General features: G+C 42.4%; 4 protein-coding genes across 4 annotated transcripts in view; 2 read left to right on the top strand and 2 right to left on the bottom strand.

Annotated features, from left to right (window-relative positions):
* LOC132780103 (cytochrome P450 2G1-like) overlaps positions 1-8,204 on the top strand; it is an 11,912-nt gene extending 3,708 nt beyond the window's left edge. Inside the window, exons 4-9 of the mRNA XM_060783642.2 lie at positions 1-44; positions 1,461-1,637; positions 3,348-3,489; positions 6,600-6,787; positions 6,964-7,105; positions 7,996-8,204. The exon at positions 1-44 is cut by the window's left edge and continues 117 nt beyond it. Of these exons, the coding sequence (XP_060639625.2) occupies positions 1-44; positions 1,461-1,637; positions 3,348-3,489; positions 6,600-6,787; positions 6,964-7,105; positions 7,996-8,183 (881 nt within the window). The 3' untranslated portion in view covers positions 8,184-8,204. The remainder of the gene's footprint in view (positions 45-1,460; positions 1,638-3,347; positions 3,490-6,599; positions 6,788-6,963; positions 7,106-7,995) is intronic.
* A 4,767-nt stretch (positions 8,205-12,971) lies between these two features.
* On the bottom strand, positions 12,972-30,378 carry LOC132780573 (cytochrome P450 2B4-like). The gene is made up of 10 exons (XM_067462430.1): positions 30,214-30,378; positions 27,736-27,909; positions 24,993-25,155; positions 22,767-22,916; positions 21,640-21,800; positions 20,615-20,791; positions 18,890-19,031; positions 17,216-17,403; positions 15,239-15,380; positions 12,972-13,159 (listed from the first exon to the last, which is right to left on the bottom strand). The coding sequence occupies exons 1-10, from the start codon at positions 30,376-30,378 to the stop codon at positions 12,972-12,974; spliced, it is 1,650 nt and encodes a 549-aa protein (XP_067318531.1).
* A 2,573-nt stretch (positions 30,379-32,951) lies between these two features.
* Positions 32,952-49,688, bottom strand: LOC132780105 (cytochrome P450 2C18-like). The gene is made up of 9 exons (XM_067461344.1): positions 49,256-49,688; positions 48,988-49,150; positions 46,946-47,095; positions 45,893-46,053; positions 44,040-44,216; positions 40,660-40,801; positions 39,137-39,324; positions 35,761-35,902; positions 32,952-33,271 (listed from the first exon to the last, which is right to left on the bottom strand). The coding sequence occupies exons 1-9, from the start codon at positions 49,421-49,423 to the stop codon at positions 33,087-33,089; spliced, it is 1,476 nt and encodes a 491-aa protein (XP_067317445.1). The 5' UTR covers positions 49,424-49,688; the 3' UTR covers positions 32,952-33,086.
* On the top strand, positions 35,829-67,985 carry LOC132780101 (cytochrome P450 2F3-like). Its single transcript, XM_067461342.1, has 10 exons — positions 35,829-35,972; positions 52,825-53,071; positions 55,375-55,537; positions 57,371-57,520; positions 58,338-58,498; positions 60,899-61,075; positions 61,605-61,746; positions 63,102-63,289; positions 64,880-65,021; positions 66,342-67,985. Exons 2-10 carry the CDS (start codon positions 52,871-52,873, stop codon positions 66,521-66,523), a joined length of 1,506 nt encoding a protein of 501 aa, XP_067317443.1. The 5' UTR covers positions 35,829-35,972; positions 52,825-52,870; the 3' UTR covers positions 66,524-67,985.
* The last annotated feature ends 3,428 nt before the right edge of the window (positions 67,986-71,413 follow it).

The following is a 71,413-nucleotide window of genomic DNA, read 5'->3' as shown; positions in this document are numbered from 1 at the left end:
TAATAACAAAACGATTCCGAGTCTCCAGCTCCCCACCCGCCATGGTGAGAGAAACACTTCTCTGTCTTTGAAGTCTAGCTTGCTTCCATAGCCTTATATTGAAATATAGGTTGACTTCAACCACTGGTTTTCCAGATATTTGGAATTTTAACACCCAAGGATCCTTGACTGTTAGCCAGGCTTCTGGCAGCTGAAGTCTAAAATTATGAAGGTGTGACAGATCCAGTTCAGCACTATCAATCTCTTTCCAAAGTTGTTCCTCTGATTTGTGCCAAATCTAGTTGCCCCTGAAATTAAATTGGGAGGTATTGTGTGGTCAGAACCCTGCATTTTTGGTCTACATTCATGAATTGTGAAGATGGGTAACACAACACACTGACAAAAGTATCTGGAAGCATATTAGGATCTACTTGAGAAACTGGAAGTCGCTTCTGGGGTGAGAAAATTGGCTTTCTGCAAGGACGTTGCCCAGGGGATGCCCAGATGTTTTTAGGCTTCTCTCATGTTCCCACATGAGAAACTGGAACTGACAGACAGAAGCTCACCCCACTCCCCAGATTCAAACCCCCGACCTTTTGGTCATCAGTCCTGCCGGCACAAGGGTTTAACCCTGGGGTCCTCAAACTAAGGCCCAGGGGCCGGATGCGGCCCTCCAAGGTCATTTACGCGGCCCTCACTCAGGGTCAACCTAAGTATGAAACTACTTGAAAGCACACAATAATAACAACAATCCTATCTCATCAGCCAAAAGCAGGCCCACACTTTCCACTGAAATACTAATAAATTTATATTTGTTAAAATTGTTCTCAATTTTTATTATTGTATTGTTTTTAAAAGTTTTTGCACTACAAATAAGCTAAGTGCAGTGTGCATAGGAATTCATTCATTTTTTCCCGAACTATAATCCGGCCCGCCAACAGTTTGAGGGACTGTGACCTGGCCCTCTGTTTAAAAAGTTTGAGGACCCCTGGTTTAACCCATTGCACCACCAGGGGCTCTTATTAGGATTTACTAATGCATATTGTCACTTGTCAGCAAGTGTCCTGAAGAACACTGAAATCTCATTGAGCATTGGTCCTGATCTGCATCATGTCCTGTTTTGCATCAGTCCCAATGCACATTAATCACTTTGCTAGCTCTCCAAATCATAATATTACAGCAGTCCAGCTGAATATTGAATACTGCAAACCTGCTCATGTTTATTTCTTCCAAATGTAGGTCCACTTACAATGATGTAAGTCCCTAAGTGAATTCTGGCCCAGGTTTGTAAGAGTCCACCATGACTTTATTGATTGTAAAGGGCATCCCTGGAATGCATGCAAAGTACACTGCTTTTGAAGACAAAGGGTATAGTTTCCAGGCAATTTGGAGACTCTGAAGTTACACCTGGGCAAGAAAACCCAGTGTGCTCACAAAACTAATTTCTCTTCCCTCCTATTCCCGTTCCTTCAAAAATACAGCTCTACAACATGTTCCCAGAGTTCTTGGAGAAGTTGCCCGGACCTCACCACACAGGAAGCAAATGCTCTCAGGAGATTATCGCCTTCATTATGGAGAGGATCAAGATGCAGCAGGCCTCGCTAGATCCCTCAGCCCCCCAAAATTTTATTGACTGCTTCTTAGCAAAGATGGAGCAGGTAATGGCGGACAGACTGTTTATATGGATAGAGCAAACCAATTTGCTGGCATCATTGGAAGCAATGACAATGAGCAGAGTGTTGATTCATTGACCTCTGAGCGTCCGCTCAAAGGCACAAAGGCAAATAATGAAGCGTGCTACTTCAGTCAGCTCCAAAGCCTGGAACAGCTCTTATCTTTTATTGCAAATACTAAAAACTACAAACTATTTACAGGAGCAGAATAAAACACATCTGTTGGCTAGCTGTACATCACTGGAAGCTGAAACCACATGGCAATCTGATTCTGTGGAATGTAAACAAGCTACCAGAACACTCCAAAATTATGCTCTAGGAATCAAGCACAGCTCTATACATTTAAGTTTTACATTGCATTGCTACACCACACTATTACAATATTTGGTTGTTGTAGGTTTTTTCTGGGCTATATGGACATGTTCTAAAGGCATTCTCTCCTGACATTTCGCCTACATCTATGGCAAGCACCCTCAGAGGTAGTTAGGTCTGTTGGAACTAGGAAAGTGGGTTTATATATCTGTGGAATGACCAGGGTGGGACAAAGAACTCTTGTCTGTTGGAGCTAGGTGTGAATGTTTCAACTGGCCACCTTGATTAGCATTTGATGGCCTGGCAATGCCTGGAGCAATCTTTTGTTGAGAGGTGATTAGATGTCCTTGATTGTTTCCTCTCTGTTGTTTTGCAGTTGTAATTTTAGAGTTTTTTAATACTAATAGCCAGATTTTGTTCATTTTCATGGTTTCCCCCTTTCTGTTGAAATTGTCTACATGCTTGTGGATTTCAATGGCTTCTCTTTGTAGTCTGACATGGTGGTTGTTAGAGTGGTCGAGCATTTCTGTGTTCTCAAATAATATAATATAATATAATATAATATAATCTAAAATTACAACAGCAAAACAACAGAGAGGAAACAAACAAGGACATCTAATCGCCTCTCAACAAAAGATTGTCCCAGACTCTGCCAGGCCATCAAATGCTAATCAAGGTAGTCAATTGAAACATTCACACCTAGCTCCAACAGACAAGAGTTCTTTGTCCCACCCTAGTCATTCCACAGCTATATAAACCCTAGTTCCAACAGACCTCATTACCTCTGAGGATGCTTACCATAGATTCAGGCGAAACGTCAGGAGAGAATGCCTCTAGAACATGGCCATATAGCCCCAAAAAACCAACAACAACCCAGTGATTCCGGCAATGAAGGCCTTCGACAATACATTATTACAATATTTCATTGCATTTAAACCAATGTTCTAACAGGGAGAACAGCTGGTTGCTTTCCTGATGTTTCAGAAGCTTTTCCATGGGATGTTCCAGTGGCAATTGTAGTCATGGGGGGATTGGAGGGAAGCTGTGCCAACCTGGTGTTGGGATGCAAAAAACAAGGAAAAGTTGCACAAGGAAGCATTGTATACCTCCTTATAAAGCACAACAACCTCCTATCACCAGAGTTACCCAAAACTGCCTCCTTGCTATCCCTCTGTCAGAAAGAGGAGAAAACTTTGTATTGATAGAATTCTTGAAAATTGGTAGTTTTGTTGTCTGTCTGTCTTCAAGCCATTCCTCACTTGCATTTGCTCCAGTTGTGCTATTGATAATAATCCAGCTTCACAGAATGACCACCCTCTCTGTCATCTACCATAAGCAATATGCAAGCTCTCCCTCTCTCACCTTTGCTTTGATTCTTCCTAGGAAAAACATGACCCAAATACTGAATTTACCATGGACAATTTGGTCATGAATACTTTCAATTTATTCTTTGCTGGGACAGAGACAATCAGTACCACCCTGAGATATGGTTTCCTCCTGCTGATGAAGCATCCACAGATACAAGGTAAGGGGAGAAGGAGGGTCAATAACAACTTCAGTGGGATTACTTTACCCCTTCTTAACTGATTCCCAAAACCTTCCTTAACATACCACAGCAATACCAAGCAATGGAGATCTGTTCTGTTGGTGATCACGCACAGCAGGATTGACCTTTCCAACCCCCTACCATCACCAGTCTGTCATATGAACTTTTTCTTCTGATAGTTGTATCATAGATTTCTGGCAAAGCAGGCTAGAAACATCATCCTACTGGGCACAATTCAAAGTGCTGGCTTTGGCCTATAAAGCCCCAAACGGCCCCGGCCCAAATTACCTGTCTAAATGCGTCTCCCCCTATGAACCATCGCAGAGATTAAGATCCTCCAGGGAGGCCCTGCTTTCCGTCCCGACATTGTCACAGGCACAATCGGTGGGGATGAGAGACAGGGCCTTCTCGGTGATTGCTTCCCGGCTATGGAACTACCTTCCTGGTGAGATCAGGTCGGTCTCCTCCCTCCTGTCCTTTAGAAGGATAGTCAAAACTTGGCTGTGGGGCCAAGCTTTTGGGACAGGGCAATGAGGCTGCAGTGGGAAAGATGACAGGGCCAATTGGATTTGATGTAGATGGCTAGGACGGTTTTAAATGGTGAATTTAAATATTTTGATAAATGTTTTTTAATGTATTGTATGTGAATTTGTGTCCCAGAACTGAATGTGTCGTGTATATGCTTTGCTCCTCCATGAGTCCCCTTCAGGGTGAGAAGGGCGGAATATAAATGTTTTTAATAATAATAATAATAATAATAATAATACAATTGCCAGCAGAAGAGATCTCCATCACTCAGTGTGGCAGCTGGCTGCTAAGGTAAATTGTCAGGGACATTTGCATTTATGGCGAGGGAGACATAGTTTTAAAAATGGCATTTCCATGGATGCTTTCAATGACTGTAAGTCCCATATGTCCTGATTTGTAGAGGTCTTTGTTTGCAGAAGCCACTGACAGTCTGGGATAACGTTGCTGCAGAGATAAAGTTACTTTTCAAGAATGAAAGTACATCAGGACAGAATTAGCTAGCTTGAACCCCCTAATTTCCCAGGTTATTTATTTATTTATCCTGTCAGGAGCGAACCAAAACATTTCCCAGGTGGAGTTTAGGCTTGCAACAGAAAAACAGATAAGAGTGATTCCTTACGACAACCAGGATCAGAAGACATGAAAGCATAGTTGTGCCATTGTTAAGATCCCATGTGTGCCTTCCAGCCTGTTAGAATTATTATTTATTTACTTACTTACTTCATTTATATACCGCTTTTCTCAGGCCTTGGGCGACTCAAAGCGGTTAACAATAGCAAAATTCAATGTTCAACATCATAAAAAGAGTTAAAAACAGTTAAAAACAATGATATAATAAACAATCAGTTAAACATAATTATAACATCTGATTAGCATCTCATAGGTAGAATCAAGATCCAATCTCATAATCCGTTGTTCCATGTTCCTATATTTAATATACTAGTATTGTCATTCTAGTCCATGTCCTTTAAACTCTACAAACATCTACTGTCCGAAGGCCTGGTCCGAAAGCCATGATTTTAATTTCTTTCTGAAAGCCAGGAGGGAGGGAGGAAGCAGATCTTACATCATTTGGGAGTGTGTTCCATAGGCGAGGGGCCACTGCCAAGAAGGCCCTGTCTCTTGTCCCCGCCAGACGCATTTGCGCAATTGACGGGAGCGAGAGCAGGGCCTCCCCGGATGATCTTAGATTACGAGATGGGAGATAGGGGTGGATGCATTCAGACAAGTAAGCTGGGCCAGAACCGTATAGAGCTTTATAGGTCAAAACCAGCACTTTGAATTGGGCTCAGAGATGGACTGGCAGCCAGTGGAGCTGGCACAACAGGGGGTGGTACGCTCCCTGTATGTCACCCCGGTTAGTAATCTGGCTGCTGCCTGTTGGACTAGCTGAAGTTTCCGAACAGTCTTCAAAGGCAGCCCCACGTAGAGCGCATTGCAGTAATCTATTCGGGATGTAACCAGAGCGTGGACGACTGTGGCCAGATCAGACTTCCCAAGGTACGGGCGCAGCTGGTGCACGAGTTTTAACTATGCAAAAGCTCCCCTGGCCACTGCCGAAACCTGGAGTTCCAGACTCAGCGATGAATCAAGGATCACTCCCAAGCTGCGAACCATAGGCTGTAACCCTATGCCCTGTTCGGCCATTCGACTGAGCAGGAGGACCTCTGTCTTGTCTGGATTCAATTTCACTTTGTTAGCCCTCATCCAGTCTGACACAGCAGCCAAGCACCGGTTCAAGGTCTGAACAGCCTCCTTAGTAACAGGTGGGAAGGAGTGACAGATTTGGACGTCATCTGCATACAGATAACATCTTACTCCGAAACGATAGAAATCCAATGAACATCTGTATAGCCAGCCTAGACCATCTCTGAACACCAATGAGAACATATTTTCAATTTTCTGTGAAAGTGATAAAAAGCTGTGCAACCCCATTTCAGGGTGCAACTGAATTTTTGTGCAGTGGGCACTACTGTCACCTTATTGCTTTGGCCCGCAATAAAAAGCCTTTGTAGTAAGAATCCAACTTACATGGGGCCTTTGAGGAGATGCCTAAGCTTATGCATTTGGAGTGCTAGTTGAGCTCGTGCCCCTACAATGGCTATGGTGCCATTATCATAAATATAATTACGTGTGAGTCTGGCTTGTATTTGTACCTACTCAATAGGATGCCAGCAAGAAAGTCTAACAAATATGGGGGGAAATGCATACATACATACACACAATGTCAGGGGAAACTTTACCTTTACCTACTGGATTCACAGCCAGGCTTTGAAATCTGAGAACCTGATTCCATTCCCTGAGAACAAATATGTTCTACCAGTTCTTTAGCCCTTCATATCTTTGCCCACCTAGCTATTGCTTTCTGCTTGGTGGATACTAAAAGTGAAGAGGTTCAAGCAATGCAACATCCTCATTTTCACCATAAAATAAATTTTCCAGACTTAACTGTGCCTTAACTCAGTCCACTAAATTCAAGGAAAGGGCTTCCAGAGAAAACAGAAACCATATTCTTTATTGAATTTGGGAAGATGCTTAATGGTTGTCATCCCTACCTTCAGAAAAAGTCCACGAGGAAATCGACCGAGTGATTGGGCAAGATCGGAACCCAAATGCTCAGGACAGGAATAAAATGCCATACACTGAGGCTGTGCTGCATGAGATCCAGAGGTTCGGCGATGTGCTGCCCATGAGCCTGCCCCATTCTGTTACCCGAGACACCCAGTTCAGGGGATATGTCATCCCCAAGGTAAGGCAAACATGGGACGTTGTGAGATAGGCCTTTTCCAACTTTGAGAAGGGGGAAAGGAGAGGTTTCATGTCACTCATGCAACCTCCACAAAAGCTCAGAATGACTTCTCCTGGTTTTGCTCATCTCAAACGATTGGTCTCATCTTTTCTCCTTTCCCTCTTCTCCTCTTCCAGGGGACCTATGTCTATCCCCTGCTCAACACCGTACATTATGACGAACAGCATCATGCCAACCCAGAAGAATTTGACCCCGGGAGATTCCTGGACAGCCATGGTTGCTTTAAGAAACTAGAGGCTTTTATGCCTTTCTCAGTGGGTAAGTTTGGGAGTGAGTGGTGAGGCTAGGCAAAGTTGTTGACCTGTTAAACAATCTTCATAACTGTGGTTTCCAACAGTTGCTGGATGAGCTGGTTTTACAAGAATCTAAAGTTTTTTCTGTGTGCTGTGAAGGATCCCACTTGGTGAATTCTGCAGCTCCTCTAAAAAGCCCAAGACCACAGCAACAAATTTTCTTGATCACTTAAATTTTCAAATTTTCTTGATCACTTAGATCTGCCATCTTCCAATCTAACTGAAAGAAAATAGACAAATAGACGTTGACTATAGAAGTGTGGTGGAGGACCTAGACATTCCTAGAGAAAATTACTTTTCAAAGCATTTATAGGTCCTCCATTACAATTCTATAGTCAACTTCCGGTACCCTAGAGATGTATTCTTGTTCGTTTTGTTATCTATATAAATAAAAATGTAATGTTCATTTGTGGGATTAATATAACAACCACTGGACGAATTGACACCAAATTTGGACACAATATACCTAGCAGTCCAACAAGTAACCATCACTCATAAAAACATTGAAAAATACAGCAAAAGATACTTAAAAAGCCAAAAAACAAAAAATACATTACAACGCATGTGCAAAACCACATATATACACAAACATATATATACACACATACACAAATATATACACACATACATATATGGATATATACACACACAAAACACATATACACAGGAAGGAAGGAAGGAAGGAAGGAAGGAAGGAAGGAAGGAAGGAGAGAAGGAGGGAGAGAAAGAGGGAAAGAAGGAGGGAAAGAAGGAGGGAAGGAGAGAAGGAAAGAAAGAAAGGTGGAGATGGAAGGAAGGAGAGAAGGAAATTAAAAAGTTCCATATGGTACTACTATTTTTGCCTTCTCTTGGCAGGGAAGCGGGCCTGCCTGGGCGAAGGACTGGCCCGCATGGAGCTCTTCCTCTTCTTCACCACTATCCTGCAGTCCTTCACCCTCACCTCACCAGTACCTCATAGTGAGATCAGCCTTGAACCAACTGTGAGTGGCATCAGCAGGTTACCCATGAAATACCAAGTCAAGATGGTCCCACGCCGATGTTGATACGTCTGCTCTTGGTTTTGGTTGCTGTCACAAGCGTTGGAGAACAATGTTTCCAGTTCAGGATCTTAGTATGAAAGCTCCGTTCCACTGATCCAGTTTTCTAAGTTTGTCTCATCAACAACCTATCAAATTTCACATCCATCAGTATGCTCAGATCTTTTGTATGCCTTCCTTCATCCAAACTGTTCACAAAGATGATTTTAAAATTTGCCACTATATAAAACCACATTCTAAGGACTTCCCAAGGTTCTTAAGTAAATATATATGCAACAAAGCACCAATATCAAATCGCAGTAAAGTGAAGCAGTGGAAACAGATTGAGGGGCTCTCCAATTTGGAAGAGGTTACAGTAGTTGTTACTTTTGTTCTTGGGAATTGTGGCAACTACCCAGTCAATGTTTCTGTCCTTCTGATTATTTTGTAGTAATAAAGGTAAAGAATTTTCCCTGACATTAAGTCCAGTCGTGTCCAACTCTGGGGGTTGGTGTTCATCTGCATTTCTAAGCTGAAGAGCCAACGTTGTCCGTAGACATCTCCATGGTCATGTGGCCGGCATGACTGCACGGAGCGCTGTTACCTTCCCACTGGAGCGGTATCTATTGATCTACTAACATTTGCATGTTTTCGAACTGCTAGGTTGGCAGAGGCTGGGGATAACAGTGGAAACTCACTCTGCTCCCCGGATTTGAACCTGCGACTTTTCAGTCAGCAAGTTCAGCAGCTCAGTGGTTTAACCTGCTGCGCCACCATAAATCTTTTAACAGAGAAAAGTTTGCACATATCTCTTCCTCTATGCCCAGTTGTTCATCTATCTGTCTCTAAACTACACAATCCTTCTCCATCTACTTAAAGTCCTTTCTGGGAAAGTTTCAGGTTCAATGATAGGATGCAACCCATAAAAACAAAAGGCTTTGGTTCAGTCCCAAAGAACTCTTGACAGGGCTTGAAAAGGCTCTACTCAGGCTTTAAAGTTGGGAAGTTGCTGACAGGTCGACATCACTGAGTCCATGTATTTAATTCTGTATAGGGCAGTGTTTCTCAACCCTTTGGGGGTTGCAGTGAAAGTGTCAGAGAGGTCGCCAAAGACCATCAGAAAATACAGTATTTTCTGTTGGTCAAGGAGGTTCAGTAGGGGAAGTCTGGCCTAATTCTATCGTTGGCGGGGTTCAGAATGCTCTTTGATTGTAGGTGAACTATAAATCCCAGCAACTACAACTCCCAAATGTCAAGGTCTATTTTCCCACAAACTCCATCAGTGTTCACATTTGGGCATATTGAGTATTCATGCCAAGTTTGGTCCAGATCTATCATTGTTTGAATCCACAGAACTCTCAGAATGTAGGTGAACTACAATTCCAAAACTCAAGGTCAATGCCCACCAACCCCTTTGAGTATTTTCTGTTGATTGTGGGAAATCTGTGTGCCAAGTTTGGTTCAATTTTATCATTGGTGGAGTTCAGAATGCTCTTTGATTGTGGGTTAACTATAAATCCCAGTACCTACAACTCCCAAATGTCCAGGCGAATTCCCCTTAAAACCCACCAGTATTCAAATTTGGCATACCAGGTAGGCATGCCAAGTTTGGTCCAGATCTATCATTGTTTGCATTAACAGTGCGCAACTACAACTCCCAAAGGACAAAGTCCAGTGAATTATTATTATTTTTGTCATGTCAGGAGCAATCACTCCTGTTGTGAGAGAATTGGCCGTCTGCAAGGACGTTGCCCAGGGGACGCCTGGGTGACTTTTGATGTTTTTTATCATCCTTGTGGTAGGCTTCTCTCATGTCCCCGCATGAGGAGCTGGAGCTAATAGAGGGAGCTCATCCGCCTCTCCCCGGATTCTAACCTACGACCTGTCAGTCTTCAGTCCTGCCGGCACAGGGGTTTAACCCACTGCGCCACCGGGGGCTTCGGTGAATGAAAATGGTTCAATTCAATTCCATCATTGGTGAAGTTCAGAATGCTCTTTGATTGTAGGTTAACTATCAATACCAGCAACTACAACTCCCAAATAACAAAATCAATCCTCCCCAACCCCACCAGTATTCAAATTTGGTCATATTGGGTATTTGTGCCAAATTTGGTCCAGTGAATGAAAATACATCCTGCATATCAGATATTTACATTACGATTAATAACAGTAGCAAAATTAGAGTTGTGGAGTAGCAACAAGAATAATTTTATGGTTGGGGATCACCACAACATGAGGAACTGTATTAAGGAGTCGCAGCATTAGAAAGGTTGAGAAACATTGGTATAGAGCATATCAGTGCTGGGTCGCGATTAAATAATGGCAAACAAAGGCACAGTGTCCTAGGCTAGGAATTCACTCTGTTTGCCAGTGAAACCAAGATGAGATAACTATACTCTCCAAATTTTTCCAGATGAAAACCGTGCCACATATAGAGAGCAACATCAGAGAGGAGCTTCAGGTGTCTCTCTGCCATGATCCTCCTGGGAAGCACAGGTTTTGATCCTCACACCTCTCTCCCATCTGTAGAGTTGACTGAGCACAAACTCCTATTGGACTTTGAACCCTTCTTGCAGCAACTGAAGCATGAGGATGAAGGGAGAAAGTCATCTGTCAGGAGTGTTTTGAATGCAATTTTCCTGCATCATAGAATCATAGAGTTGGAAGATACCTCATGGGCCATCCAGTCCAACACCCTGCCAAGAAGCAGGAAAATTGCATTCAAAGCACCCCTGACAGATGGCCATTCAGCACCTGTTTAAAAGCATCCAAAGAAGGAGCCTCCACCACACTCCGGAGCAGAGAGTTCCACTGCTGAACACCTCTCACAGTTAGGAAGTTCTTCCTAATGTTCAGATGGAATCTCCTTTGTTGTAGTTTGAAGCCATTGTTTTGCGTCCTAGTTGTCGCAGCTATCAAACTGGGGTTCCAAACATTCAACCCCTTCTGTGGAAGTTGCGCCCTTCGTCCAAGGAGGAAAAACCCAACAGAAACAAACTGTCTTTTAGCAAAGAAATATTTATACGAAGGTGTTTACAAATAAAGCAGAGTCCTTGGAATATCCAGCTGCTTCCACACAATAGCTTGTAAACACAGTCCTTATCTCCAGATAAGACGCCACAGTCTTGCTCTTCAGACGTTGTAGCAATAATACACCTCTGGCAACTCAAAACATATTTCCAGACTCGAGTAACACAATGTACTTAGTCTCTATTAGTAGTACTTAAACTCCCACAGGTGGCTTGATTGTTACTGGCCATACAATGATTGGACATGATTCTTACAATCACTTACCCATTTTTCACTAAAGAAATGACCTCTACAATATAAAACTCTGACACTAGTCTCCAGGGCAGCAGAAAACAAGCTTGCTCCCTCCTCCCTATGACTTCCTCTCACATATTTATACATAGCTGTCATGTCTCCTCTCAGCCTTTTCTTCTTCAGGCTAAACATGCCCAGCTCTTTAAGCCACTCCTCACAGGGCTTGTTCTCCAGACCCTTGATCATTTTAGGCGCCCTCCTCTGCACACATTTCAGCTTGTCAATGTCTCTCTTCAACTGCGGTGCCCAGAATTGGACACAATATTCCAGGTGTGGTCTAACCAAAGCAGAATAGAGAAGTAGCATGACTTCCCTGGATCTAGACACTATGCTCCTATTGATGCGGGCCAAGATCCCATTGGCTTTTTTTGCTGCCGCATAATATCTGCGTCTTTGCAGAAGGGTTGGACTAGATGGCCCATGAGGTCTCTTCCAACTCTTGAATTCTATGATACTGCAAAGTCTTACAAAACCGTGAGGCTTTTGCTCACATGGTTAAACATTCGCAATTTGTAAAATCGAATTAACACAACAGAAAAGTCACACAAAATGTGAAGAGAAAACTAAGCATTTTTCAGATGTGACTGTTGGTTTGCTGGACTTGAATTGGTGAAATGATTAACAAAGGACAGGGCCTGTCCAGTTGAGTTTTTTTCCCATAGTAATCTTAAACCAAAGACTCTTGGTGAGTTGGACTATAAACCCCAACGACACATTCTCCTCAGTCAATGAGTGCCAAAGTCCATAGTAATTAGAGAGGACAGGGACTATATTCAAACCTCTCTGAGTAAGGAATTACCTTCCATGTAGGCTACATTAAGCCCATTGTACAGAAAAGATGGTGGGAAAATGTGACTTGTGTGATCCCCAACATTCTGATTTCTTATCCCCAAAATGTTTTGCATTCTTAAATCCAACAAATAAGAAGTGGAATATCCCTGCCAGAAGTTTACAGGACTAGCCGCGCACATTTTAAATACAAAATTTGTGTGTATGTGTCAGAAGTGACTTGAGAAACTGTAAGTTGCTTCTGGTGTGAGAGAATTGGCCATCTGCAAGGACATTGCCCAGGGGATGCCCAGATGTTTTGATGTTTTACCATCTCTGTGGGAGGCTTCTCTCATGTTCCCGCATGAGGAGCTGGAGCTGACAGAGGGAGCTCAACCTGCTCTCCCCAGTTTCAAACCGATGACCTGTCAGTCAGCAGTCCTGCCAACATAAGGGTTTAACCGATTGTGTTGAATAGTATCAGACTGAAAGACCGTTGGGTTTGCTTCTAACTCTATGAATCATTGATTCTAACCAAAGTGTTGAACTTTTTTTGGGGGGGGGGGGCGCTCAGATTCTGGCACTTTGGATAAAATCACGAATCCATCAAAGATATGAAAGTATTAAAGGGCAAGACAGAACCCATGCTAGTTAAAACTAGGGTAAATCTAGCGATCTTGGGAAACAAATGTGATTCTTCTGATAGTCACAAGAACAGGAAGATCACGACTGGCGTGGGACTACAGAAAGCTGATAATGTTGTGCCATGCTGGTGACGCCGTGGACAGCAGGAGCAATGCTGATCTTCTCAGGTGGTACAGGTGAGGTGAGGGTGAACTTCTGGAGAATGGTGGTGAAGAAGAGGAAGAGCATCATGCGGGCCAGCCCCTCACCAATGCAGATACGTTTCCCTGCCAAAACGAAGTAAAAGCTGTCAGGCAGAAATATATTAAAAAGAAGACTGATAGATGTTTGATCAAACTGGTCTCCTCAAGATCAGAAAACGTCAGGAAGATGCAATCGTATGAAGCTGGTCTGGTGGGTTTTATCTCGAAGCACACCAAGTGGTGCATGGAAATACCATATTTTCAATTATAAAAGGTAAAGGTAGTCCCCTGACATTAAGTCCAGTCATGTCTGACTCTGGGGTGTGGTGCTCATCTCCATTTCTAAGCCGAAGAGCCAGCGTTGTCCATAGACACCTCCAAGGTCATGTGGCTGGCATGACTGCATGGAGCGCTGTTACCTTCCCACCAGAGCGGTACCTATTAATCTACTCACATTTACATGTTTTCGAACTGCTAGGTTGGCAGAAGCTAGGGCTGTCAAGCGGAAGCTCACGCCGCTCCCCGGAATCGAACGTGCGACCTTTCGATCAACAAGCTCAGCAGCTCAGTGCTTTAACCCACTGCGCCACCGGGGGCTCCATTTTCAACTATAACTCACCAAAATACACACAGTGTTCCTCGTGAAGGCGGATCTGGCCAGGGTGGTCCATGTCTTAGTCACCTCCAGATTGGATTACTGTAATGCACTCTACGTGGAGCTGCCCTTGAAAACGGCCCGGAAATTTCAATTAGTTCAACGGACGGCGGCCAGGTTGTTAACTGGTGCTCCTTACAGGGAGCGGTCAATCCTCCTGTTTAAGGAGCTCCACTGGCTGCCGTTCATTTTCCGGTCCCAATTCAAAATGCAGGTTCTTACCTACAAAGCCCTGAACCGTTTGAGACCCTCCTACCTGCGTGACCGCATCTCTGTTTACGAACCCACACGATCCCTTCGATCATCTGGAGAGGCCCTGCTCACGCTCCCACCTCCATCGCAGGCACGATTGGTGGGGACAAAGGAGAGGGCTTTCTCGGTGGTGGCCCCTCGACTTTGGAATTCACTCCCCAAGGACATCAGGCATGCCCCAACCCTGACAAACTTAAGAGGAGCCTGAAAACGTGGTTGTTCCAGTGTGCCTTCCCAGAATAAGGAAACTCCCAGAAATATGTCCTCGAAATGCACTTTACTATTGATCTAGGAATGTCTGCATGCCCATCCCTCTCTGAAAACTCTATCCTAGTTCACATTTCATCTGTTCATGCTCAGCATTATTCTTACATTTTAATTATTACATTTGGCCCTGCCATAGGTTTTAAATGTTGTGGTGTTATTGCTTTTGTTTATTGTTATTTTTTGTTATGTATTTTATTTTATTGTCTGTATTAATTGCTTTTATCATTGATGTATTGTGGGCTCGGCCTCATGTAAGCTGCACTGAGTCCCTTGGGAGATGGTAGCGGGGTATAAATAAAGTGTATTATTATGACTATTATTATTATTATTATTATTATTATATATTCCCTCACTTATCGTGGGTGTTACGTTCCAGGACCACCCGCGAAAAGAGAAAATCCCCAAAGTAGGGACACTATATATGTATATCGAGTTCCAAGGGTGAGGCAGAAACGAGGAAAGATCTCTCTTGATTGGCTGCCTCTCTCTTGAGGGGAAGGGTAAAATCCCCTTCCACACTCCATCATTGACAGGGAACGGGATTAGAATGCCACTCTGGACAATAGCAACCATTCTGGTAGGCAAAAACCAATGAAACAGCAAGTCCGCGAAAAGCGAACTGCGAAGCAGCGAGGGAACACTATACCTGGTAGCCAGAAATTGGGATCACCTTTGCTTTGAATCCATGATGGATTGAATCCATGCATCCTAAGATACCTTGGCCTCTCCATTACACAATGTAGCTCACAATGTATCATCAATCATGCCTGAAGTTAATTAAACCCCAAAGGCATTAATTAAGAACTATGTCTTGACTTGGCACACAAAAAAAAGAAATCAACTTTGATGCCAATCAGACTTCCAATTAGAGTGCAACAGCAAAGACGTTGGCAAGTCAAGCCTTCTCCCACCCTACCCTGAAACAACATACTCCACCATGCCATGCCATTCACACCCACATCAATCGCCACCGTTGTTCTAATACACACCTACAGAGAAAGGCATAAAAGCCTCCACTTTCTTAAGGCAACCGTTGCTGTCGAGGAATCTCCCAGGATCAAATTCTTCTGGGTTGGCATGATGCTGCTTGTCATAATGCACAGAGTTGAGCATGGGATAGATGTAGGTTCCCTGGAAGAAAAGAAGTAAGAGAGAAGGGAGAAAAGAAGTGACCAACAATGGGTTGTTATAGGTTTTTCAGGCTGTATGGCCATGTTCTAGAAGCATTCTCTCCTGATGTTTTGCTTGCATCTATGGCAGGCATCGTCAGAGGTTGTGAGGTCAAGTGGAGATGAAGAAAAGCAGAAAAGCTGGGGGTCCCTACTTCCAAGCTTTTGTGGAAGTGGAGATTCAACACATTAAGATTTATCAATTCTTGCCAGAAGACACTGTGCGAGTTAGCAGTCAGGCATGATTGAGAAATAAAATCATATATTAATAGTGTCAAGATTAATCAGTTTGCAAGCAATGTACAAGGGTTGAATGAAAAGTAATGCCTCCACCTTCGCTACTTGGGTTTGGATGGGAATATTTTAATAAATAATCCTTAGAATGTGCTCTTTAACTACCACTATTCACTTTTCCACATAATCGCCAGACAATTAGATACATTTCTGCCAACAATGAACAAGTTTTCTGAAGCCGTCACAGAAGTCGACACTTTGTTTCCGTAACCCATTGTGCACAGATCTTCCGATAGTCAAGCAAAGCAATAATGTGACCCACACATTCTTGTGAAATGCTGATTATGCTTGAAATTTCTCTCTGAGTTACACAACAATCGTCCTGAATCAATCTGCCTTTTGCTTGTGAAACTCGATGGTTGTTGTCACAGGATGTCCAACTCCTTGTTTGTCACACAAGTCAGATGTTCCTACCTCAACATCTTTAAACTTACTCGCTCAACGACCACTGTACTCACATCAACACAATCACCATAAACAGCTTGCATTCTCTGATTAATCTCCTTTGGGGTGACACCTTCTGCTGTCGAGAATTCAATGACTGCACATTGCTTAAGTCACATTGACCAACCGTCTGTGCAGGGTTCTATACTTCGCACTTTAACAACACAACCGTTCAATGCTAAGGCTTCCTGTCAAAATGGCACTGTAGAGGAGAGTCTACTGAACAAGCCAGTACCTGCCACATACCAGTACTGCCATCTGTTGAGGAGTTACAAAGGTGAAGGCATTACTTTTCATTCAACCCTCATATTTGTCACCATCACAGCTCCAAATCCACAAAGCTCAATGTACATACCCAGAGCTCTGTAAAGGTATATATCTCAGATCCAAAAGTATTTAATTTAATTTGTTTAGTTATGCTGTTTTGTTACCTGCTATCAGTTCCAGTGCTACTTCCTCCACAATTCTTCCAAAGTATTTCAGCAGTTAAAAACATTCATATATTTATTTATTGTATCAGAAGCAAAACATTATTGACTGCTGCTTCCCAACGGATGTCAGGTCACCACCTGACATCCAACTAAATAGTATAATTTCAATACCGACTAAAGAGTATAATTTCTCCAGCGGTGTTGGACGTAGACATCCTATGATAATGTAGCCTGTCTCATTAAGAGCCACATCCACTGTTTTAACATGGTGAGATGTATTCCACAATGGGCATGCGTACCCAGCAGCAGAGTAGCAAAGCACAAGTGCAGATGTCTTCACTGTGTCTAGTTGTGATCCCCAAGTTGTGCCAGTCAGCTTTCGTATGATATTGTTTGTAGCACCCACTTATCCATATCATAAATATAGGAACATTTTCAAAAGGGAGGGGAAAGAAAACAAAGAATACAATGGTAGTAGGGAAAGGTAGAAGTGGAAGGGGACATTGAGGAAACCATCAGGCTGTGGAAGGCCAGATTATGCAATTTGAAGGTACATACAGAAAGGAAAGTGAAAAGGGCTGGATCCCTTAGCCACCATTCCTGGTCGGGATCATTCTAGGAATCTTACCTTAGGGATCACATATCCTCTGAAAGTGGTGTCTTGAGTTACAAGGTGTGGCAGATTCATGGGTACCACATCAGCCATCCTCTGAATCTCATTCAACACAGCCTCAGTATATGGCATTTGACTCCTGTCCTTGAGAGTTGGCACTCGCCCTTGCCCCACCACACGATCGATTTCCTTATGGACTTTTTCTGGAGAAAGTGAGAAAAGATTAGGATGCCAAAATCAGGTGACCATATTTTCAATGCTTTCTTGACATTTTGATTCAGAACCAAAGTAGGACATCCGTAGGTGCTTGTTTATAAAGCCATTGTCCTCCCAACCCTGCTATACACCTGCGAAACGTGGACTGTCAACAGATGTCATATGCAACTCCTGGAACGATTCCATCCACGGTGCCTCCAAAAAATCCTGCAAATCTCTTGGAAAGACAGGCGGACAAATGTCAGTGTGCTGGAAGAAGCAAAGACCACCAGCATTGAAGCGATGTTTCTCCGCCATCAACTCCGCTGGACCGGCCACGTTGTCCGAATGCCCGATCAGCATCTCCCAAAGCAGTTACTCTACTCCGAACTCAAGAACAAAAAACGGAGTGTTGGTGGACAGGATGAGAGATTTAAAGATGGACTCAAAGCCAACCTCAAAAACTGTGGCATAGACACCAAGAACTGGGAAGCCCTGGCCGTTGAGCTTTTGGCTGATGAGATAGGATTGTTGTTGTTGTTGTGTGCTTTCAAGTAGTTTCAGACTTAGGTTGACCTTGAGCAAGGGCCAAGTAAATGACCTTGGAGGGCTGCATCCAGCCGCTGGGCCTTAGTTTGAGACCCTTGGTCTAGATCCAGGGAAGTCATGCTAGCCCTCTATTCTGCCTTGGTCAGACCACACCTGGAATTACACTGTGTCCAGGTCTGGGAGCTGCAATTGAAGGGAGATGTTGACAAGCTGTAATGTGTCCAGAGAAGGGTAACTAAAATGATCAAGGGTCTGGAGATTAAGCTCTATGAGAAGCGGCTTAAAGAGCTGCATATATTTTGCCTGCAGAAGAGAAGGCTGAGAAGAGACATGATGGGAGCCATGTATAAATATGTGAGGGGAAGTCATAGGGAGGAGGGAGCAAGCTTGTTTTCTGCTGCCCTGGAGACTAGGACACAGAACAAAAGCTTCAAACTACAGGAAAGGAGATTCCACCTGAACATGAGGAAGAACTTCCTGACTGTGTGAGTCGTTCAGCAGTGAAACTCTCTGCCCTGGAGTGTGATGGAGGCTCCTTCTTTGGAGGATTTTAAACAGAAACAGGATGGCCATCTGTCAGCGGTGCTTTGAATGCAATTTTCCTGTTTCTTGGCAGAAAGGGGTTGGACTGAATGGCCCACGAGGTCTCTTCTAATTCTATGATTCTATGAATGTGTAAAATATGTTAAATTTAGAGAAACAAATGGCTATAGTTTCATTTGATATATAGACTATTGAAAACATTTAAATAGCTGCTTCATTATTATCTTCCTGCATGTCATGGATTTCAGCTGTCTCGTATGGCTGTTTTTGGAAACCTGGCCAGTTAATGAACAAACATCTTCTTTCTTTCTTTCATTCTTTCATTCAATGACAAACAGTGCACTCAAAATCCCTCATCAGTCTGATCTTGACTTCCAAAGTCCCTTAAACAGAGATCCTTACCTTGAACGTGGGGGTACTTCAGCAGGAAGAGAAAACCATATCTCAGGGTGGTAGTGGTTGTGTCAATCCCAGCAATAAGTAAATTCATTACGCACACGGACAAATTCTTGATGGAAAATTCTGAATTAGGGTTGTGCTTTTCCTACCAGGAATCAAGGTAAAAGGGGAACTGTCAGGCTTCGTGTTCATTTATTTATTTATTTATTTATTTATTTACTTATTTGCAGTATTTATATTCCTCCCCTCTCCCCCCGCAGGGGACTCAGGGCAGATTACAATGCACATATACATGGCAAACATCCAATGCCAATTAGACATACAACATATATAGACAGATACAGAGGCAATTTAACATTCCAGTTTTCATGAGGGCATGCTCGATTCCGACCACAGATGGAGCTGCTGCTTCACTGTCCATTTGTGACACCAAGTCCTTTGATAGAGTACTTCCTCATTCTTCTGCATGCTGCTGGAAGGTTTTATGGCATCATAAATTAGTTAAATTAGCCTCCCTTTATAAAGCAGTACCTAAATTTCCTACTTGCCAGATACAACTGTCTTTCGGGCTGCAAAGGTCGACAGCGAGCTAGACTATTAATGGTTGGGAGCTCACTCCAACCTGGGCTGGCTTCAAATTCATGTAGCTATTTAATGCAGCTGGCTATCACCTAGCTGCACCACAGCCCAGTCATTTCTGGTGCTCCTCCTAGCCCAGGTTAAGGATTTTATCACACAAGTCAGATAATGTATTGTCAAAGGCTTTCATGGCCGGAATCACTGCGTTGTTGTAGGTTTTTTCGGGCTATATGGCCACGTTCTAGTGGCATTCTCTCCTGATATTTCACCTGCATCTATGGCAACCATCCTCAGAGGTAGTGAGGTCTGTTGGAACTAGGGAAAAGGGTTTATATATCTGTGGAGTGACCAGGGTGGGACAAAGGACTCTTGTCTGCTGGAGCTAGGTGTGAATGTTTCAACTGACCATCTTGATTAGCATTTGATGGCCTGGCTGTTGTTTGGTGTGGCTTGCTAGTGCCTGGAGCAACCTTTTGTTGAGATGTGATTAGAAGTCCCAGATTGTTTCCTCTCTGTTGTTTGGCTGTTGCAATTTTAGAGTTTTTTAATACTGGTAGCAAAGACATATAAATAGTACATATATTCATGAAACAACACTCTAGTTCAAGATTGGGAAGGGTTGTATACTCTCACCCAATCTATTCAATTTGTATACAGAACACATCATGCGATGTGCGGAGGCTCCTTCTATGGAGGCTTTTAAACAGAGGCTGAATGGCTATCTGTTGGGGGTGCTTTGAACACGATTGTCCTGTTTCTTGGCAGAGGGTTGGACTGGATGGCTCACGAGATCTCTTCCAACTCTATGATTCTATGTTTCCTTCTTTGTTCTGCTCATGCTTCTTCAAATTCCTCACATTTCAGGGTTTAATGCATTCATTACTGGCAATGTGGGTTTTTACTTAATTACGAGGGTTGAATGAAAAGTAATGCCTCCACCTTCGTAACTCCTCAACAGATGGCAGTACTGGTATGAGGCAGGTACTGGCTTGTTCGGTAGACTCTCAAAGTTTGGGTTTGTCCCAACCTAAAAACCCCAGCTCATGTATGAGATGATCTACTTCTTCTCTTGAGCAAACACCTTTGAATGAAGAAGGGTTTCACAAGCATGCATGCCAGACGCCTATGTTTGATAGTTTGAGTCATTACCTGCTCCATCTTCACTAAGAAACACTCGATGTAATTCTGAGGATCAGAAGCATCAAAGGAGGCCAGCTCAGTCTCGATCTTCTCCTTAATGAAGTCCAAAATCTTGAAGCCACTCTTTGCCATCTTCCACTGCATCCCGGGGATCTTAGCCATAATTTCTGGGAAGAGGTTGTACAACTGGGTTTTGCAGTAGGGAGGGAGATTGGGTGAGGGTCATGAGAAGACATTAGACTTGCTTTATACCGTATCACCCAAAGGTTTCCTCACTCAAGTCTATTGGAAAGCTGTGGCCCCTTGACCTCTACAACAGGGTACTTTGCACATGCTCACAGGCAGTTAACATTCCACTCAATCCATGGCTGTTCTAGTGCACTAAATACAAGTTATGGAGTTGCCTGCATCCAAAACGGTTCCGGTCCAACTTACCTATCCGAACATATATCTCCTTACGAACCATCTAGGACCCTAAGATTTTCTGGGGAGGCCCTGTTCTCGGTCCCGCCTTCCTCACAGATGCGTTTGGCAGGGATGAGAGACAGGGCTTTCTCAGCGGTGGCCCCTCAACTGTGGAATGCCCTGCCTAGGGATATAAGATCAACCCCCTCCCTCCTGACTTTTCGAAGAAAGGTGAAAACCTGGCTTTTCGAGCAGGCCTTCCCAAATACAGCATAGTTATATTATATCATGGAACCACTTGATGACACAACTGAATAATGGCTTGATATGGAGATGCTCATGATAATGTTTTTAAGGCTTTGTACAGTTTTTTATATGTTTATATTGTTTGCAAGTGTCTATTTTATGATTGTTTTATTTGTTGTAATTGTTGTGGCATCAAATTGTTGCCAATTGTTAACCGCTCCGAGTCACCCCTGGGCTGAGAGGGGCGGTATATAAATGTAGTAAATGATAAATAAATAAATAGGAGCACCTATAATCAACAATACTCACATATTTCTGATTTTGTAGTGAGACCAGGGTCAAACAGTGCAGAAAAAATGGAAGTTTGTTCTTGTTACCTTTGCCATGGTTTTGGGGGAGTTGCTAGTTAGTTGTCGCTCTGTCATTAAGGTTTTCAGCTTGAGAAACTGCCCATCGCTGTACTCAAAGCGTTTCCCAAACAAGATGGAGCAGACAATATTGGCAACAGCCCGGCTGAGAAGCAACATTGGGTCAAAAAGATCTCCTGGAATGGAAAGGGGTTCAAGGGGGAGAAATCATTGGAGACATAATGTATATCTGCACTATAGATATTTACATCAGCTTTATATCAGTTTGAAATTGCAATTTCCACCAAAGATTCCTGAGACTATTCTTATGTTCACTGTCTTTTGTTCATTTACTTCTTGCTGAAAATGCTTCCAAATGATGCCATTACAAAATCATGGTATTTCCGTGTCTTGCAAAACTACAACTCCCATGAGTTCTTAGCATTGAGCCATGGCAGTTAAATGATGTAAATGGCATTCAGAGTAATGTCTACGGAGATACCTGATGGTAGCCTTTGTCCAACCTGGAAGCTAAATAACTGCTATGCTAGCTTGCCTTGCTTAAGACTTAGCATTACCTGAATTATGGTGACCAGTGTGAAAGAGTCTTTGAGTAAAATTGCAAATGCTAAGCAAGGGGCTTTGAAAGAAATTAACAGCAAAAGAGAAATATACCCTTTCTCTGTAGAAAAGGAGCAAAAGGGATGAAAATGTTTTTAAGAAACAAGATGTGACATGTAGAGGTCATACAAAGTTCAAGCCTACATAGGAAGTAGTTGTGTTGTGGTTAAGTTCAAAGGTTGTGGTTACAAGGTCTGCAGGTACAAGAAGGTACTTTCCATCAAAAGATCAAGGAAGGGGGGCTGGAAAAAGAGTACTTTCCATGACCTATTACTTGAGTATAAAAGTCAGCAGAAACAGAGGAGGGGTGCGGCAGTCACTTGAAGGGTAGCATCTGCGTATGCTGCCAGGCTGTCCATCTTCTTCATGAAGAAACTAAAATAAACCTTTTTTTTTGGGGGGGGGGGGGACTGTCTCCTTCCTTACGTATTTCTGTGATGTGGACCTAAGAAGACCCAATTTAGGGTCTCCAACAAGTGTATGTTGGATACCACAGGCAGGATTCTATGAAGCCACAGGGCAGAAAGAATATGAAGGCCTACCTTCAGTTTTGTTGAATTCCTCCACTAGGCACAGGGCTTCCTCCTTGATTTTCTCCTCTAGGGATCTTTTCCCCATGCCAAAGATCCTCAAAGTGCTGAGAGTAAATCGACGGAGTTGTTTCCATCGTTCCCCATTGGAAAACACAAGCCCTGGAGAAAAGAATATAGAAGGTCCTTGAAGGATCGCTAACAAGAGAGGAAAAGAATCCAAGAGGTTCACTAAGGACCTCATTTATTTATTTGCTACATTTGTATACCACCCCTCTCTGCCCGTAGGCGACTCAAGGTGGTTCACAAGGCAACAGTTCAATGCCAACAACATCATTAAAACATTAAAACATTAAAAAGCATTAAAACCATAACAGTAGTAAGAACAATCATTTCGTCTCCTAGATAAAAACATAACCCAAACTCATAGTACAATTGTTCCATAATCCTATGTCTAATTACACTGCCTTTTCAAACGCCTGCTCGAATAGCCAGGTTTTGACTTTTTTTCGGAAAGTCAAAAGGGAGGGGGCTGATCTAATGTCCCTAGGAAGGACGTTCCATAGCCGAGGAGCCACCACTGAGAAGGCCCTGTCTCTCGTCCCCGCGAAACATATTTGGGACGCAGACGGAGTCGAGAGCAGGGCCTCCCCAGTCGATCTTAACGTCCTAGATGGTTCATAAGGGGAGATGCGTTTGGACAGGTAAGTTGAGCCAGAACCATTTAAGGCAATGGTTCTCAACCTTCCTAATGCCGTGACCCCAACCATAACATTACTTTTGTTGCTACTTCATAACTGTAATTTTGCTACTGTTATGAATCATAATGTAAATATCTGATAGGAGGACTATAAGTATTTTCATTCACTGGACCAAATTTGGCATAAACACCCAATGCACCTAAATTTGAATACTGATGGAGTTGGGGGGGTATTGATTTTGTCATTTGGGAGTTGTAGTTTCTGGGATTTCTAGTTCACTTACAATCAAAGAACATTCTGAACTCCACCAGTGATGGAAGTGCACACAGAACTCCCATGACCAAGAGAAAATACTGGAAGGGTTTGGTGGACATTGACCTTGAGTTTTGGGGTTCTAGTTCACCTACATCCAGAGAGCACTGTGGACTCAAACAATGATAGATCTGGAGCAAACTTGGCATGAATACTCAATATGCCCAAATGTGAACACCGGTGGAGTTTGGGGAAAATAGAGCTTGACATTTGGGAGTTGTAGTTGCTTGGATTTATAGTTCACCTACTATCAAAGAGCATTCTGAACCCCACCAATGAAATAATTGGGCCAAACTTCTCACACAGAACCCCAGGACCAACAGAAAATACTGTTTTTTCTGATGATCTTTGGTGACCCTCTGACACCCTCTCATGACCCCCCCCCCCAGGGGTCCCAACCCCCAGGTTGAGAAACGCTGGTTTAGGCCTTTATAGGCTAAAGCCAGCACTTTGAATTCTGCCCGGTAGCAATCCGGCAGCCAGTGGAGCTGCCGCAGCAGAGGAGTCGTATGCTCCCTGAGCGCCACTCCCGTTAGACCAGGTGAAGCTTCCGAACAGTTTTCAAAGGCAACCCCACGTAGAGAGCATTGCAGTAGTCTATATGGGATGTAACCAGAACGTGGACTACCATGGCCAAGTCAGACTTCCCAAGGTACAGGCGCAGCTGGCGCACAAGTTTTAACTGTGCAAATGCTCCCCTGGTCACCGCCAAGACTTGGGGTTACAGACTCAGTGATGAATACAGGATCACACCCAAGCTGCGAACCTGCATCTTCAGGGGAAGTGTAGCCCCATCCAACACAGGCTGTAACCCTATGCCCTGTTTGGCCTTGCGACTGACCATCACACTAGAGCAGTGATTCCCAACCTTTGGGCCTCCAGGTGTTTTAGACTTCAATCCCCAGAAATCCCAGCCAGTTTACCAGCTGCTAGGAACTGTGAAAGCTGAAATGCACAGTGGAACATCCAGATTCTTTTAACTAAACATTTATTGGGGCTCCACGAGAAACTTTATCTCAAAAAGGACTCTGCAGCTGAAAAGGTTTGAGAACCCCTGGTTTACACCAATGAAAACAAGCTAAAGACAAAGGAGGAAAGTACAGAGAAGAGAAAGAAAGTGGGACATTTTTAAAGAAGATAGAAAGTGGGATGGCAGAGGATTAATTGGGACCCTTCCTTCCAAATTGGGACATTTGCTGTGGTGTGGGGTATAGTATGTTCTCACCATGTTCTTTGAGCAAGCTGGATAAGAGTGGGATTTGCCCACGTCCACCAAATGCTTCTGCATGATCCACCAAGCCCTCCTTCACAGCTTCATAGCCGCACAAAACCACAATCCGCTGAAGTCCCAGGTACACAGTGAACACTGGCCCATAAACCTCACTAACCTGCCAAGAGAAAGACAGAGGTCTCCTATAGGATACTTCAAACTCTAGAAGAAGCCACTTGCCCAAAAGTCATGATACTTCTGCCAGATTTCATCTTAGAAATGTTGGAGTGTTGGACCGACTGTATGGTGAATGTACACCCATATAATGGAGTTTAACGGCACTAAACTTCATTATTTGAATCTACATTGGCAATAAAATGCAGTTTCAAACTCCATGATATGGCAATGTAGATCCAGCCTAAGAGAGGACATTAGATGACCATGGACAAGTCACATACTCTCTGCCTCAGATGAAGGCAATGACAAACCCCTCTTGAACAAATTTCATCAAGATTGCAAGCTAAAGGGCAGGGAAGTATACCATTATTCTTCCTCTATGTGCAAGGAGGGCACAATATAAATATTTTATTTATTTATTTATTTATTTCATATCAAAAGCATTGCATAAAACTGATAAAAATAGAAGGAGCACAAGTGACTAAATATCTTTTGACCAAAAACGGGCAACAGCAACGGCACTGTCTGTAGCCTACAACAATTCTTCCTCTGTACATGAGGCTGGGCATAGTGGACAAGCATACAGATGCAGTGTTGTCTGTTCCACTCCACATTCCCACAAGGTGGGGGGATTCTTTTAGGTAGTTCCTGTGCCGTCCGCCCAGACGATATAAAAAATAAAACTGCGACGTGCTTCTCTCTATGCCTGAGCAAACTGCAAGTGTCTATCTTGAGAAGCTTGAGATACTCAGCAATTGAGACTATCCCTAGTTTTAAACATCAAAAAAGGATATTTATTTATACAAAGTCCTTGTATAAACTTTTCTCCAGATGGCAGATAAGATCCTGGAATCCTTACACCCTAACCTTAAGCTGTTGTGTTTTAGAAAAAAGCAGGTTTTTTTCCCTATCTATAACTTAAGGTTAGTTCTGGAGACAAAGCAGTGAAGACTCCCTCTCTATAACTATATAACTCAATCTTCTCAATTAAGCTTATCTATCTATAATATCGCAGTACAGTTCAATACACAATACACTATCTATATTAACTCAATATAGCTTAATACTTATCTATAATGTATAGTTTTTGCAATGGTTTTCCCAGAGCTAACCGCCTAGCCATCAGCACGTACATGTGACAAAGGTGGTAACAAGAGCAAGGCCTCCCCAGACAATCTTAACATCCTAGATGGTTCATAAGGGGAGATGCGTTCAGACATGCAAGTTGGGCCAGAACCGTTTAGGGCTTTATAGGCTAAAGCCAGCACTTTGAATTGTGCCCGGTAGCAAACTGACAGCCAGTGGAGCTGGCGGAACAGAGGAGTCGTACACTCCCTGAGTGCCACTCCTGTTAGCAATCTGGCTGCCATTCATTGGACCATTTGAAACTTCCAAACAGTCTTCAAAGGCAACCCCATGTAGAGCAGTAGTCTATACAGGATGTAACCAGAGCGTGGCCAAATCAGACTTCTCAAGATACGGGTGCAGCTAACGCACAAGTTTTAACTGTGCAAATGCTCCCCTGGTAACCGCCGAGACCTGGGGTTCTGGGCTCAGTGATGAGTCTAGGATCACACCCAAGCTGCGAACCTGCGTCTTCAGGGGGAGTGTGACTCCATCCAACACAGGCTGTAACCCTATGCCTTGCTTGGCCTTACCACTGACCAGGAGTACCTCTGTCTTGTCTGGATTCAGTTTCAATTTGTTTGGCCTCATCCAGATCGTCACAGCGGCCAAGCATTGGTTCAGGACCTGAACAGCCTCCTTAGTAGCAGGTGGGATGGAGCAATAGAGTTGGACATCATCTGCGTACAGGTGACATTGCACCCCAAAACTCCAGATGATCTCCCCCAGCGGCTTCATGTAGATGTTAAACAACATGGGAAACAATATTGAACCCTGAGGAACCCCACAAGACAATGGTTGTGAGGTTCAACCGGAGTCCTCCAGTAGCACCTTCTGGGTGCAACCTTCCAGAAAGGACCAGAGCCACTGTAGAACAGTACCTCCCAGGCCCATTCCGGCAAGGTGTCCCAGAAGAATATCATGGTCAACAGTATTGAAGGCCGCTGAGAGGTCCAGCAGAACCAACAGGATACCAAATATCAGGGGTGCTCAAATCCCATGATATGCAATAGCATATAATATTGCACCCCTTCTATAAAATGGCAAACAACTCAAACAAGTGTTGGTGTTCTGCAAAATCTATTATAGCAGGATATGCTTAGACATCCATGTAGAGTTCAGCATGAAGCAAAATCAAGGTTTACTTTCTGAAATATTTTCCCAAATATTTTCAAAATGTGGCTGGTTGAATGCATGGGTGCAGAACCTGTAGATACTGAAAGCCAACTATAATAATTATGAGAAGAAAAGTCAATGATAGGTTTGCCATAGAGTCACCATACATTGAAAACGACTTGAAGGCTCATGCCAATAATGCTATGGTGTGAGATAAGTGGCTGAACCCCTTGGATGTGTTTTGACCTGCTCTCTTCTCCTTAGTCTCATAGAAGAATTGGCTTTAGTCCACCACCATCCCTTAACCCGAGAAGAGAAAAATGGAAAAATCAAGACTCACCTTGGTCAAGGACTTCAACAGATTCTCTTGGTCCAGTTGTAGAAAATTCCCCAGGATGGGAAGTGGGGAGGGTCCAGGGGGCAGGAGAGCTTTGACACTTCTGCTCTCCCATGACAAGAGAAGGATGCAACCAATGCAGAGGAACACAAGGAGAAATATAGTGACCATGGGAATCTTCGGAGGGTTATCTTTTCAGCAACAGATCTACCTTGATATTTGGAAAGTTTGCAAGGCTAATGTTTGGGTTTATAATCCCAGGTCTGAAACTCTTTGTGCAAGGGTTATCCAATAACTCCTTCCTTCATGAGATGTCTGCTTCTTCTTCTTCTCCCTCCTTATGAAGCCAACGGAAGGATTCTGATCATCTCTTTACTATAAAAAAAATTGTTCCTGACCTTTGTGAGTTACATAGAACCTTACAAACAAAGCCAATCTTAATGCAACAATTGCCTAATGCAACTAAGGAAAGGCTCTTTGTAAAGGGGAGTGTAGAGAACGTGGTCTTATACCCATCAGCATTTAACCAGGACCCATATGATTAAGCAACATCAGAGTATGGTCCAGACGACAAACATTATTAAGGAGATGAACTTGATAGGAGAGACTTTAGCAGTTTGCTTTTCTCTGCTCTCTGTGAAGTTTCCTGACATCCAAAGTACTTTTGAACTTTGAAATCATTTTGCAGCGATGGAAGAAAGCTGAGGACAAGCAGGAAAAGAGAAAGAATGGAAGAGAAACAGACATTTTAAAATCAATTGGAAAAGTAAAGTGACAGAATAAATGAAAAATATCCCTGCAAAATTAGAACAGTTGGGGGAGCTGGGAATCATAGAATCATAGAGTTGGAAGAGACCTCATGGGCCATCCAGTCCAACCCCATTCTGCCAAGAAGCAGGAATATTGCATTCAAAGCACCCCCAACAGATGGCCATCCAGCCTCTGTTTAAAAGCTTCCAAAGAAGGACCCCCCACCACACTACAGGGCAGAGAGTTCCACTGCTGAACAGCTCTCACAGTCAGGAAGTTCTTCCTAATGTTCAGATGGAATCGCCTTTCATGTAGTTTGAAGCCATGGTTGTGCGTCCTAGTCTTGAGGGCAGCAGTAAACAAGCTTGCTCCCTCCTCCCTATGACTTCTTTTCACATATTTATACATGGCTATCATGCTCCTCTGAGCCTTCTCTTCTTCAGGCTAAACATACCCAGCTCTTTAAGCCACTCCTCATAGGGCTTGTTCTCCAGACCCCTGATCATTTTAGTCGCCCTCCTCTGGACACATTCCAGCTTGTCAATGTCTCTCTTCAATTGTGGTGCCCAGAATTGGACACAATATTCCAGGTGTGGTCTAACCAAGGCAGAATAGAGGGGTAGCATGACTTCCCTGGATCTAGACTCTATACTCCTATTGATGCAGGCCAAAACCCCATTGGCTTTTTTGCCGTCGCATCACATTGTTGGCTCATGTTTAACTTCCTGTCCACGAGGACTCCAAGATCTTTTTCACATGTACTGCTCTTGAGCCATGCGTTCCCCATTCTGTGTCTTTGCATTTCATTTTTTCTGCCTAAGTGGAGTATCTTGCATTTGTCACTGTTGAACTTCATTTTGTTAGTTTTGGCCATTCATCTCTCTAATCTGTTAGAATCGTTTTGACTTCTCCTCCTGTCCTCTGGAGTATTGGCTATCCCTCCCAATTTGGTGTCATCTGCCAACTTGAAGATCATGCCTTCTAACCCTTCATCTAAGATGTTGAACAGGACCAGGCCCAGGACAGAACCTTGCTGATGGCACTCCGCTCATCACTTCTTTCCAGGATGAATCGGAAGAATTGTAAAAAATTCCCCAGGTTTGTGCAGGAAGCTACAGAACTTAAAGTGGTGTTGAAGGCTTTCACGGCCGGAATCATTGGGGTGTTATATGGTCTCCGGGCTGTATGACTGTGTTCTAGCAGTATTTTCTCCTCACGTTTCACCTGTGTCTGTGGCTGGCATCTTCAGAGGATCTTTTTCTCCTGGTGTTTCACTTGCATCTGTGGCTGGCATCTTCATAAGATCTTCACATCCTCTGAAAACGCTAGCCACAGATACAGGTGTAACAAAAGAAAATGCTACTAGAACATGGGCATACAGCCCCTGAAACAACACAACATCCCAACTTATAGTAGGTTGGAGCAGGCATTGGTTGCTATGGATGGAAGTGGATATACCAACCTATGGACTGACCGGAAAGAAACACACATAAGCTTAAAGTTAACCTACACTTGTGTACATGATGTAAGTCTAACCACCTCTTCAAATGGGGCTTGGGAGGTGTCCTAGGATGCTTTATTTATCTATTTCTCACCCTGAAGGGGACACAGAGTGGCTTACAAGTAATATACAAGACAATAAATAAAATAAATACAATATCTTCCTGGACCCCTCTCTTTACTCTGGTCCCAGACTAGCAGTTGGTGTTGGTCTGGGCTCCCAACTGATACCATTGAAGACAAGATGGCACTGTCTTCCTGGGCCCTCTCTTTACTCTCGTCCCAGAGCAGCAGTTGGTGTTGGAGGGAGGGGCTCCCAACTGATGGCACTGAAGACAAGATGGCACTGTCTCCTCTGCCCCTCTCTTCCCCACCAGTCCAGCAACGGATGGGCATGCTGCCCATCCTATGACATCGCTGGACTTCTATCAGACTCCACAAATGGAGTGGAAGCATCATACAATGCTTCCCTCCCAACACAGGAGCCTACCAATGGGACCAGCTGTTGTAGTTCAGCCTGTGACTGTGTCTGATGTCAATGGGGATGATGGTTTTCCTGGGCTTGTGTCAAATGTCATTGGGGATGAGGGTTTTTCTGGGCCTGAGTCAATCCCAGGCCTTTCTGAGAGGCCCAAGGTGAATGGAGTGCTTCTCCAGTAGATTCCCAAGGTCAAATTCCTGGAAGAGGCTCTCAGCAGTCTTCATCTGAGAATGTGTCTTCTGGAGATGATTTGTCAGGTGCAAAATTTAATGAGTTTGAAGATAGAAAGCAATACTTTTGTAAACTAAGACAAAGTTCCCAAAGAGCATTGAAGGTTAGCCCGTCTGCTAGAAAAGACAGATAAGAAATTCATACCTGGTAATAAAGGCAATATAAATGCTTTTCTTTCATTTCATTGGACAGGAAATGCTTTATATGAAATGGGGAAAGCATTTTAGCTCAGTCTCATCAATGTTGGATTTTCATGATGGTCTTGTTCCCAAGTGGATTTCTAGTTTCATGTTTCAAGTTTTGCCAGGTTCCTGTTCTGGGTATTAGACCTTCATGCTGTCTTGTCTTTTGGTGTTTGCATATTTCATGGACAATTTGCACTCTTTGAAAAATACTGTTTTGGATAATACTGTCTCTATCATTTTTATTGTTTTGCTTACATATATCCTTCAATAAACTGCTTGCTGATTTTACTACACCAGTGTGGTGTTTCAGGATATAGGTGTTCCTGCTCTGGGATACAACACCAGCATGGATCCTTGCCACAAGGGCAATGCTTCCCACATGTGATGGGGGAAGTGTTGCTGTGGGGCAGCAGCAGACAGGACAACAGATTCACCCTGCTGACTCTCTATAATTTCAGCGAAGCTGGGCACTTCACCTGGCCTTTGTGATAAGGTCATTCGTGTGTTAATAATAAAAACTGAACACCCCTTACCCAGAATTTTCCACTTCATCACATGGCCCTCCCGTGTTCTCCTTGCCTTTTTTTAGGATGCATCCAGCACAGTTTGGGGACAGAGCCTACTAGATCCCATCAAACAGCATAGAACTAATTCTGGTGGGCTCCTTCCCTGAACTATGCTGAATGCATCCTAAAAAGAGGCAAGGAGAACATGGGAGGCTTCCTGTATTCTCATTACTAGCAATGGGGCAAATGCAGGGGGAAGCTGGGCAGTGACGCTTTCCCCCATGTGATTGGGAAGACGGTGATGTAGGCACTGCTAGGTACGTGGCGATAGATTCCACTGCTGCCCACTGAATTTGCCATGCTGCCTGGTGAATCCCCCTGTTGCTGCTCACATTAGGCAGCTTCAAAGTATTCCTTCACAAATTCTTCTGTTAGTATCAGAAACAGGTGCTTTTAATTCCACATATCTGGTTGAGCACTGCCAGCTATATTAATTGTGGTTGATGACTGATTGGACAGTACACCCCTTGTTTGTCAAGCAGGGGTTAATGCAAGAAACAGTTTCTCTCCATATACATATGTATTCAGCAACAGGAACAATTTGCAAATTGCAAAATACCAGAGGGAACTGAGGACCATTTGTTCAAAAAACCCTCACTCCAAAGCCCAGAGGTGGTCATGGTGTTGATAGCATTGGTTTCTCAGTTTTAAGGGAAAGGCAATCTGTACATGCTCAAAAGAGTTCTGTCTTCCATGTATTTTCATGTATTCAGGTTATATTCATCCAAATTTAAAAATGCAACTTTTCAGACCAGGGTGGTCCGAGTGTGGCATATGTGTCCCCCAATACTATGTTTTCTAGGCCCCAAATAGAATCATATAGTTGGAAAAGATCCCAAGGGTTATCTAGTCCAACCCCTCCTGCCATGCAGGAACATCCAGTCTATGCACTTCTAACAGATGGCCATCCAGCCTCTGCGTAAAAGCCTCCAGAAAAGGACGCTCCACTGGACTCCCAGGCAACATATTACACTGCTGAACAGTTCTGATCAACAATGTTTTTCCCAAAGTTTAGTTGCAATCCCTTTTCCTGCAATTTAAACTCATTGCTCCTTGTCCTAGTCCCAGAGAAGCAGAAAACAAACTTTTTTCTCTCCTCGATATGTTATCTTTTCAAATATTTAAACATGGCTATCATGCCCCTTCAGCCCTCTTATCTCCATGCTAAACATCTCCAGCTCCCAAAGGTGCTCCTCATTGGGCTTGGCTTCCAAACCTTTGATCTTTTTGGCTGCCCTTCTCTGGACACATTTCAGCTTGCCCACCTCCTTCTTGAACCGTGGTGCCCCAGAACTGGACACAATAATCCAGGTGAGGTCTGACCAACCAGGATAGAGTGGGAGCAACTCCTGCTTCAAAACCAGATATAAACTTCCTCAAACATATGTACATGACCATTGGCTACAAAAACCAAAACAAGAACTTGAAATAATGAGTTATATGCACCTATTATTATTTACTTTGGGGCAATGAGGGCAACATTAATAATATTCCAAAAATAATGAATAATACAACCGAAATTACTTTATTGGTATAACTAATTGTACTTTACAATTTGTTTAAACATTAAAATCAGAGTCAATCTATACATTCTGGGAGACAAATTGGATTCTTCTGGTAGCTACAAGAAAAGGGAGATCTCTACTGGCGTGGGACCACGGAAAGCTGATATTGTTCAGGGATGCTCATGATGTAATGTGAAGATGGAGCAATGTTGATCTTCTCAGGTGGCACAGGGGACGTGAGGGTGAACCTTTGGAGAATGGTGGTGAAGAGGAGGAAAAGCTCCATGCGGGCCAGTCCTTCACCAACGCACGCACGTTTCCCTGCCAAAGAGAAGTCAAAAGCTGTAGAGCCAGATGGAAATGAATGGAAAAGAGAACTCATGGTCAAACCGGTCACTTCTATTTGGGTTCTCGGTTAAGATCAGAGAATGTTAAGAAGATATCACCAGAGGGAGCTGGTGTTGTAGTAGAGTCTGTTGGTAATGCTGCAACTGGTAGTAGGAGTGGTAGAGGGGGGAAACGAGGTGCTCAGGTGTTAGATGAGGAGCAGCAAAGGAAGAGAATCCGGGAGATACTTATGTCACCCACTGATGAAGAATCCTTTGAAGGTTTCTCCAAGAGTGAAATGAGTGAGGAGGAGGAAGGAGATTCAGATGGGAATAGAGGGACTAAGAGGATTACTCGAGAGCAGGAATCAGACTAGAAGCGTCAGAGAAGTAAGATCCGGGACATACTTACTGATCCCACAGAGGAAGAGGATTTCATGGGTTTTTCTGGGAATGATGGGTCTGGGAGTAGTGGGGATGAAGAGGAACCACTAGGTTCAGGAGATTCGGAATGTGTGTACTCAACCAATGTCCAGTGACACTTTTGCGGGGTTTTCTGGTGGCGGGGATTGGCAATCTGGTGATACTATGGATTCGTGGGGAGACCTAAGTCTTGACAAGAGGTGGAAGAGTTGGAGGGATGGGCATTGGAGTTCGGCTGTAGAGGCTAAGCCAGCTGATAGTGATGAGGACGGGGTGGAGGGCAGCTCATCATTGGATGATGAGCTGTAAGATAAATGAAGGTACTGGAATGATAGAACTTTGCAGTAGGCAAAGTGTTGGTTTCGTGCCTTGGGTCTTGTTGCTGCCACTTTTCTTGTTGGGCTTGGGTCGTGGATCTGCAGGTTGCTGCTTGCTTTTGGATTCTCGTAAGTGCGGATTTCCCCTCTCCTTGACTTTGGACTGTTTTTGACAACGATGCTGCCTTTTGTACTTTGGAAATTTCAACTGGGATTTCTTCGATTTTGGACTGCTTCTGGATGGCAGCTTCTCTTCACAGCTCTTTGTTTGCTTATTATCTTTGAATTGTGTGATTTTGGTGTGTTTTGAAAGAACTATTATTTAATCCGGATTTTTTTGCCAGTTTAATCCGGTTTATTTTCTAAGTTTGTTTTTCAAGCTGCAAATTGCTGCAAACTTTGAATTTTGACCAGAGGCACTGAAGCAAGTGTCTCTGAGTCCTGTTTACTTTGCTTTAATAAACTATTGTTTTGGACATACTCCTGTGTCTGGCTCTTTAAGGCAACTGGGTTCCGACAGCTGGTCTGTTGATTTTCATCTTGTAAGAGCACAATGCTAGAGAGAAACACTTCAGCATTGAATCTATGTGAAAATATAGTTTTGATTGTCATAATGGGAATGATTGAGAAAATCATGATGAAATACCTAAAAGTCATGCAGAAATGGCCATGTCATAATCATGGGGCCAGGGGTTTAGCACAGCTGGGTAAGTCACTAGTATTTATAAGATCTATCAACCAAAAGGTTGCAAGTTCGAAGCCCTGGGTTGGCGTAAGCTGCTGAGTGTCAGCCCAGCTTATTGTTTCCCTAAGCAGTTCAAACACAGCTTTAGTTGTAATTAGAAAAATTAGGTACCGCTAAGCAGGGGAGGTGTTTTATGATACCATAAAGAAAAAAGATCAGAAAATGCTGGGTGACCAAAAGGAAGGAGGAAGTCCTGATGGCTCTTCATCATAGAGGATGGAGCGATAGCACCCCCTGTGGCTGGATTTGAGCTCAACCTTTCATGGCATCAAAAAGCTGGACATGGAGTCAAAACAACAACACACCTCCTTCTATTCTGTCTGTCTCTGTAGTGTCTATACAAAACGGCATTGAATGTTTGCTGTGTATGTGTACTGTGATCCACACTGAGTCCCCTTCAGATAACAAACACTGCAGATGCTGGAGTAGGGCATTTAATAAAATGAATTAGAGCAGCAGTAGTAGCAGCAAGACCTGGCCACCAAGCACACTGTCTTCGAGCTCCCCACCTCCTGCTTGGTTTCCAATTCTACTTTCAAGGTAGCTGTTGCAATGCTTCGGCTCATTCCTTCACAACTCAAAAACAGGCAACTGCCAGAGGTGCTGGAGTCCAAATAAATGCACACCTGATAGCCAGGAATTGCCACTACCTCTTGCTTTGAATCTAAGTTGAGTTGAATCCCTTGATCCTAAGCCAACAGATACCTTGGCCCTGCTGTAAGCATAATGTTACACAATGCTGATTGCAGTGTAGAATCAGGGTGAAGTTAATGAAATCTTTAAGGTGTTAATTAAAAGCTATGTCTTGACGTGACACCAAAAAGAAATCAATGTTGATGCTAATCAAATTTCTAAGAAATCAACATTGATGCTAATCAAACTTCTAGGAAAAGTTGTCACGGCCAAGATGTTGGCAAGTCAAGCCTTCTCCTACACCACCTGTACTCCACCTTGCCATGCCATTTACACACTCCCCATCACCACTGTTCTAATACACACCTGCTGAGAAAGGCATAAAAGCCTCCACTTTCTTAAGGCAACCGTTGCTGTCGAGGAATCTCCCAGGATCAAACTCTTCTGGGTTGGCATGGTGCTGCTTATCATAATGCACAGAGTTGAGCACAGGATAGACATAAGTTCCCTGAGAGAGAAGTAAGAGAGAAGGGAGAAAAGAAGTGACCAAGGGCTGGAGACAAACAAAACCAGAAAAGGTAGGAGCCAATGCTTTTGTGGAGGTTTAACAACTTTTAAAACTGATTTATGAATGTATTCTGAAGTTGTATGTATTCTGAGTAGAGATGTTTGTAGAAGACATTGTGTGGTTACTCATTTAATGTTGTTAAAGTATGCCTATGTTTATATATATATACGAGGGGTATTTTTAAAGTAAGGTCCGTTTTGTTGTAGACACTAGTAGTTCGCGTGCATACCGCAACAAGCGTGTGCATCATGTACCGGCATGCTCTGTAGCTAACCTGTACGGTTCTGTTCTGTGTTTTAAAAATGTTTAAGACTATCAGCTCATGTGCTGCATGTGAGGTTCACTCAGTGATGCGGTTTTTGTCAGCAAGGAACCTGCCTGCTGCAGAAATTCATCGACAGATTTGTGAAGTGTACGGTGAAACTGTTATGAGTGAAAGCAAAGTGCGTAAGTGGGTACAACAATTCAAAGATGGCCGTGACAACGTCCATGATGAGGACCGCTCCGGTCACCCTTCTTTGATTACAGACAATTTGGTGGCTTCAGTTGAAGCGAGGATTCGTGAGAACAGGCGCTACACAATAACAGGTCTCTCGAATTTCCTGACGTGTCGAGATCAGTGCTTTACAACATTGTTTCTGAACACCTAAAGTTTAGGAAACTGTGCTCCCATTGGGTCCTGAAACTCCTAACAGAGGACCACAAAAACCAAAGATTTGAATGTGCGATCAAATCAAATTGTCTGTAATCAAAGAAGGGCGACTGGAGCGGTCCTCATCATGGATGTTGTCACGGCCATCTTTGAATGGTCGTACCCACTTACGCACTTTGCTTTCACTCATAACAGTATCACCGTACACTTCACAAATATATCGATGAATTTCTGCAGCAGGCAGGTTCCTTGCTGACAAAAACCATATCACTGAGCGAACCTCACATGCGACGCGTGAGTTGATAGTCTTAAACATTTTTAAAGCACAGAACAGAACCGTACAGGTTAGCTACAGAGCGGAAACTGAGCACACTTGTTCCCAGGCATGCTGGAACACGACACACGCGCTTGTTGCGGTATGCGCGCGAACTACTAGTGTCTACAACAAAACGGATCTTACTTTTAAAATATGTATAAATATTGTTGTTTTCTTTATTTCTGTTTCTTACTGTTACAAAGGTAAATTTAAAATGGGGGGAAGTCTTTATCAACTTTTGCTAGAAAGAATACCAGCAGTTGCCTGTAGGGCAGTAGCTTAGAAGAAAATAACACATATAATAGTATGAATCAATTTTCACAGATCTTGTTTGTGTCTGCCACAGCTCCAGAACAACAAAGGTTGATGTATATACTAATGTACAGACCAACAAAGGTTGATGTACATCCAAAACTAATTAATTTACTAAAATATACATGTAAAGACCTGCCTCTTCGGATAGAACTACCCAGTCAGTTTTAAACTCATGTGTTGTGATTACTGTATTTGAATGTTTGTTCTGTGTATTTTAATATAATGTATTTGATACATATATTTTGTTGTTGTTATATTTAATTACACTACAGTAGAGGCCAGCAGAACATTGGATAAGCGAAAATATTGGATAATAAGGAGAGATTAAGGAAAAGCCTGTTAAGCATCAAATTACGTTATAATTTTACAAATTAAGCACCAAAGCATCATGTTTTCCAACAAATTGACAGAAAAAGCAGTTCAATACATGGTGTGAGGTGATACAAGTTTGTGAGGCAAGGAGGGGAAACTCCTTTCTTTTATATTTTATTTTATTTTTAACCTGCCACCAGTAAAATTATACGTATATGTAGGTGTCAAGGCAAATGATGTTGTTAAAGGGGAGAAAGAAGACCTCTCAGAAACTCAGCAACTTGGAGTTCGATTATAAATATCTGTATACGTCTCCTTGTTGCATAACCCAATATTGTAGTTGGTATGTAGCTTCAAAATAATCTCCTTTACACCAATATAATCTTCAGCTGACTTTCAGGAATGTATCTTCAATCCTACAACTTGACACGAGACTTCAATTTATTATTTGAAACAAAGAAATGTTTATTCATGAATTCTTGTGCACATAAAGCGTATTGGTTACACAGTACTTTTCTTTAGTTCCACTTGGATATTGTTACATCAGTATTTTCCACTTGTGAATACATTAAACTGATACTATATAACTTTCAGAACAGTATAACTTATGTCTCTACTTTCCATCAATATTCTGACTGAAACTTATGCTCAAAGAACTCCCTGTCTCCCGGTTTCACCTGACTGAGGACTTGGACTCAAAACTAGTCCCTTATTACTTCAGTATCCCAACTTAAAGCACAATCCTATACAAAGGATTCTTTTTAATCTAGTACACAGACTAGAGATTAATTCAAAATGGTTTCTTTATTACTTTTAATATAACAGCTGAAGACTCAAATTTTACTAGGAACCTCTTCACTCTAGCTCTCCCAGCTAGAGACTGCCTCATTTTTAAAATGTCTCCTCTTTTCTTCTTAGTTAGCTCCACCCCTTTTTGCCTGCTAGCTACTCTAAAATGGATACATTTCTACTGCAGTGGCTTTGCAACCATGGCAACGCATCAATCAATCATATACATCACATCTATCTGCCCTTGTCCTTATATTAAGAGTAAAAAACATTATGTAGTAATGACTGTATTTACGAATTTAACATCAAAACATCACAGGGTATTGAAATAGCTTTGGATCTGGGCTGGAGGCAGACTGTGTTGGATAATACAGAATGTTGGATGAGTGAAGGTTGGATAAGCGAGACTCTACTATATTTTGTTACCTGCAATACTATCTTTAGTCACCAGGTGGCAGATTGTTCCAACCTTTCTTAATAACCAAAGGCAAAACTACATGAAGGACTGGGATATTCATTTTTCCAACGAACCTCCAGACACTTTCATGTTCTACCTCCTGCGCAAGGCCTCCAAAATCTTCCATTAGTTAAAAGACACACATAAGCACAGTCACGCTTTAAAAGGAGACAGAGAGAAGATGGAAGGGACAAGGATGGAAAGAAAGAGAGAAAGAAAGAAAAGTGTGGAAGAGATTGAGAAAAGTAACAGAGTGTGGAAAGACAGATTATGCAACTTGAAGACACATCCTTTTACCTCCATTCCTGATGGCAATCTTTCTAGGAATCTTACCTTAGGGATCACATATCCTCTGAAATGGGTGTCTTGAGTTACAAGGTGTGGCAGATTCATGGGTACCACATCAGCCATCCTCTGAGTCTCATTCAATACAGCCTCAGTATATGGCATTTGATTCCTGTCCTTGACCGTTGGGCTACGCCTTTGCCCAATCACGAGATCGATTTCCTTTTGGACTTTTTCTTGAGGGAAGTGATAATGGAGATTAGGATGCCAAAATCAGGTTACCATATTTTCTGTTCTTTCTTAACATTCTTATGCAGAACCAAAGCAGGACAAACCAGAGAACTTTCACACTGTACAGTTAATAATAATAATAATAATAATAATAGCTTGGGAAGTGTTCGACTTGTGATGTTGTGATACGAAATCCAGCATACAAATTTCATTTGCTGTGACATACTGTGGTTTTGAATAAGTAAAATAATAATAAAACTTTATTTATACCCCGCCACCATCTCCCCAACAGGGCCACAGGACAGCTAACATGGGAACAAGCCTGAACAATCACATCAGATCAAATAAAATACATACAAATAATAACATGAAATGAAAAGTGAACAGACAAATTAATACAAAATCAAAATACAGGAAACAAATAGAAGAAGAAAAATTAAATGTGCATAGTGGGCTGGGCCAGGTTAAAAGGGGGTAAAATAAAATATAATATAAAATATTAAAAATATATAAAACCCTGGGTGCGATGGATGAGTAGGGTAATGCCTGTTGAGGGATGAGATAAGTGCATTGACAGGAATATTGTGCTAAGCTGGTCCTGATGTGGGGATTGTATTCATTCAACAAAGGCAAACTGAAACAGCCAGGTTTTTAAACTCTTCCTGAAGGCTGTCAGGTTGGGTGCTTGCCTAATCTCACCGAGTAGCAAATTCCAAACCTGCGGGGCCACCACAGAGAAGGCCCACTCCCTTGTCCCCACAAGTCATACTGTGAATCTGGCTTAACTGCCATGGCAACAGCTTAGGGAATCTGTAGATTTGCAGTGAATGAGCAGCCAGTGCAATTGACAACCATATTGCTCTGAAGCGCTACGCCAGCTACAAACTCAACAATTTAAAAATGGAACCATGACACTATATTTGCATAGTGTAGAAGGGTCTCTGGTTTGGACCTTCTGAATTTGCATGTTCTCAAAAACTGGAATGTTTTACCCCTTAAGTCATTTCAGTTTTGGAAACCACCATGTAGAGGGCAGCAACCACATGGCAAAAGAGGCAAAGAAGGATTAAAGAGCGTATGGTATATATCCCTGAAGGTATGCCATGCTTCCATCACTCTGAAAGGTTGGATGCTCAACCCAGTTAGTCTCCCTTCCACTTTATTTGGAGGTGAATGTGACAGATTTGAACTGTCCCTGATTGCTGTTTTGGAAACCTGGCAATCCTAGCACCAGTTGATGCACAAACATCCTCTTCATCCTTCTACTCTTTCATTCTGGAAGCCTTTCATCATATTACAGTCTCCAAAGTCCCTCAAATAGAGTTGGTGTGGGTCCGTACCTTGAATCTGGGGATACTTTAGCAGGTAGAGAAGACCATATTTCAGGGTGATACTGACTGTCTCAATCCCAGCAAAGAATATATTGAATATGGTCATGTTCAAATTTTCGGTGGAAAATTCAGAACTTGGGTTGTGCTTCTCCTGGCAAAAATCAAAGTGAAAATGGGAACTCTCAGGCTTCGTATTAATTTCTGGTGGCTCACAAATACATGTTGCTCCTCCTGGCCCAGATTAAGGAACTTGTGAAATGCAGCCCCAAATTCTCTCTCCATCCCTCCCTCTCCTGCTTGTCTAAGATTTATTCTGATTTGCTTAGCTATAAAGGCTAGAAATCACTGGGTTGCTGTGAGTTTTTCAGGCTGAACTCTAGGAACCGAAAAATGAAGTCGCCATGGGAAGCCCTCTTAGCCCTCTTATAGCAAATTTTTAGATAGAACACTTTGAGACACAAGCCCTGGAAACCGAACCAATAAAGTCCACCATGTGGTTCTGATATGTGGATGACACGTTCACCATTTGAGCCATAGAAGAGAAGAACTAAACCAGTTCCTGGATCCACCCAAACATCTAATTTATCATGGACAAAGAAAACGAAAAAAACCCCTACAATTTCTAGGTGTCCTAGTCATCCGCAAACCAAATCAAATCAACAATTTGGCCACACAGTTTATAGAAAACCTGCACACACTGATACTTACATTAAAAGCTCCAACCATCATCCTGGTCAAAAAAGAAGCACAATTAAAGCCTTGGTAGACCATACAAAAAGGATCTGTGAACCCCATCTCCTCCAAGATGAAGTGAACCACTTAAACCGGGCTTTATGGGTTAATGGGTATTCTACAATAGACATCAAAAGAGCTGCAAGATCAAGAACAAGCCACAAGAGTATAGACAAAGATCTACCTAGAGGAAAAGTGTTCTTACCATACCTCAAGGGAACCACTGACCACATAGGGAAACTGATGAAGAAACAAAATATACAAACAATCTACAGACCCACCAAGAACATTCAACAAATGCTACATTCTGCAAAGAACAAGTGGGGTCCTCTCACCTCTGCAGGAGTCTACCGTATACCGTGCAGCTGTGGACAAGTCTACATAGGGATCATCAAATGCAGCATTGCTCAAACACAAATCAAGGAACATGAAAAGCACTGCTGACTAAAACAACCTGAGGAGTCAGCCATAGCAGAGCACCCAATGAACCAACCTGGACATAGCATATTATCTGAGAACACAGAAATTCTGGACCACTCTGACAACCATTATGTCAGACTACACAGAGAAACAATTGAAATACACAAACATGTGAACAATTTCAACAAAAAAGGAGGAAACCATGAAAATGAACAAAATCTGGTTAGATAAAGGTAAAGGTTTTCCCCTGACATTAAGTCCAGTCATTTCCGACTCTGGGATTCTGGCGCTCATCTCCATTTCTAAACTGAAGAGCCGGTGTTGTCTGTAGACACCTCCAAGGTCATGTGGGTGGCATGGATACATGGAGTGCCGTTACCTTCCTGCCAGAGCGGTACCTATTGATCTACTCACATTTTCATGTTTTCGAACTGCTAGGTTGGCAAAAGCTGGGACTGACAGCAGAAGCTCACACCACTCCCCGGATTTGAACCTGCTCAGCAGCTCAGCAGTTTAACCTACTGCGCCACCGGAGGTTCCAGTGTTTACCAGTATTAAAAAACACCAGAATGAAAACAGTAAATAAGGAACACCAGTCAGAAACGGGAGAATTTCAGACAGTAAGCAATCAAGGGCCTGCTAACACCATCATCCCCCTCCAACAGAGAATGCTTCTAGGCAACAAAGGCCAGGCTACCTCTACGAAGATGCCATCACTGATTGTCTTTGCAAACTTCATGGCTACTCAAATGCTATTTCAAGCTTACTAATTACAACCTTCATACTTTCTTTAAACATATGAGGATTATTTCTCCCTCCCTGGACATTCCACAAATATATATTCACTCCACTTGCTTCACTGCCAACAGAACCTCTGAAAATGCCAGCCACAGATGCAGGCAAAACTTTAGGAGATCATGCTACTGGAACATGGCCATACAGCCCAAAAAACTCACAGCAACCCAAAAGCTAGAAACCTGCTTTATCTCACATCTCTTTATTTTTTTTATAAAAAAAAAACACAGTCCTTGTATCTGCAGATGACACATTACTGAACTTTACTGAACACAGATATCCAAAACCAGTTATAATAGCAAAACCTATTGAAATAATGGATTTTCAGCTTGAGGATACTATAGAGTTGCACTAGAGAACCTAGATAATACCCGAAAAGGATATATTTCACCAGATGTGGATAAATGAAAACACGGCTAGTACTTGTCCAGCAGAAACAGGGAGAATACTAGTCTATAGAAATTCTCAAACAATGCTTTACTCAGAGATAACCATAGAAATCTCTTGCACACATTAGTGTGAATCTGCAATGAATAAAAAATATATTGGAAAGAGGGATGGTGACTTTCCAAGGTTTCTGGATAATTAATTCCCCCCTCCCCAACCTTTCACAGTGTATTCCATTGTTAGACCTTTGGTAAATAAGAGTCCATTCCATCAAGATAATGCAGCATAAAAACAAGGAAAACAAACACTCATAAATCGTATGGAAGAACTCAACATGATCTTCAACAAGTCTTCCATGATGGATTCATCTGTGGAAACTCTCTTTCTGATTACAGTGTGCCATATGATCTCCATATCTTTGGAATCTACCTACATCTGATGAAATATGAAATAGGAATGTTTAGGTCCTCTAGGAAATTCTATGAAAGCCATTGGAAGTTGCCATAGCATCACCTTTAAGGTTCCTTAAGGACCTAGCAAATTCCTAGAAGGATACATTTCTAGGAGTTTTGTAGGTGACCCAAGAGTGACTCTATACCAGGCCTATATGACTTCGCAGCAGCAAAGGAGCAAAATTAAAATAGGCCAAATATCTTCACACTTCTATTATCAAGTTTCAAGGCCTGGTCAGTCTTCTCTGATCTTCAAGGAGAAGGAGAGGAATCTCAGCATGATAGTCCTGCCTTGGAAAGAATGGGTGTATACATACCTGTTTTCCACATTGGTGCATTTCAACTTGAATGCCATAATTTGTTCAACTGTAGTTTGTGCTTAATATGCCATGCTGAATAATATCACCAGGACTGGCCAGGTAGTATCACCAAGACCTATTCCGAGATCCTAAAATCCCGGAGTCTAGGGTTGTCTTGATTTGGTAACACCAATTGGGACAGGAAACAAGCTGCTGCTTCTCAGCACTTTTGAAATGAAGGGGGCCTTAACAAGCATGCATGGCAGACCCTTGTGTCTTATGAATGGGTAGGATGAGTCTTTACCTGCTCCATCTTCGCTAAGAAACACTCAATGTAATTCTGGGGAGCAGAGGTATCAAGCGAGGCCGTATTAATCTTGATCCTCTCGTTAATGAAGTCCACAATCTTCAAGCTGCTCTTTGCCATCTTGTAGTGCATCCCAGGGATCATATCCATAATTCCTGGGAAAAGGTTGTACAGCTGGGTTGTGCAGAAGGGAGAGAGGTTGGGAAGAAGAGAAGTCATAAGAAATCATCAGACTTACTGTATCCCATGTCCTCTCTTACCTGATTCTGGCAGCCCAAGAACAAGCCATTAGAACCAATGCCATCAAAGACAGAATTGAAAAGTCAACAACAGATTCAAAAGCCGTTTCGCCCGCCGCCTCCCTCGCCTTCTCCTGCCATGAGGGCGAGGCAAGGCCCCATCCTGATGGCAGAGGAAGGCCAGGCTGGACACAGGGAAGTTGAGGGGGAAGCAGCCCCAAGCCGCACATTTGCCTGCAAGTGCCTCCTCTTGATTCCCCGCCACCCTGTGGGAGGAAGAGGCGGAACTGACCTGGGCTGGCTGTTTGGCTGACAGAGGCCCCCTCTGCCATTTTGAGGAAGCGGAGGTGGCGGGGACAAAGGAAGTGGCCTCGCGCCCCCTCAGAAATGGCCAAGCGACCCCTCTGGGGGTCGCAACCCCCAAGTTGAGAACTGCTGAGTTAGAACCTATTTTTTGTAATTTGAATCCATTACTCCATTATGTTCTATGACCTCATCACAAAGACCTCATCGCAAAGAAGATTGTAACCCTTGCCAGGAAAGTTGAGATAAATCTCCTGTCCTTATCTCAACTACTTCAACCTTGCAAGGAACTTCTTGAAGGCACAAAGTTGAATAAACACCGGACTCATCTATTCAGCTTTCAAAGAAAGCTGAACTCTTGCTTTATTCACAAAATACATACAACACATTCTCCGGTCATATCCGTTCACATATTAACACACTGCACAAAGCACATTATCATTCTTTTCTGGTTTGCACAGGGAACTCCAAATGTGGCACTCCACCAATTCTACAGACCTCTATTGTTTTGACCCATGCGCTACTGAAACCATGCAGTTTAAGCTGTAAGTGATTTTCACACAAGAATCCTTTATATTCTGACATGATTCACCACACATCGTGGCAAATCCATTGGCTCCTGGCGGGGGGGGGGGGTTGAGAAGCCATTGGTCCACACCCCGCATTGCACAACTTGCAATAATAATAGTAATAATAATAATAATAATAATAATAATAATAATAATAATAAACCAGTGCAGGTGGTCCCAGTGGTCATCGGCACACTGGGTGCCATGGCAAAAGACTTCAGCCAGCACTTGGAAACAATAAAAATCACAATCTGTCAACTGAAAAAGCCACACATCATTCGAAAATACATCACACAGCTTGGGAAGTGTTTGATTTGTGATTTTGTGATACGAAATCCAGCATATATCTCTCATTTGCTGTGACATACCGTGTTTTTGTGTCAGAATAATAATAACAACAACAACAACAACAACAACAACAACTTTATTCTTATACCCCGCCTCCATCTCCCCGAAAAGACTTGGGACGGCTTTCAAGGAACATGCCCAGCAAATGCAGATTTAAAACAAGCACAAAAATACAGTCAACATCTAAAAACAATAAAACATTATAATCAGACAAACGTCATCAACAGTAAATGTGGCTGAACGACAATAGTGAGTTCGGGAGCAGAGCAGAGCTTTGGGCAAACAATATTGTGTCCAAAAACTGAGCATAAAACAACAGTGACTGTTCAACTAATCACTGTGGCATCTTTAAAATGTAGAGAAAGATGGAGTGTTTTCTTGTTACCTTCACCGATGTTTTGGGGATGTTGTCCAATAGGATCCGTTCTGTCATCAGTTTTCTCAGCATGAGGAATTGTCCATCATTGTACTCAAAGCGTTTCCCAAACAGGATGGAGCAGATAATGTTGGCAACAGCCTGACTGATATGCACCGTTGGGTCAAAAGGGTCTCCTAGTATGGAAAGATCATAGGGGGAGAGATTAGTACAGGCAAATGTATATCCACACTATCGATATTCCAGATTAAAATTGTGGTTTCCACCAATGAGAATTTTCTCATGTTGCTTCCTCGCTATCACTTTTTTCTTGGAATTGCCATCCTTTGTTTACTCATATCTGATGGAAAAGACTTCAAAATAATGTCATTACCAAGTCATGATATTCTAGCATTTCTGTATTCTTCTCCTAAATATCTGAAATCCAAGTTGAACTGATCATGTTTCTTTTGTTAGAAATAAAACACATTTTTCATGCCAGCCCATTTCCTTCTAAAAGAGAGGAGGGATGACGACGATCTAATTTCCCCGGGAAGTGAATTCCACAGGCGGGGGGGGCCACCACTGAGAAGGCCCTGTCTCTCGTCCCCGCCAGTCTCATTTGTGACAAGAGCGGGGCTGACAGCAGGGCCTATCCAGAAGATCTTAAATTCCTAGGCGGGACATAGAAGGAGATATGTTCGGACAGGTACGCTGGGCCAGATTCCCAACAGGAAGGAAGGATTAAAGGATAGAAGGGAAGGAGGGAGGGAGGGAGAAAAAGCGAGGTAAGGGAGGGAGGCAAGGAGGTAGGGAAGAAGGAAGGAAAGAGAGAAGGAAGGAAGGAAGGATAGGAAGGTGAGAGAGAGGAGGGCCTGGGAAAAGAGCCCAAGGGACCACATCCGGTATACATACCTGGTACAGGCAAACCCTGAGTGATATCTGGGGAGACAGCTGATGGTTTCCTTCACCCAACTTGGAAGCTACAACAACTGTGCTAGCTTACATTGCTTAAGACTTATGATAAACTGAGAAATGGTACCTAATGTATTTTGGATGCCCCAGGGAAGACTGAACATGAACAAACACCTTGGGTTTTGTTGAGCTCCTCCACTAGGCACAGGGCTTCCTCCTGGATTTTCTCCTCGATGGATCTCTTCCCCATGCCGAAGTCCCTCAAAGTGGTAAGAGTGAATCGGCGGATTTGTTTCCATCGTTCCCCATTGGAAAACGCAATCCCTGGACAAAAGAACATAGAAAATCTCTAACAAGAGAGGAAAGGAATCCAAAGATGCCACTTCATATAAACTAAACATAATTCAAGTTAGGCAGACTTAACCATATAAACAGAAGGAGAGGGAATGAGGAACTGTTTTCCCTCTTGAATTATCACTTCAATGTTTATTATTTCGAAATATCAGAAGATTAATGGGTTATCTTCTATAAGGAGCGGTACTTTCCCCAGCCTCTTCCCACTTTTGCATCTACAATTCATAGATAGTTTTCTTTCCAAGCCATTTTATTGTAATCACAGGAACAACATGGGTCAACCATATTCTTTAACGACAAATACTATTTTGCCACGTAAGTCTTAGAATCATTGAATCATAAAGTTGGAAGAGACTTTGTGGGCCATCTAGGTGAACCCCCTGCCAAGAAGAAGGAAAATCACATTCAAGCACCCCCGACAGATGGCCATCCAGCCTCTGCTTATAAACCTTCAAAGAAGGAGCCTCCACCACACTCTGGGGCAGAGAGTTCCATTGCTGAACAGCTGTCACAGTCAGGAAGTTCTTCCTAATGTTCAGGTTGAATCTCCTTTCCTGTAGTTTGAAGCCATTGTTACGAATCTTCTACTTCTGAAAGTAAGTCATTAGTAATGGTTTGAGCAGATTCTAACATTGGCACTTTTCTTCCATATGATTTGAGCATCTGTCTGATGAAGAAGCCAAAGCTTCGATAGCTTGCATGGCGTATTTTGTGCCTTTGACTTAGCCAAATAAAAGTACCACTGTTTGGTGTATTTTGCTGGATGGCCAACACAGCTACTCCGGTGAGATACTGGGCCCTTCCACACAGCCCTATATCCCAGGATATCAAGACTGGAAATCCCACAGTATCTGCTTTGAACTTGGTAATCTGAGACCACACTCAGATAAGGTAGGATTTCCTGCCTTGATATTCTGGGATATATAACTGTGTGAAAGGACCCACTGTGGCCTTGAGACAGTATGTGTCTCGTTCAACTCAGGAGAACTCATCCCCATCTTCCATGGCTTCTCTCATACCTTCCAACATTTCACAAATGTAAACCAGGACACATGCAGATGAACAACATAGGGTGATCAAGAGGGTATTGATGAGGAAGAGTAGACAAGCTAGAAGATGTTGCAGCGGATTGCTTTTGCCAGAGCCTACTGGGAAAGCAAAAGCACCATCTCGTGTCTCTTCTTCTCCATTGCTGGATAAAATAAGTGTTTACCAGTAGAAGCAAGTTAAAGGCAAAGGATGGAAGTGCAGAGGGAAATTTGGGCATTTTAAAAGTAGCTGGAAGGATAGAATAGCTGAGAATAGCTGGGATATTGTGTCCAACTCTGGGCACCACAATTGAGGAAAGATATTGACAAGCTGGAAAGTGTCCAGAGGAGGGCAACTAAAATGATCAAGGATCTGGAGAACAAGCCCTATATGGCTTAAGGAGCTGAGCATGTTTAGTTTGCAGAAGAGAAGGAGAGGAGACATGACGAGGGCCATGTATAAATATGTGAGGGGAAGTCATAGGGAGGAGGGAGCAAGCTTGTTTTCTGCTGCCCTGGAGACTAGGACACGGAGCAATGGCTTCAAACTACAAGAAAGGAGATTCCATCTGAACATTAGGAAGAGCTTCCTGACTGTGAGAGCTATTCAGGAGTGGAACTCTCTGCCCCGGAGTGTGGTGGAGGCTCCTCCTTTGGAAGCTTTTAAACAGAGGCTGGATGGCCATCTGTGGGGGGTGCTTTGAATGCATTACTCCTGCTTCTTGCAGGGGGTTGGATTGGATAGCCCATGAGGTCTCTTCCAACTCTATGATTCTATTATTCTAATTAATTGGGGTCATTTCCAATCAGGGAACTTGTAGAGTATGTCCTTACCACGTTCATTGAGAAACCTGGAGAAGGCCGGAAACTGCCCACGTCCTCCAAACGCCTCTGCATGATCCACCAAGGCCTCTCTCACAGTGTCATAGCCATACAAAACCACAATCCGCTGCATTCCCAGGTACACAGTGAACACCGGCCCATAGACCTCACTCATCTGCCAAGAGAAAGACAGAAATCCCCTATAAAGTAACCCATGGTCTACAAGTAACCATTTGTCCCCCTTATCTGAGAGGAGAAAGATGGAAGAATCGAGACTCACCTTGGTGAAGGTCTTCAACTGACTCCCTTGGTCCAGTTGTAGAATGTTCCCCAGGATTGGAAGTGGGGTGGGCCCAGGGGGCAGGAGAGCATTGACTCTTCTGCTCTTCCATGACAAGAGAACGATGCAACTCACACAGAGGAACACAAGGAGAAATATAGTGACCATGGGTGTCTTTGGAGGGTTACCTTCTCAGCAACAGATCTGCTTAAGCTTTCTAGAAGATTGCAAGGCTAACATATGTATTTAAAATCCCAGGGCAGACCCTCTTTGGTTATCCAGTAACTTCTTCCTTCAGGAGTTTCAGCCTCCCCTTCTCCCTCTTTTCTCAAACAAACTGGAGGATTTTGTAGCATGAGTCACTCTTCAGAACAAAAGCTTTGGCCCTGATCTTTGGTGAGTTACACCTAACCATGAAAATGTCTTTTTATAAAACAAGTCCAGTCCTTGTTTTATTTATTTATTTATTTATGTACAGTATTTATATTCCGCCCTGCTCACCCCACAGGAGACTCAGGGCGGATTACAATGCATATATACATGGCAAACATTCAATGCCATAGACATACAACATATATAGACAGACACAGAGGCAATTTAACATTCCAGCTTTCCGGCTTCATGAGGGTATGCTCGATTCCGGCCACAGGGGGAGCTGTTGCTTCACTGTCCACTTGTGACAGCGAGTCCTTGATGGAGTACTTCCTCATTCTTACATACGCTGCTGGAACGCTTTATGGTATCATAAATTAGTTAAATTAGCCTCTCCACATAAAGCTGTATCTAAATTTCCTACTTGACAGATGCAACTGTCCTTTGGACTGCATAGGTCAACAGCAAGCTAGACTATTAATTGTTGGGAGCTCACTCTGACCCAGGCTGGCTTCGGACTCACGACTTCCTGGTCAGTAGTGATTTAACGCAGCTGGCTACTAACTAGCTGCACCACAGTCTTAACTATGTCCAGTGCTATCAAATACAAAAGCCCAAGATTTTAATGTCATTGAGTCCTTCAGGAGATGCTAGTGGGGTACAAATAAAGTTAATAATAATAATAATAATAATAATAATAATAATAATAATAATATGTTCAGAAAGATGAAACAAAAGGCAATATCTTTTCTTTAAAGGGCATGTGGAGTACATGGTCTCATACCCATTGACACTGAACTAGTATCCACATCATTAAGCAACATCAGAATATGGTGAAGATGACAAACATTATCAATGAGAGGAATATACAACATAGGAGAGGTTGCAGCAGTTTGTTTTTTTCTGCACTTCCTCCCTGCTATATTCATAGAATCTAAGACCTCTTCTACACTGCCATATAATCCAGATTATTAAATCAGATAATCCAAATTATATGTTTATAACTGGATAAGAGTCTAGGTAAAGGTAAAGGTTTTCTACTGACATTAAGTCCAGTCGTGTCTGACTCTGGGGGTTGGTGCTCATCTCCATTTCTAAGCTGAAGAACCGGCGTTGTCCATAGACACCTCCAAGGTCATGTGGTCGTGACTCCGTGGAGCACCGTTACTTTCCCACAGAAGCAGTACCTATTGATCTACTCATATTTGCAAGTTTTCGAACTGCTAGGTTGGCAGAAGCTGGGTCTGACAGCGGGAGCTCACACCACTCCCCAGATTCAAACCTGCAACCCATTGATCAGCAAGTTCAGCAACTCATTGCTTTGAACCACTGCGCTGTTGCAACTCAGAGGCTTCACCTTGCTCCCAAACACCACCACACAAGAGCTGTAGAGTTTGTAGTTTATTGAGGAGAAATCCAAGTCAAAACATAGAGTAAGCAATGCAAAGTTCCAAAGACAAATGTTAAATGCAAAACACAGTTCCAAAGGTCCTTAGGTAAGAACATAAAACATAATCCTTTAAGCAATGGTCAAACAAGAGTCCATGGTAAAAGCAGTGAAACACAAATCCCAAGAATCACCATTCAGGAAGCCCAAAGCAAGCTGCTTTAGAGCCAAGGTAATTCCATAGGAGCTTTCATGCTAAAAGCCACGTTGAACTGACACCTTCTCCTTGTTAACCAGAAGCCTAAATACCTTTTGCCAACAAGAAAACATTACACTCTTGGCAGCATGAAAGCATTACGGTGACCTTTCACTGACCTGGCTTCTTTCTTGCTGGCTAGCCACGAACTCCACCTGACCCACCTGCTCATTAAATCACTATCAAGGCTGCTCTCTTCTCTATCAGTATCAGCATGAGACGGCTGAGCAAGTGAAGGCCACTGCACCTGGTCGTTATCTACTTCGCTGACATTCTTTTCCCATGAGAACTGACTTGTAGACTCCTCTGGTACAGTGTCTGCAAGAGGCATAGAAATCTGAATCCCATCATCCTCTTCATCAGGGAACACTTCAGGCTCACAAGAGGGTTCAGTTTCAGGCTCAGATTCAAGCTGAGCCACAGCATGCACCACCAGGGGCTCAGGAGTCTACACTGCCATAATCCTGCTCAAATCAGATAACCTGGATTTTATATGGCAGTGTAGATGTGTTGCAACCTAATATCACCAAACATCTGATGGGGCCAGAGAATAATAGAGTGGGAAGAGACCACATGAGCCATCTAGTCCAACCCTCTGCCATGCAGGAAAAGCACAAAAGTACAATCCAATATTAACTGAGTGCCAACTACTTTCGAACTCTGAAATTAGTTTGATGCAATGGAAGAAAGCTGAGAACAAGCAGGAAAAGTGGGAGGATGAAATAGAAAACTGAGACATTTTAAAAGCTATTGGAAAAGTGAACGGGCGGACAATGAATCACAAATATTCCTGCCAAATTAAGACAGTTCGGAGGGATGGGAATGGCTATGCAGGAGAGAGGAGGGCTTCAGCAACTTATGTCAAAAAGAGAGACACACAAGCATAGTTAATCCACACCTGTGTAAATATGACGCAAGCCTTCGTCTGTAAAGATAAGGGATGCTTGACCTGTCAAGCATCCCTTATCCAGAATTCTCAAATATTCCAAAGTCCAAAATCGACCACATGGATAGCTGAGAGTTGCTTACTGGTGGTTCAGTATACACAAACTCAATTGTCCTTCCAAACAATATTATTACAAATATTGTATAAAATAATCATTAGGGCATGTATATCTGGCATACACAACATAATAATAAATTTTGTTTTTAGACAGGGGTTCCATCTCCAAGACATCTCATGCACATACATGTTTATATAAATATCCAAAATTGAAAACACTTCTAGACCCAAGCGTTTTGGGTAACAGATACTCAACTTGTACATGAAAACAAAATCCTACGAGATTCTTTGCCTGAGGGGCTCATAAGGACAGTGACACTTGGAACAAAATAACATAGATGTGAAAAGAAATGTTTGCAGAGCAATTCTCCTGTCAAGGGCAGGCATTACATCTATGTATCTGGCATGGATAGGGTGGCAGCTCAGCCATCAGCTGTGCTAACTGTGGTTGATGAATGACAAGAGAGGACACACACTGTTTGTCAAGTAAGGAGTGATGCAAGAAGACCTAGAAACGTATTTAAAAATGTTTCCTCCCAATATATATTCAGCAACTGATACCATTTGAAGACTACGAGGTATCAACGAGCACCAAGGATGGAGTTTTTCTTTGGCACCAAGATGGACTTCAGTGGAGCCTTCACCATTCTTTTGGCCATGGCCATATCATGCCTTCTCTTTCTCCATTTCTCCTCCAAAAAGAAGTATCGGACCCTGCCTCCGGGACCCACTCCACTGCCTTTCATTGGCAACATGCACCAAGTGGATGTCAAAGAGCTGATCAATTCTCTGAAAGAGGTAAGGCAATCGCCACCACTGCAGGCTTGGGATCCAGGTGATCAATTATTTTGGTAGTCAAAGAATAGCATGGCTTTGGGTTCAGCAAGGTGGGAAAAAATGCCCCTTTCAAAGGCTGATCAATGGCAATGTGGACCACTGAAAAAAATATATAGCAGGTCATCTTATGACCATGAGATCCCACAATCATGGAAATGACAGGGCGGCGCAAGGATAATCTAGTACAGCCACCTGCCAATGCTTTAAATCCAAACTAAAGCTAATTAAGCAGCTATCTAATTTCTATTCAGAAATCTCCAGCAAAGTCCACCATCTTCTAAGGACGCATCCACACTGTAGAATTAATGCAATCTGATATCACTTTAACTGCCATGACTCAAGGCTATGCAATCCTGGGAGCTGTAGTTTGGTAAGGCACCGAGACCCTTTGGCAGAAAAACACACAGAGCTTGGGAAGTTAAAGTGGTATCAAAATGCATTAATTCTGTAGTGATAGTCTAAACCCCACCCCACTTCCTCATCTCACTGCATGATATGTCTACACGAGTGCTTCCCAACCTTGGGCCATGGCCCACTGGTGGACTGCGAGACCTAAAATTAGGTCTGCGGCTCTAGATTATTAAATATGGTTTTCTATGGGCTAGCAGATGCCAAGCACAAGAGCTATAATGGGAAAGTAGCCCTTTGTAAGACCCTGTTTAGTCCCCCAAAGTAGTAGTAGTAGTAGTAGTAGTAGTAATAATAATAATAATAATAATAATAATAATAATCTCCTATTGCCAAACACAAGAGTTATAATGTAAAGCAGCCCTTTGTAAGACACTGTTTGGTCCCTCAAAATAACTATTACTATTATTATTAGCTCCTATTGCCAAACACAAGAGTTTTAATGGGAAAGCAGCCCTTTGTAAGACCCTGATTAGTCCCCCCGTCCCCCCAAAGTTATTATTACTATTATTAAAGCCATTAGGGACAGTTTCCTGGGTCTTGCACTTTGCTTTTGAGGCCTGTTCCTGGGATTATTTGGGGTGCTGATTCAGAACATTGCATTGGATAGACCACATCAGCTCTAGATTATTAAATATGGCTTTCTGTGGGCAAGCAGATGGTGACTACTGGATGGCATATGTTCTGTATCAGAAACTAGAGCTGATGTGGTCTATCCAATGCAATTTTCTGATTCAGTACCCCAAATAACCAAAACAAATCTAAAATTGACCAAAAAGTGATTTGTAACCCTTTTGGTACTAATGTTGGAGAATGGTTTCTGGTCAAAATGGTTTCTGGTCAAAACGAAAGGTTGGGAACAACTGGTCTACACTGACCATATCATGCATTTTCAGACTTCATTTGGCCACACTTCAGTTAGTGCAAACAGAATTCAAAGTGCAAAAACTGTTTGCACTTCACTAAATGTGCCTTCTGAAATAAAACAAATTGAAAACAAACTAGTTATGTGTCTGCATAATACATTAGTTATCGCTCTGAGTCCCCCTTCAGGGTTGAGAAGAGCGGGGTATAAATACAGTAAATAATAAATAATAATAAATAATAATAATTATGTGTCTGTTATGTGTCTGCAAGTCAACTTTGACTTATGGCAACACTTTTTAACATTTCCTTGGAAATGTTTATTCAGAGGAGCACAGTTGCCAGGCCTAAATAATAACCGAAAGGTGCCAGATTCCAATTGATTTTGGAAGTTAAGCAGGGTCAGCCCTGGTTAGTGCTTGGGTGGGAAACCACCAATGCATATCAGGTGTGATGGGCTATATTTCAGAGGAATTAAGTGGCAAAACCACTTCTGAATATTCCTTGCCTTGGAAAACACTATGAAATGTGTGTGGTCAATATCAATCAATAGTCAACTTGAAGCCATATCCCACACATAATGTTGTCAGTTTAAGACTATCTCAGTCACTGAGATTGTAAATAATGAAACTTGAAACCCAGGGATGGTCCTTGTGATATCTTCATGGTAGTGGTGGGATTGGTGATGTTATAAGATTGATATCATAGGGGCTACCCCTGATGAGACCATTGTGGTACATTAAACATCAGTCACAGCTGTACAGAGTAAGCCTTTCAAACAGTATGTCCAATCTACCAAGGAAAGTAGATATATACTCACCTTTAAGGTATAGTCCCAGCCCTGAGATTCCTTCTCCTCATTTCAGAGTAGAGGACTCATGCCAGAATTCAGACACTCCAAGAATATACACCACACAAAAGCTCTAATGGTGTGTACACACAATTCCAGCTGGAGCCACATATCCTGTATCAGTTTTCTCCTTTCTTCCTAGCTCAGCAAGACCTATGGTCCGATGTACACCTTCTACTTGGGCTCTCGACCATGTGTGGTCCTCTCTGGCTACCAGGTACTCAAAGAGGCCTTGATTGACAAGGCAGAAGAGTTCAGTGGCCGAGGTGACTTCCCTGCTGTCCAGATGTGGAGCAAAGGAAATGGTAAGAATCAGGGTCAAAGTAAGCTATTTGATCCTAAAACACTTACTCCTGAGGCCATAGATTACCATGGTGTTGATAGCATTGGTTGCTATTCTGAGGGAAAGGAACACTGTTCATGGCCAAAGGATGTATGTTTTCCATGAAACTTTGCATTGACAGGAGATGCAGGAATGGGTACTTATTTCAGAGTCAGTTCTGGGGTCAACAGTTCTAGGGTCAATCCACTCTGGCATAATTTGGATCAAGTGATTGGAGTTGCACAAGAGAGATGATAAAGACATTGCATATGTATGCCTTCATCATTTCAGGGCTATACCTATTAAACAGTGACAAAATTCAACATCTCTGTGCATAAATCAACCATTGTCCCAATGGAGTATCTTTCGGGATGACAATATATGGCTACCACAAGTCAGTGCTCTCAATTTTATTTGTTGTCTCTATGATTCTCAAAATATTTGATAGTGAGAATGGAATATGTCACTGGACCAAAAAGCTTAGGTGAATAATGAATGCAGTGGTTCTTTCATAGCAGAGGAGAGCATCTACATGTTTCTTAATGGACAGGTATCGATTATCCCGCCACAATGGCAACCTCATCACAAGTGAAAAAATAAGCATCCTAGGATGTTTCTGCCCCAGTTCACTCACAGATCCCTGTGCCACCCATCAGACCACATAGGCTGACTTTCTGTGTGGCTCCGTGGGTGAAATGGGGTGGCAGTGTGGTACAACACTGCACTGCCAACACAGTAATTTCCCCATGTCCCATTAGGAACAATGGGACTACCACAGGATTAAGCTGTGCAATGACGCTTCCCCATGTGTGATGAGGAAGCATCAGCTGCTGACCAAGGTATTGGGATTGCCCCACTGCCACCCCAATCCACCACGGAGACTGGTGAATCACAAGGCTGGATCTCATCCATGTTATGAGATCCTCACTGTTATGCCCCCGCCACCTACTTGATCCCTTTTTCACCCAAGCACCACACAGATGAACAGGAATAGTAAGTTTATTAAGAAAATAGCATATAAAATAAAAACAGTTTCAAAATACATGAGCTAGATTTACAGATGCTTAATAAAAAGCAATGACCAACTCTGAATAGGAATTCCAAAAATCACTTAAGACAAAAACAAGAAACTGTAATCCAAGGGTTGTTGCCCTTAAACTAAAATTATATCCAAAGGCTTGAAAGCATGAACATCCCCATAATCCAAAGGCTTGATATTTGAATTTCACTATAATCCCAAAGGGTTGAAACTCAAAACAAGATTTGTAATCCAAACAGGAGTCATGGAACTTAAACAGGGAACCAAGATATAGACCCAAGAACAGAACTCCTAACTTGGAGCTCCCAAGACAAGCAACTTGACACATGAAATCCAATGTTGATCTCCCCACCAAACATTGACTCCAATTCCTTAAGAATACTCTCTCTGGCCCATGGCATAACTCTTTCTCACACCTGGGTTCCCTTTGTTTATCTTTCAGTCTCTGGGAGCGCCAGATTTGTCTGTTTCACACTATCTCATCTGATCTGTAAATGCTGAGTTATCTGTAATACTCCTGTCTCTTCCACATTCCCTTCAGAGTCAACCCCTGGCTGATTTTCATGAGAACCACTGCCTGTTTCCCCAACAACAGTTCTACCCAAAACATTCCCATTGTCTCCAAAAACATTGTCACTTTACCCACAGAAATACCAGACTCAACCAGAAAATCCTCGTCCTCATCCTCAGACAGTTCACAGGCCTCAACACTCACTAGGCAAGAGTTGCAAGCTATGTATAAGTATATCCTCTGTCTTCCCCTGGCTTTCTGTGTAGGAATCGTGTACGGCACCGGAGAGTGTTGGAGGCAGTTGCGCAGGTTTGCTATCACCACTTTCAAGAACTTTGGGATGGGGAAGCGATCTATGGAAGAGCGGATCAAGGAGGAGGCCCAATTCCTGGTAGCTGAATTCCACAAAATGGAAGGTGGGTTTTTATCTGTTTTCTGTGTGTGTGTTTTTTTTTTCAAAGTACTTCAGGTTAGGAAAAAGTTTCTTTACTAAAATCTAACTTATTTTAAGGACAAAGGAATTAGGTCAGATAGTATTAAAGAGAAGCATGCTGGTTATATTAACCTGAACCTGGTTTCTTTGACTAGACTTCCCAGAGGGTTGGATTTTGGTCGTGTGTTCAGTTTATGAAGGATCTCAGGGCAGAAAACACAATATACTTCCCACTTACTACTGAAGACAGTCTACATTTTAATAAAATTATATATTAAAAAACACATACAGCATACAACCCACATTACAATCAACGTTAAAATAAGCAAGGTGTTACATTATGATTAAAATAAGCCAGTGTCTCTTTTGTATAATGTATGACCCAAGGTATTAGTTTCTCTCTTTCTTGTACAAGTTACAACTAAACAACTAAAACTAAAACTAAACAGTATATATGTGATATCTTCTACCTTGACACTCCAGAGATACAAAATCATTCTTTATATGGAAATTGTTTAAACCTTCTATGTTTGACCTATTGTATCCCACTGTTCAAATCTATTTCTGGTGAATACCCTCCTGAGGTGTTTAGGCATTTCTGTCTTCAGATATTGGGCTGTTTGAAAAGCATGTTTAAAATGACTTAGCCATTTCAATGAGCCAGTTTTACTGAGGGTAGCAATGTCTTTCTGAGCTTCTATGTCCAGTATTCATTGTGCAACCATTTTTGGATCTAGTTCTTCTAGGAAATTTGGATACACTTGCCATGGTGTTCAAGTAGTTGTATGCCTTATTCACAGGGAAACCCTTTGACCCCACTTTCTGCTTGAGCTGTGCTGGTTCCAATATCATCAGCACTCTAGTTTTCGGAGATCGGTTCGAATACACCGACAAAAAGTTCCTTACGTTGCTTGACCTCATCAACAACAACTGGAAGCTGATGAGCTCAACCTGGGGGCAGGTAAGGCCATGCTTGGAGGTTATGGGATCACTGAAAGGAAAACTTTGCCATGGGTTATGTTTACTTACAATAACACCTACTCATCTTCAAAAGCAAATTATTGAGGATCTTTCCTAAAGGTCCCATAAATATGCAAAAAAAACCCTGCCATTTTTAAACTTTTATTGAACTAAAACTAATTGCCATATATACGCAAGTATAAGCCAACCCAAATATAAGCTGAAGCGCCTAATTTTACCACAAAAACTGGGAAAACTTATTGACTCAAGTATAAGCCAAGGGTGGGAAATGCAGCTGCTACTGGTAAATTTCAAAATAAAAATAGATACCAACAAAATTGCATTAATCTCCCTATGGGGACTCAGGCAGGCTTCCAACATGGTAACAGGCAAACATTCAATGTCTATATAAACAATACAGAGCTAGATATAGATCTATAATTATATATACTAATTTCACTTATGTATTTCCCCCTGAAACATTTGCAAATCCTCTCTATATGTGCATTTCCTTCCTGCAATATTTGCAAGCCCTATATATCTATATTCATATATATCTATCTAGACATCTCTCTCTATATATATATAGATAATTATATCTATATAGGATTTGCAGAGACTTGCAAACATGTGAGGGGAAAATTCATATAAAAATAATGTATGCATATAGATACAGATGTACAGATACGTGGAAATCTCCAGATAGCTATATGTATATAGGATTTGCAAAGACCTGCAAATATATGAGGGGAAAACTTCCAAGGGAAGAAAAATGCACATATAAAGTTAATACACACAAAAAGCCAGGAAATTGGGTGGGTTTGAAAGAGAACCATACAAACAAGAAGGATATGAAATATATCTCCTTTTCCTCTTCCCTCCCTTTTGACTGGAAAAGAAAACACACTCATCATATATTGTAAGCAATTGCCTCCAGACTCCACTGCCTGGCCTTGACTTTGAACCCATTATAAGCCAAGGGAGACTTTTTCAGCTCAAAAAAAGGGCTGAAAAAACCAGCTTATCTTCGAGTATATATGGTAATGCCATTCTGCTGGGCTGGCGAAGATAAGGTGAACTAGGTGGATTATTGTTATATGGATGGCATTTGCAATGAGAACATTTGGGGTACCTTCCTGGTTGACCATCTTTAGGGATGCATGGAAGACCTTTTGTTCAAACAAAAAGTATAATTGTACTCTTCATCCCAGGCTGGCATGTCAATAGACAAGAATGTGAGCTTAAATTTGCAGTGAGACTATTTCAGTCTTGTTACAAGAGGCATAAGGGTAGTAGCTGTTCCATTCTGAAATCTTTTAGAAGTGGGAGAATGCCTCAGCAATATTCTTTTGTTTAGACTTTAACTACTTGAGTCCTTTGCTTCTGACCTTATAATGAACCTCTCCCAATGTGGGAGGTGTTCACACATGCTTAAAGACATGGTAGCCTCTGGGACAGTGGTTCCCAGCTTTCCTAATGCTGCAACCCTTTAATAAAGTTCCTCATGTTGTGGTGACACCCAACCATAACATTATTTTCATTGCTACTTCATAACTGTAATTTTGCTACTGTTATGAATTGTAATGTAAATATCTGATGTACAGGATGTATTTTCATTCACTAGACCAACTTTGGCACAAATACCCAATATGCCCAAATTTGAATACTGGTGGGGTTGGGATTGATTTTGTCATTTGGGAGTTGTAGTTGCTGGGATTTATTGTTCACCTAAATCAAAGAGCATTCTGGACTCTACCAACGATGGAATTGAACCAACTTGGCACACAGAACTCCCACGACCAACAGAGAATACTGGAAGGGTTTGGTAGGCATTGACCTTGAGTTCGGGAGTTGTAGTCCACCTACACCCAGAGAGCACTGTGGATTCAAATAATGATGGATCTGGAGCAAACTTGGCAGGAACACTCAATATGCCCAAATGTAAATACTTTATAGTTTATATAGGTTGGGGAAAATATACCTTGACATTTGGAAGTTATAGTTTCTGGGATTTATAGTTGACCTACAATCAAAGAGCATTCTGGACCCCACAAATGATAGAATTGGGTTAAACTTCCCACACAGAACCCCCATGACCAACAGAAAAAACTGTGTTCTCTGATGGTCTTTGGCGACCCCTTGGACACCCCCCTCATGACCCTCCAAGGGATCCCAACCCCCAGGTTGGGAACTGATGACCTAGAACACTCTTCTATTTATTGCAGTCCTGGTTTGGAGAACTGGTGCATAAATACTCTGCTAGACATATCGACTGCATCCATAAAGTACCCTGTGAAAATTGCTTTCTGTCATCATGGTCACCCTGCTTTGGTGTAATTACACTGATCCACCTGAAATTAGACAAAGCCTGTGATTTTGCACCTTGTCTCCTTCACTGTAGATGCTGTTCACCTTCCCAAAGATCATGAAACACATCCCTGGCCCTCATCAGCAGATCTACAAGAACTACCTGAAGCTGGCAGCGTTTGTGGGGGAACGTCTGGAAATGAACAGGCAGACCCTAGACCCCAATTCACCACGGGACTTCATTGACTGTTTCCTCATCAAAATCCAGCAGGTATATTCAGAGCCTCAGCATGCCAGCTGTCCTTTTGGTATATTTTCCTCTCTTCCTCTTTCTTGAAGGAACCTTGGGAACTATAGCTCTGTGAATAGGAGCCAGGTGGTCAAGCATCTCAAATCGTATCTCTGTAGCAGTAGAATACAATTCCCAGAATCCTTTAGAGCAGGGGTTCTCAAACTTTTTCAGCCCTGGAGCCCTTTTTGATGCAAAGGTTTATCATGGAGCCCCGAGAAATGTTTATATTATATTATATTATATTATATATTATTTATTTATTTATTTAATATTTACTATACTTGTATACCATCCTTCTCAGTCCTCAGGCAACTCAGGGTGGTTTACCTATATTGCATGCATATAATATTATATATTATATGTGTGTACCAGGTTACATTTCTTCCAACCTCTGTATTCCTACCTGGACAATGATGTTATCAGTGATATATTCCAAAGGAGTATCTATTGATATATGAGGTACAAAAAAAGCTGGAAATGATTTTCTGTTGTTGTCTCCTTCCTGCAGGAAAAGAACAACCCCAACACCTATTTCAATGAAGACACCATGTCAAAGACCACTGTGAACCTTTTCTTTGCTGGGACAGAGACTGTCAGCTCGACCTTGAAATATGGGCTCCGCATTCTCCTGAGGCACCCTGAAGTGGAAGGTGAGCTGGGAAGATGGGCTGAGAGGTGAACAGCTAGGGGTGTTTTGGCTGCATAATCCATGTAATTTCAAGTTTTGGAGTGGATGGACTTTAAACTCTTCAGTTCTATGATTCTTTGCTGGGAGCAGAAGAAATACATGCTGAAAGGTTGGAGGTACATCTTCTCTTCAAACTACAGTGATGGACACATGGATAAGTAGAAGTAGAAGCCATGTATTAAGAATGGGGAACTCCAGTTCAGGGCCACATGATGGGAAAAGAAAACTGAGGAAATTTTACCACTCAGAATAGACTCCTCAAGTTGGACTACATCAAAGTAGATTGTTCTAGATTAGTGGTTTTCAATCTGTAGGTTCCCAGATGTTTTGGCCTACAACTCTCGGAAATCCCAGCCAATTTACCAGCTGTTAGGATTTCTGGGAGTTGAAGGCCAAAACATCTGAGGACCCACAGGTTGAGAACCACTGTTCTAGATCATAGTTCGGAAAGGTTCCTTGGTTTGGCAAGAAGCAACAAACTAAAATTAAGTTGGAAATCTGCAAGAGTGAAAGAACAACATTCCATTTACTTTTTTGTAAATTTACCTGATTTGGCATTTCAGTGTTAATGTTTCTACATAACTAGCTTATGCTGTTGTTGTGAGCCTTCAAGACATTTCCAACTTATGGTGACCCTAAGGTGAACTTATACCAGGGTTCTTTGGGCAGGATTTGTTCAGAAGACGTTTGCCATTGTCTGCGGGTGATTTGTCCAAGGTCTCCCAGTGGTTTGGTTGAGCAGAAATTCAAATCTTGTTCTCCAATCTGTAATCTGTTCAAACCATTATAGAGATGAATTTGGGGCTGGGTGGTCAAAAATAGAGTTTTCACACATTTATCCAGCTATTTCCTTCTTGCCACATTCAGCAAAGAAGTAACATAATGGAAGGGATTTTTCACTCTTATTGTGATATAGCTTTCACTGTGGCAAGGTAATATAGAATTACAATTAACTAAATACATTTTTTAAGTCTGATTTTCAATGAAAATACAATTAATTTTTTCAACATCAGTGTAGTAGCCTCCTAATTTTAATGCAAACTTCTTTATCACTACCAATTTTCCCATCTCTGTCTAAATTACAACTCTAAAAATAATAGAGTCTGCTCTTGCTACCTAATGGATTTTGGCCTCTGTGTAAGCTCCACTTAAAATGAAAGGGTTGAAGTGACAACCTCCTTGGCTTTTGCAGTGCTTTCTCTCCTTCACCCAAAGCAAGTCCCTGCCTTTAATGTATGCTTTCCTATCCATACTCACCCAGTTCCCTGGCTGTAGAATACAATCTCAGGACTTTTTCCACTATTCTCTTCTTCACAGAGAAACTCCATGAAGAAATTGACCGAGTCATTGGGCCTAACCGCAGTCCATGCATGGAAGATCGGATCCGGATGCCATACACCGATGCCGTCATCCATGAAATCCAGCGCTACGCTGACATTGTTCCCATGGGAGTGCCCCATACGGTCACGCGGGAGATTGACTTCCGTGGATACACCCTCCCCAAGGTTTGGAAAATTGGGAGAACCGCCTTGTACAGGGAATCATATTCATATAGTACTTTCATCACCCTTCATCAATCTAGATCAGTGGTTCTCAAACCATTTTTTGACCAGGGACCATTTTGTCCAGAGATCACTTTACCAGGGACCACTTTGATCCGGGACCACTCTCCAACATTAGTACCAAAATGGTTACAAATCAGTTTTTGGTCAACTTTAGATTCGGTTTGGTTATTTGGAGAGCCGATTCAGAAAATTGCATTGGATAGACCACATCAGCTCTAGTTACTGATACAGAACGTATGCCATCCAGTAGTCACCATCTGCTTGCCCGCAGAAAACCATATTTAATAATCTAGAGCTGATGTGGTAGTAGTAATCTTTTGTGGGTAGTCAGCTTTCCCTGTTGCCTCAGCATTATAAGAGGGTTTTGCGACACTAGTCGCTCTAGTTGCCACGTGGTTTTGAGGCAACAATGTAGTAATGGTGAGGCTTTGGACCATATTTTCGTTCTTGCAGACCACTGCAGGTTGGGAACCATAAGGCTGATGTGACCTTCAATGAAAATGAATTTGACACCCCTGTTCTATATAATCTGAGGGTGCATCTAAATTTTTGCTTTTTGACCCCAGTTTGTCTGCCATGGTTCAATGCTGTGGAATGTATCGCAATTACACTTTGGTGAAACACCATCTCAGTTTGACAGAGAAGGCTAAAAACTACAACTCCATTGATTCCAACTCTCTAAATAGATTGCCGGCACACATACACAGGCTTTAACATTGAAAATATCTTTTGGCACTTTCAGATTTTTTTTTTTAGGTTTTTGGCACACCAAAATGTATTTGCCATAGAAAACTATCCACCAAACAAATTAAAATCATTCACTCCTAATCTACATGGAAAATACTCTACTTAAGCTATCTCCTTTATTTTTACACAAGCTTATTTACCCAGGATTATTTGGATTTGTGTTTTGCAATAGTATTTAATACTAAAAATAATTGCTAGTTTTATGATTGTTCAAAACACAAGGCAATATTTTCTCTGTCCCTCGGGAAGTAAGCACACCTGACTCATTCAGGTCTCTATGGCAACTCTCTACTGGCTTCTTGGAGTAATAGCTGTTTATTACCCTCCAGTGACCTTTTGGGGTAACAACTGGCTAATTCCCGCTGCCTTCCAGTGACTTCCTGGAGTAACAGCTGGCTCTTTCCTGTGATACTCCAGTGACCCTTAGAATAATAGCTGTTTCTTTCCTGTGACCCTCCAGTGACCCCCTTGGGGTAACAGCTGGCTCCTTCTTGTAACACTTCAGTGACTTCCAGGGGTAACAGCTGGCTTTTCCCCACAGCCCTCCTGTGACCCCTTGGGGTAACAGCTGGCTCTTTCCCAGGGCCCTCCCTTGACCCCTTGTTGTAACAACTAGCTCTTTCCCACAGCCCTCTTGGGGTAACAGCTAGCCCTTTCTAGCAGCCCTTAATTGACAGGCATGTGATGTATGTGAACCCTCTCTGCTTGTCTAACAGTGACTCCATTGTTGTAACCCATATTTTCTTCCTTCTTCTTTTTGTGTTTCTCTTCCTCCAAACCCAGGATCTCAACATCATCCCATTGCTCTGCACATCTCAGTTTGACCCAACACAGTTCAAGAACCCAAACCACTTTGACCCAACCCATTTCCTGGATGAGAATGGGCGGTTCAAGAGGAATGATGCATTTATGGCTTTCTCTGCAGGTGAAAAAACATTTTCATAGCCAATATGGTACAGCAATTAGAACACCAGACTGGAGTTTGGGGGAGCCAAGTTCCAATGTTTACTGAGTTGTGACACTGAGCCATTCACTCCCACTTAGCCTACCGCATAGGGTTGTTGCTGGGATGAAAATGTGGAGAAGAGCAGAGTTGGAAGAGAGTCCAGGGGCCATCTAGTCTAATCTTCTTTTATAATGACTTACACAACTAAAGCAGTCTTTAAAGATGATTTTCCAACCTCTGTGTAAAAAGTGCCAAAGAAGGAGAGCCTTTCATAATTATCACACAAGTTGTGGCTGCAGACTCCCATGTCAGTGGGGCAATGAATCCACTCCAAGATTTAGTTTGAGCTTAAAGGAGCTTTCCAATGTGTTGAGCCCTATCTCTAGCATCATAGTCTGGAGTGGATTCTTGATCTCATTGATGTGCAAACTGCCAGCTGCTCTTGCTCCCTACACTTTTGTTGTAACACATGCTGGTGTTTCCACTGTTTCTGTATAGATACATCAGCATTGCATGTTATAGACCAAGATTCTTTATCAAAGATACTGAAAATAGCATTTCTGTCTCTGAGTTACATGGCAGATGTTAAAAAACTGTCCCTTAGTGCATTGCAACATTTTGTAACTAAATGTACATTGTTCATTGATGCACATGCACAATGCATATCAATGTGCAATGGCCATCCTTGTGCAACCCATTTGCAATGCATCTAAATAAATGGCATGCAACCATATTTGTAATATGCATCAACTTGCAGTGGCACCATGTACGGAACTCCACTCCCATACCTGAAACATTAATACCTCTATGCAAAAAATTGATCTGCATATGCAAGGCAATCGATGCCTCCAGACATCACCAGCAGTGTATTATAAGTCATCTGGTGAGAAAGATTCACACATGAGGCATTTTGATAGTGAAACCTAATCTTTTGCAATGGTGCAATAACTCATATGTGGGACTCATGTGATACTCTCCATATTGTATTGTTGAAGGCTTTCATGGCTGGAATCACTGGATTGTTGTAGGTATTTTGGGCTATGTGGCCATTTTCTAGAAGCATTCTCTCCTGACGTTTCACCTGCATCTATGGCAAGCATCCTCAGAGGTTGTGAGGTCATTGCTTTTTTTGACCTCACAACCTCTGAGGATACTTGCCATAGATGAAGGTGAAACGTCAGAAGAGAATGCTTCTAGAACATGGCCATATAGCCTGAAAAACCTACAACAACTCTCCATATTTTTCTTATATTTTCTGACGTTTCTTCCCCTCCCTCTTCCTCCCATCCTTCCTTACAGGGAAGCGAGTGTGCCTGGGTGAAAACCTTGCCCTCATGGAACTGTTCATCTTCCTCACCACCATCTTGCAGAACTTCAAGCTGAAACCCCTGATGGACCCCAAGGACATTGACATCACTCCAGAGTCCACTGGGCTGGGGAGTATCCCTCGACCTTACAAATTTTGCCTCCTGCCCCGATGAACCTCACCCCAACTTGTGGAGAAGGATAGCTAGCTCATTCCCATTTCATCTGCCCTCCAGATGCTGAGGAAAAGCTCTACTTCCTCCTCCGTCTCTGAGTTGGTTTCCTTCTTGAGCTAGGAAGCTGCTCCCCTTGCATCATTGCTTTTTTGGTTGCTTTCCATTCTCTTATCTGATGTTGAAAAAGGTCCTCCTCACCTCTTTCCCAACAACACTCCTCCACCACCTTTCGCCATTTGTTGATTCCAGAGGTCCTGCTGATAAAAGATAACCTTAATCTTTCTCAGATCCACACCCACCTTCTCTTCTTACTTTGGATCAATTCCCTCCTTTGATGTTGTCATGGGGAGTTGCATGTTCCTCTGTTTTTCCATAGTTGAGGAGCATGATGGGGAAATTGGATTTGTCTTCATGACGTGCTGATGGACTTCCCCTTGGTCTCTGTAGGACCATAGAGGCCTCCTTTGCTCTATCCAAGTAGGAGTGTTTGAGTCCTTACATATATGGTTGGTTCCTCTCTTCGTCTCCCTTCAGGCTCCATGCTTGACTTCTCCAACCTGTTTGTGAAAAGTTTTTAAGTGATCAGTGGAAGATTCAGATTGATTTACTATGAGGGCTGAATGAAAAGTAATGCCTCCACCTTCGTAACTCCACAACAGATGGCAATACTGGTATGCGGCAGGTACTGGTTTGTTCAGTAGACTCTCCTCTACAGTTCCATTTTGGCAGGAAGCCTTAGCATTGAATGGTTGTGTTGTTAAAGTGTGATGTATGGAACCCTGTGCAGACGGTCAGTCAATGCAACTTAAGCAATGTGCAGTCATTGAATTCTTGACAGCAGAAGGTGTCACCCAAAGGGGATACATCAGAGAATGCAAGCTGTTTATGGTGATTGTGTTGATGTGAGTACTGTGTGTCATTGGACGAGAAAGTTTAAAGATGTTGAGGTGGGAACATCTGACTTGCGTGACAAACAAAGAGTTGGACATCCTGTGACAGCAACCACCGAGTTTCACAAGCAAAAGGTTGACAAATTGATTCAAGACAATTTTCATATCACTCAGAGAGAAATTTCAAGCATAGTCAGCATTTCACAGGAACGTATGGGTCACATTATTGCTTTGCTTGGCTATTTCGAAGATCTGTGCACAATCGGTTGCGAAAATAGATTGTCGACTTCTTCCATGACAGCTTCAGGAAACTTGTTCATTGTTGGCAGAAATGTATCCAATTGTCAGGTGATTATGTGGAAAAGTGAATAGTGGTAGTTAAAGAGCACATTCTAAGGATTATTTCCATGTTTGATTTATTAAAATATTCCCATCCAAACCCAAGTAACAAAGGTGGAGGCATTACTTTTCATTCAACCCTTGTATATTTAGGCAAGGCTTTCCTAACCTGATAGTTTCATTTCATTTGCACATATCTTGCTTTGAATAAAAAAATGCTCAAACAGCATAAATTAGTCTCTTTTTATAGCGTAGGGACAGATACTAATTGCTTCCATCTCATGTTTACCAAATTTTCTGCTAAAGAAGCAATGACCAGGAACACATTGACTCCATTAACGGAGGTTTACCAGTATGTGAGAATTAGCCATTCTCTCTGGTTCGATTCATCCCTTTGCTGAAAACTGGCTCATTGCTGAAGAAGTCAAATGTCAGAGTGGAGAATGGCACGGGATTGTATGTTTGCCTTTCGTAACCAAGCAGCATTTGCATCATCGAGGATGTCCTAAGCAGCCAATGCAGTCATGCTTGTGAGCTCCTTTGAGGGGGGAGCATGATTTATTCATTGCTCAAGAAACCAAGGCTCCAGCCCTGCACCAAGGAGGCAGCCCCAAAAACAAATACCATCCATCCCCTTCAATGGGGGAGTTCACTATCAGCAAATGCTTGCTCTATCTTCCTCACATACACTGAATAATATTTCCACAGAGCAGGAAGGAGTGAGGAAAAGGAGATGGTGCTAAGGCAACTGAAGGTGATCCCAACTTGCAAATGTAGTAAACATTCACTTGTCTTCTAGTAATTGGTTTACCTTACGGTTGCTATAGCTCAATGGTTCTCAACCTTCCTAATTTTGCGACCCCTTAATAAAGTTCCTCATGTTGTGGTGACCCCCAATCATAAAATTATTTTTGTTGCTACTTCATAACTGTCATGTTGCTTCTGTTATGAATCATAATGCAAATATATGATATGAAAGATGGACCAAATTTGGCACAAATATCCAATATGCCCAAATTTGAATACTGGCTGGTGTTGGAAGGGATTGATTTTGTCATTTGAGAGTTGTGGTTGCTGGGATTTATAGTTCATCTTCAATCAAAGAGCATTCTGAATGGCACCAACAATGGAACTGAACCAAACTTGGTACAGAGAACCCTCATGGCCAACACAAAATATGAAAAGGGTTTGGTGGGCATTGACCTTGAGCTTAGGAGTTGTAGCTCACCTGCACCCAGAGAGCACTGTGAACTCAAACAACGAAGGATCTGGACCAAACTTGGCACCAATGCCCAAATGTGAACACTGGTGGAGTTTGGGGAAAATAGGCCTTAACTTTAATCCCAGCATTCTGAACTCCACCAATGATAGAATTGGGCCAAAATTGGCACACTGAAAATGCTGGAAAGGTTTGGTGGGCATTGACCTTAAGTTTTGGAGTTGTAGTTCACCTACACCCAGAGAGCACTGTGAACCCAAGCAATGATGGATCTGGACCAAAGTTGGCACAAATATTCCATATGCCCAAATCTGAACACCATTGGAGTTTGGAGGGAAACAGACCTTGATATTTTGGAGTTGTAGTTGCTGGGATTTATAGTTCACCAACAATCAAAGAGCATTCTGAACCCCACCAATGATAGAATTGGGCCAAACTTGGCACACAGAACTCCTATGACCAACAGAAAATACTGGAAGGATTTTGGTGGGCATTGATCTTGAGCTTTGGAGTTGTCGTTCACTTACATCCAGAGAGCACTGTGGACTCAAACAATGATGGATCTGGACAAAACTTGGTACAAATACTCAAATGTAAATACTGATGGAGTTTAGAGAAAACAGACCTTAACATTTGGGAACTGCTGGGATTTATAGTTCACCTACAATCAAAGAGCATTCTTAACCCCACCAACAATAGAATTGGGACAAACTTTGCACACTGAACCCTCATGACCTACAGAAAACACTAGAAGGGTTTGGTGGGCATTGACCTTGAGTTTTGGAGTTGTAGTTCACCTACATCCAGATAATACTTTGTCTCAAACAATGATGGATCTGGACCAGACTTGGCACGAATACTCAATATGCCCAAATGTAAATACTGATGGAGTTTGGAGAAAATAGACCTTAATATTTGGGAGTTGTAGTGGCTGGGATTTATAGTTCACATACAATCAAAGAGCATTCTGAACCCCACCAATGATAGAATTAGGCCAAACTTCCCACAGAATTCCCATGACCAACAGAAAATACTGTGTTTTCTGATAGTCTTTGGCAATCCCTCTGACACCCTCCTCACGTCTCCCCCAGGGCTCCCAACCCCCAGATTGAGAAATACTGATCTGCCTGGTGTTTCTTCTTTGGTTTGCCTTCTTCCAAAACCTAAAAGCCCCCAGTGCATTGTGACCATTCCCCATAAGGGGGGGGGGTGCTCAATGTTTATTGAACATCACTGGGCTACACAGTAGGGCTGGCTCCATCAGAGCCCATCTGGTTGTTGGTCTGCACATTTACCACAAAACTGATCCAGGCTCCAGCAACTGCAATAACGATTTTTTTCATTTCCCAGGACATAAACAAAGGTTGCTACATACTTGGCAGCATTTCAAAAGGCTCCTAACAGAAGTCTTGGAAGAATTCAGAAAGAAGGGAACAGAATTCTTGGCTAATGACATTGTTTGGATAAGAAGCCTCCCTGCCATCTGGTCAAATCTATACAAAGCTGCTGGTTGCCTAGGACTATTGCATAACCATGCATTCCTCAGCCAACATTGCAAAACTATATGCTCCTCAGCCAAGGATTAATTAAAGTTCAGTATTTAATGATTAATAACCAAGACCTGCCAGGATTTATGCCTCTTTGCATTAGTTGGGTGTAAAGGAACTGGCTTAGGGAGATGATACAAACAAGTGAAGCTTTCACTGGGTGATCACCAAGCCAGAAATAAATTAATTTGATGAGATGCCAAAACATCACCATATTTCATTTGCAACCTTTCTCTATTCTCTACCACTGTCCAAAAAGAAAAAAAACATGATCAGACCAAAGGCCCATTTGAGAAATAGGAAATGTTAACTCTTTAAATGTTGTTGGATTATGGTTTCCATCAGGTTTCATCACTGGGCATGCTGGCTAGAAATGATGGGAGTTGTAGGCTAACAACTCCTGGAAAGTGACACCTCTGGCCTAGCCAGTCCAATATTGCATCCAACCAATGACCAAAGAGTTGTCCAATGTCCAATTTATTATTTATTTATTTATTTATTTATTTCCCCCATTTGTACCCTACCCTTCTCAGGGCGACCTTACAACAGCAAAAACAATTAAAACATAATTTATTAAAACAACAATTAAGATCACACAAATTCAAATCGTAGTCCATTTGACAATCACGTTAATTCGTTATCAGTATTGCACTGCTTGCTTGCTTTCTTTCTTTCTTTATTTATTTGCATTATTTCTATCCCGCTCATATCAGCCCGGAGGCGACTCAGAGCGGTGTACACAATCGGCACAATTCGATGCCATAAAAATACATACATTAATAAACAAAAAGAACCCTTATAGTTCAATTAGACATAAGACAGTGCATAATAACAATATTAAAACTAAAAACTATATCCTCTATTCAATTACTTGTTGAATGCTTGGTCCCAGAAC

This window comes from Anolis sagrei, chromosome Y (genome assembly GCF_037176765.1).
Source record: "Anolis sagrei isolate rAnoSag1 chromosome Y, rAnoSag1.mat, whole genome shotgun sequence".
Lineage (NCBI taxonomy): Eukaryota > Metazoa > Chordata > Lepidosauria > Squamata > Dactyloidae > Anolis > Anolis sagrei.
Note: the sequence above shows the minus strand (reverse complement) of the source record. Positions and strands in the feature narration are given on the sequence as shown.

What these genes read in the sequence shown, in the direction of transcription:
- LOC132780101 (XM_067461342.1), top strand. Translation starts at nt 52,871, where the DNA reads ATGGAGTTTTTCTTTGGCACCAAGATGGACTTCAGTGGAGCCTTCACC. An exon ending in GATGTGGAGCAAAGGAAATG is followed by an intron (nt 55,538 to 57,370) that starts GTAAGAATCAGG and finishes CTTTCTGTGTAG; the next exon opens with GAATCGTGTACGGCACCGGA. An exon ending in TGAATTCCACAAAATGGAAG is followed by an intron (nt 57,521 to 58,337) that starts GTGGGTTTTTAT and finishes CCTTATTCACAG; the next exon opens with GGAAACCCTTTGACCCCACT.
- LOC132780105 (XM_067461344.1), bottom strand. Translation starts at nt 49,423, where the DNA reads ATGGTCACTATATTTCTCCTTGTGTTCCTCTGTGTGAGTTGCATCGTT. An exon ending in GGAGCTCAACAAAACCCAAG is followed by an intron (nt 46,054 to 46,945) that starts GTGTTTGTTCAT and finishes TTTCCATACTAG; the next exon opens with GAGACCCTTTTGACCCAACG. An exon ending in ACAACATCCCCAAAACATCG is followed by an intron (nt 44,217 to 45,892) that starts GTGAAGGTAACA and finishes TGCACAACCCAG; the next exon opens with CTGTACAACCTTTTCCCAGG.
- LOC132780573 (XM_067462430.1), bottom strand. Translation starts at nt 30,378, where the DNA reads ATGCCCATCCGTTGCTGGACTGGTGGGGAAGAGAGGGGCAGAGGAGAC. An exon ending in GTGCCATCTTGTCTTCAATG is followed by an intron (nt 27,910 to 30,213) that starts GTATCAGTTGGG and finishes AACCCTCCGAAG; the next exon opens with ATTCCCATGGTCACTATATT. An exon ending in GCAACTCCCCCAAAACCATG is followed by an intron (nt 20,792 to 21,639) that starts GCAAAGGTAACA and finishes TGCAAAACCCAG; the next exon opens with TTGTACAACCTCTTCCCAGA.